The 60,948-nt window shown below is 32.6% G+C and overlaps 7 protein-coding genes across 10 annotated transcripts; 5 read left to right on the plus strand and 2 right to left on the minus strand.

Annotated features, from left to right (window-relative positions):
• Positions 1-3,542: 3,542 nt before the first annotated feature.
• Positions 3,543-6,160, plus strand: LOC100816787 (ubiquitin-fold modifier 1). Its single transcript, XM_003523413.4, has 4 exons — positions 3,543-3,764; positions 3,845-3,942; positions 5,578-5,610; positions 5,955-6,160. The coding sequence occupies exons 1-4, from the start codon at positions 3,697-3,699 to the stop codon at positions 6,020-6,022; spliced, it is 267 nt and encodes an 88-aa protein (XP_003523461.1). The 5' UTR covers positions 3,543-3,696; the 3' UTR covers positions 6,023-6,160.
• Positions 6,161-8,202: 2,042 nt separating this feature from the next.
• LOC102659476 (pentatricopeptide repeat-containing protein At4g08210) lies at positions 8,203-12,370 on the plus strand. Its single transcript, XM_014774992.3, has 2 exons — positions 8,203-9,871; positions 11,671-12,370. Exon 1 carries the CDS (start codon positions 8,686-8,688, stop codon positions 9,319-9,321), a length of 636 nt encoding a protein of 211 aa, XP_014630478.1. The 5' UTR covers positions 8,203-8,685; the 3' UTR covers positions 9,322-9,871; positions 11,671-12,370.
• A 1,525-nt stretch (positions 12,371-13,895) lies between these two features.
• Positions 13,896-16,040, minus strand: LOC100817333 (uncharacterized). Its single transcript, NM_001317619.2, has 2 exons — positions 15,204-16,040; positions 13,896-14,758 (listed from the first exon to the last, which is right to left on the minus strand). The coding sequence occupies exons 1-2, from the start codon at positions 15,868-15,870 to the stop codon at positions 14,145-14,147; spliced, it is 1,281 nt and encodes a 426-aa protein (NP_001304548.2). The 5' UTR covers positions 15,871-16,040; the 3' UTR covers positions 13,896-14,144.
• Positions 16,041-22,660: 6,620 nt separating this feature from the next.
• LOC100788990 (serine/threonine-protein kinase MPS1) lies at positions 22,661-27,318 on the plus strand. Of its 2 annotated transcripts, none has more exons than XM_014774994.2 (6): positions 22,661-22,811; positions 22,896-23,096; positions 23,184-24,220; positions 24,507-24,707; positions 25,133-25,294; positions 26,632-27,318. In XM_014774994.2, exons 1-6 carry the CDS (start codon positions 22,727-22,729, stop codon positions 27,202-27,204), a joined length of 2,259 nt encoding a protein of 752 aa, XP_014630480.2. In that variant the 5' UTR covers positions 22,661-22,726; the 3' UTR covers positions 27,205-27,318. The 2 variants fall into 2 exon arrangements, with proteins under 2 accessions (XP_014630480.2, XP_040871010.1); XM_041015076.1 differs by having other exon boundaries at positions 23,244-24,220.
• Positions 27,319-27,594: 276 nt separating this feature from the next.
• On the minus strand, positions 27,595-33,577 carry LOC100789518 (histone-lysine N-methyltransferase ASHR1). The gene is made up of 15 exons (XM_006578918.4): positions 33,559-33,577; positions 33,332-33,450; positions 33,093-33,253; positions 32,885-33,019; positions 32,463-32,517; positions 31,785-31,903; positions 31,500-31,588; positions 31,320-31,401; positions 30,061-30,165; positions 29,892-29,982; positions 29,568-29,687; positions 29,306-29,412; positions 28,681-28,750; positions 28,508-28,571; positions 27,595-28,151 (listed from the first exon to the last, which is right to left on the minus strand). The coding sequence occupies exons 2-15, from the start codon at positions 33,429-33,431 to the stop codon at positions 27,992-27,994; spliced, it is 1,458 nt and encodes a 485-aa protein (XP_006578981.1). The 5' UTR covers positions 33,432-33,450; positions 33,559-33,577; the 3' UTR covers positions 27,595-27,991.
• Positions 33,578-34,066: 489 nt separating this feature from the next.
• LOC100818402 (biotin--protein ligase 2) lies at positions 34,067-39,642 on the plus strand. 2 transcript variants are annotated; one of them, XM_003523416.5, is made up of 10 exons: positions 34,067-34,279; positions 34,450-34,708; positions 34,787-34,848; positions 34,955-35,103; positions 35,476-35,596; positions 35,802-35,957; positions 37,093-37,138; positions 38,510-38,576; positions 38,856-38,932; positions 39,157-39,642. In XM_003523416.5, the coding sequence occupies exons 1-10, from the start codon at positions 34,174-34,176 to the stop codon at positions 39,197-39,199; spliced, it is 1,086 nt and encodes a 361-aa protein (XP_003523464.1). In that variant the 5' UTR covers positions 34,067-34,173; the 3' UTR covers positions 39,200-39,642. The 2 variants fall into 2 exon arrangements, with proteins under 2 accessions (XP_003523464.1, XP_040871011.1); XM_041015077.1 differs by lacking the exons at positions 38,510-38,576; positions 38,856-38,932; positions 39,157-39,642 and adding an exon at positions 37,911-37,947.
• A 12,442-nt stretch (positions 39,643-52,084) lies between these two features.
• LOC100818933 (oxysterol-binding protein-related protein 1C) lies at positions 52,085-58,086 on the plus strand. Of its 2 annotated transcripts, none has more exons than XM_006578919.4 (10): positions 52,085-53,267; positions 53,357-53,713; positions 54,614-54,713; positions 54,897-55,342; positions 55,530-55,685; positions 56,246-56,413; positions 56,487-56,627; positions 56,908-57,138; positions 57,421-57,534; positions 57,756-58,086. In XM_006578919.4, exons 1-10 carry the CDS (start codon positions 52,818-52,820, stop codon positions 57,939-57,941), a joined length of 2,349 nt encoding a protein of 782 aa, XP_006578982.1. In that variant the 5' UTR covers positions 52,085-52,817; the 3' UTR covers positions 57,942-58,086. The 2 variants fall into 2 exon arrangements, with proteins under 2 accessions (XP_006578982.1, XP_003523465.1); XM_003523417.5 differs by having other exon boundaries at positions 52,090-53,267; positions 54,894-55,342.
• The last annotated feature ends 2,862 nt before the right edge of the window (positions 58,087-60,948 follow it).

Consider the following 60,948-nt stretch of genomic DNA (forward strand, 5'->3'; position numbering starts at 1 on the left):
CATGGCATGAGATTGAGAAGGTCACTGCCCTCTTTCTTTGATTTCTGACTCGGATTACACCGATTAGACTATTAGGGACCAATAAAGAAACCAAAAGGTTCAAAAGCGAGGAACACACCCCCTCTTTGACTTCGGTGCTTGATATACACACATCAACTTTTCCACCCTTTTAAAAATCTTTTGTTATCATCAATCACATTTTTTATTTTCTCTTGATTGGACGCGGAAAAAAAGCCGTGGCAGGTGGCACTAGGTGCTAAATGATAACATTAATTAGTGTGAAATTTTCGAATTGTTAAACAAGTAAAGATAATTAAGAACAATAAGTGATTTGATGCTAAGCATTGAGATCTGAATAATGCTAGACGTGGCTTAATCAATTCTCAATGTTAACCATCAAATTAAGGGCAATTTGTGCATTAAGACATGGGCATCGATGCTCGGAGCCATATGATGATATGGGTCCTTTAGCCAAGCAACATTCACTATTGTTGTCAGATCCAAAGGGAAGATCGAAGTGCGTGTACGTGTAAAAAAGAGTTCCAACTCCCATTGGTATGGCATAGGACCTCACTTTTGGGTACAGATTGTTGTGTAAACAAGATTTGTTGCAAGATATTGTGGAGTTCTTTTCGAGTTTATTTAACCAGGAGTCTTCACAATGTATTAAACCTCATGCTGATTGTGGAAGTTGAGTAATTCACTCTTATTTTTTTGCTGAAACCAAAGGACACTCTTATATACTCACCTCCGTCTTGATTAAAAAAAAAACTTCACACTAAATAAAAAAAAATTAGTTAACATTATTTAATTTTGTTAATTCTGCTTAAAAAATAAGTTTCTTTTCAAATTATTCTTAATTGAAACTTGATATCAAAAATAAAAATGAATGATTAAAAATAGAATCTCAAGTAAATAAATGATATTTTAAAGATAATTTCGTTAAGTATAGTATAGTTAAATTTTGCTTATATTTAAAACCAAAATATATGGACTTTTTGTTGCTTAGAGAAAATACACACAAGAGATGTGTATATTAATTATGTTGTTTTATTTAATAAGTTTTGTGCTTCTTTGGTAAGGGTATTTGAGTTAAGTATTTAATATTTGACTCTCTATAAAGTGTTGAGCTAATCACTTAAGGGTTGAAAGGAGTGATCTTGAAATGGAAGAACAATTAGTGATATGTTTCTATTTTACCAAAAAAAAATAAATAGGGACATTTTTCTCTAAAATATTTTAATCATTCACATTTCCTTCTCAAGTGTGAATCATGATTCCTTCTCAAATAGCTCAAAAGTTTTCACTTAAGGTGTGATAAATCTCCAACAACTAGAAGAACTTGTCATTTATACTGTTGTCATAGGATTTAGAAATGGAGAAGGGAGTTTTCAACATGTCCAAAAAACAATATTAGAGGATAACAAAGCATAAATTTACCCATCCTAATTCATAGTAAGAACCTTTGTGTCACGAGAGTCTCAAAGTGAAATTTGTCACTAATAATTATGTGTCCAAAATTTACATGCAAGTGAGGCTAAGATTGACAATAATATTAGTCTGATAAAAATAACTAACTATTTTTTATAATAAAAGTCTTTAATTTGATTATGACTTTCTCTTTTCCTGTTAAAAAAGCTTCTATGTATGCGTTTTCTCAATCAGTCAACATCATTCTCCATTCCTTTTTATTTTATTGCATTACCATCATATATTTGTATTTGTTTTTCTTTCACTTGGTAAAAAGCCTGTACCATGTTATTTAAAATTAAAAATAGTAAATTATTATATTAACAATTCTAGCAACTATTACTATAGGAAAAAAATATTTCAAAATTAAACTAATAAAGTCTTAACTAAGATCAATAACATTTAAAAGAAAGGTTAAATAAATTAACTTTATGATCACTTAAAAATGATAAATATAATTAGTTATAACAATTTAATAAGTAAATTTACATCCAGAAAAATTAGAGAGAAAAAATTCAAATAAAATTTATGATAATTTTAATAAATTATTTTATTAATTTAGAATTTTTCTTATCGTATAATCCACTTTAGACATAAATAAAAAGTTGAATAAACTCTAATAATGTTTCTTTTATCAACAAAAGAAAATATTGTTATGAAAGAAGATAAAGGAAATAATGGATATCCAACCCTTACAACAAGAACAACACTCAGAAAATGTCACCATAACCCTAGTGTTTTAGTATACTAATAAACTAACTCGAATCCACATTCTTAATTGAGAAAGACTCAAATCCGAATCTGACCTTTATTGAAATGAGTTTTTTCTATCAATATCAGTGGACATGCATTTTCCCTCCTATCATGTGGCAGGTGCGCGTAGTAAATGATCAGAACAAACCAGATTGTAACTTTGCTAAATTGGCTTGAGGCTAAGTTAGTAAATAACACTTTGACAATTTTGTATCATTTTTTTTACTATATGTATCATTGTTTCCAAGAGTAATATTTTAATCAATTTTATGACTCATTTATTATGTTTTATATCAAATCAAGTTTTTTCAAAAAAATAAGAATTATTCTATTAAAACGTATTATTATTTTTCTTAACTTTTTACTCAATAATCACTTTTTGTTGTCAATAATATACATAATGATAAATAGATATTACAAATTATCTCTTAAAAGAAGATATTATGAATTACTACTAAAAATATCTTTTTACCTATTTGAATAATTTTCTAAAATTTTGTAAAATAATTTATGGAAAAAAAATTATGCATTGCCTGTGTAAATAATTTTATATTATCATCTATTTATAATAATATAAATTATTATGTATAATAGATTTATTGGTTTTTATAAAATTATGTTAAAAAATCATATTAACAGGATTTGTGATTATTTAATAATGTTATTTTACATTAGCAATAGATTGTCATATTCATATTTTATTATTAATAAGGTAATATATAGGCTAAGTTATTTCGTTAAATATTTTTAATATTTATTTATAAATAACTATGCATTATGGTTATTAGTTTTTAAACATTTTTTAAATACATATATTAATCAAAAACACCTATAGAAAAGTAAATAATAATTGTAAAGTTGAAAAAGGATTTGAAAGGTTTTATTAAAAATTATTTATCAAATTTACATATCATAGAAGATGATTTTGAAGAGAGTATTGACATTCTTAATATGTAATTTCTAATATTTACATGTTCTATGAATATCAGAAATATTATATTTATATTTTGAATAAGTAAATATTGAAATAATATTGATCATTAATTATTAAAAAATTAATCATAATCTAAAAAATATTGGCCATTAATTATTAAATTTTTTTATATTTTTAAAAAATAAAAGAAAAGAACATACTCAATTTGATTGTAAAGAAAAATAAAAGGAACCATATTTGCTTGGTATCTTTATTGAAAATATCGATGTTCGTGTATAAACTATTTGGTATTAAATTTCTATATAATTTAATTATTTAAAATATTAAATTTTTAAAAAAATACTCATAGTAATTTAAGTAATTGAAAATGTAATTAAAAAAAGTTATTTATTTATTTTTTAGAATATGGCTCACCCCACCGTTGAGCCTTAGTATGTCGTTTTGAACCAAACGACAGTTGCGTCAGAACTACGCTGAAGAATATCATCACCATCAAAGTGTTTCGTTGGAAGGGGAATTTGGCAGATCATTGGAAGAAAATGGCGGGTGGTGGAAAGGTTTCGTTCAAAGTCACACTCACCTCCGATCCAAAATTACCCTTCAAAGTGTATATATCTTAATCTCAACAATTTTTCCCAAATCTCTCTTTTTTTCTTCCCTAATCTCGATTTTCTGAATTTCTTTCAGGTTTAGCGTTCCAGAGGCTGCGCCTTTTACTGCCGTTCTCAAATTCGCCGCCGAAGAATTCAAAGTCCCGCCCCAGACCAGCGCTATCATCACCAATGGTAACTAATTATCCTGAGTTATTAGATCAATATTTTCTTTATCTTTTTTTATGATGTTGCGATTTTTAGGATATTTAAAGTTTCTCGTAATTTGGAACGTGTTGTGGTTGTGTGGTGGCGAAAATTGAATACATGGTGGGTGCCTTTCACGAGTTTTTCCTTCCTTAGGTAGCTTTTAGCCTTTGGGGGATTACAAAGGCTTGGCCACACCGTACTGTTTTTGGATTAAGAAAATACTTTCTTTTATCGTTGATTACATAAGTGTCACATTCTATGTACTTTATTTTCACTTTTCAGCTGATTTGTATTCACAAATATGAAACAAAGTTAAAATGAGACCGCAATTTTACAAGAGTCAATATACAATTTCGTCCTTAAGCCTGGCAACCTACGTTGATTTATTCCTTCAAAACTTTTGTGTATATAACTTAATTCCCGAATCTAGCAATGCCATCACAAATTTAGTCCTCAAATTTGGTCAATTGCATGAAGGAAGAACTGATTCATTATGAAATTTATAGATTTGGAGTTAAATTGTATACATTCTAACTACATATACAATTTCATCCTTAAAAGTGGCAAAATGTGTTGATTTGGTAATTGAAAGTTTACATGTAGATAACAATGTAATTCTGGAATCTGTCTATTTTATGACAAATTTTAGCACTCAAATTTGGTCAACTTCACAAAAGAAGACTCTTTTGTCTTCAAGTTGACAAATTTGAGAAATAAATTATTGTATACATGCAAATTCTTAGGTACTAAATCAACAAAGGTTGCCACTTTTGAAGAAAACTATGTATTTACTCATAATATGGTAAGGGAGGCATTGAGGGAAAGAGGCTGATTTTTAAAGGCGGCTGAAAATGTTATCATTATTAAATTATTGGAAACTTCGTACATCTCAGCTCCAAAATATTGGCCTCATTTCATTCCTTGTATTCTTCACTTAAGGGTTGTCTCCTTTACAAGCTAAGTAGTGTCTGGCTTATGTGTTTAGCACAAATTTGAGTTTTTTCTTTTTCTTTTCTTTAGGCATGTATTACAGTTATTTAGGGCTTTTTGTAAGTTGTAGATATAGACCCTTTGAAATTTGTAATCTATATAATCTTTAGGTTTTATTATATTCTTTAGTTAAGTTGCTGGTAAACATACTCAAAGTTAACACGATTCATAGTGGCAACATCGTGACAAGATATATTATCTCTGTATCCTCAATCAACTCAGCTGTTGCTGTTATGTCCTCTTAGATCTTAAATTACAGTGCAAATGAGATCTTCTCTCTTCCAAAATACAAAAAGTTCCAATGGATTGAGATTTAATTGGGGCTGATTGACAAATTAGTTACTAGTACTGACTTGGTGAGCCCATCATATGTTGTGACCTTTGGCATTTACTGTTGCACTACTAAAAGTGTAGTACTGTTCATTGAGAAGGAAAAGAAATATGGGAAAGGTAACCAACCAATACTATTAACTTAGATTAATCCAGTGAATGAAGAATTACAAAATTTAAGAGTATTGTTGTTTATGTATATTATTGGCTGTCAACCTTTCATTATGAAAGCCTATCTTGTTTTAGTAATATTCATCTTAGATCTGCTACATTCATATTTATTCCTTTGTATGCATGCAGATGGTGTTGGCATAAATCCCCAGCAGAGCGCAGGTATGGCAGTGCTTTATCATCTGTTTCTTTAACTTTCTGCTTTGTTAGAAGAATCATCATATTTTCCTCTTCAAATAATGGTTTACTGCCACAATTTTGTCCTTAAAAAGTTACTACACAAGGCTAATATAAAAACAATGTCACCCAAACATTTGGGATGGTGTTTTTCTGGTTAAATTTAATAATATACTTGAAATGGTTATGTTGAGATTGCTTGGTTCACATTCTTTGTAGTTGCAATCATGGGTTCCTATATAACATGACATTAAATAAAATTGTATTATACATAGGTTGATGGTAGTTGTTATCTTTCATTTGACAAGCTGTATATTTTATTTCTTCAGGCAATGTCTTCCTTAAACATGGTTCAGAATTGCGCCTGATTCCGCGCGATAGGGTTGGTGCCTTTTAGATGTTACAGATGTGTCTGACTGGAGTTGGTGCCTTTTAGATGTTACAGATGTCTGACTGGATATTGACCCTTCTCGCTAGATACATGAACTGTAGCTTCATATGTAGTAATCAATAAATACCATTGTTACTGATTTCATATATTGATATTGAGATCAAAGGTGTCTTCAAGCGATAAAGTTTTTTTCTTTTTTCAATAATGATATAAATGTTTTGGGAAAAATTATGTGAACTGCTATAGTCCTGTCAGCCTTGAATGTTTGGTAGAGGTAGCTCATGGCGTTGACAACTTCCAAGAAGCGCCACCCCTTCCCCTACTGCTATTCTAGTTGAAGAGTTTATCTTATTTAGGCCATGCAAAAGTGGAATATGGTTATTAGTTACATGACTTTTTAAACACAAACACAATGATGATCCACTACTCAGTTGTCGTTATAACTACTGTTGAAAAGTCAAGCGTTGCAATCCAGGGTCTATGAATTCCCTTTGCCGGCTATGGGATGATGGAAGCTATGGTTGCTAGTGAGTGTGACTGCAAAGGAATCATGGTTCCCTGAGATAGAAAAATTGACTGAAAACTTCTGCCTACATGTACCCTTTACCAGAATGTAGCTGTCTACGGCAATCTCACTCCAGTCGAATTGTCACAATCTAACATTCTTGATAAATGAATGCCATGCCTCATTTGTTCTCTCTTACATTTGCTGCCGTTAGATTTGAATTATTTCCATGTCTCTAGTTTTTCGACTTCCAATGGGTCTGCCCGAGTTGAATTGTTACCGTCGCAATACGTGGGTAGGGTGTTACTGGCTTACTGCATGAAGATTTTTTGGGAAGAGTGCTAAGGTGCGAATGGGAAGAGTGCACTTAGCATTCCAGGGAAGGATATATCATATAGCCTAACTCAGACAAGTAAGGAGTTGTATTTTGGTTTTCACTTCTGTTGCTCTTTAAACGGAGACGTCTCTTCCCCATGTAGAAGAGAGCATTGAGTAAGCTTAGAGTCCCGTTTGCCTACTAAAATAACAGCTTCTTTCCATATCCCTCTGCGCCACAAAGAGACAACCAAAAGCCTCTATTTTTCTTTCCTGCCCTTTGATTGAAATTCAAAATGATTGTATAAGAAAAGAAATTAGTGTAATATTGGATGACGAAAAAATGAGAGAGTTAGTTTAGGTGGTTTGAATACCATACAAAGAAGGTCTTAAGAGTTACCGGGGAGAAGAATATATTGTATGATTTTTAGTTCTATAAATAAGAGGAAACAAAAAAAAAAAACATTAACTAGAAAAAATTATCAAGAGGGATCTCATGATAAATAACACATCCGTCAAATTTTGGTTTTTAATCGAATTGAATAGTATTGTATGATTCATGCAGTTGATTGCGCAGTGAGACGTAGAATCATTCATGTAGGCTAAGATTTAAGAGTTTAGCTGTCATGCATTGTTATGAATTTCATTGTCAACAAATAAAAAATATCCTAAATGTAAGATAATTATTATAAAAACTGATTTGAGATTCAATGACCGTAAAAAAAATGTTTATTTTATCTGTGCACGTATTATTAATTCTTTTAATAATCAATACCAAGAGGATAGAATTAACTTTTCTATGAAATTTTTATTTTAAGATGTTGCACAATCCAAAATTTTAGTATCTTTGTGTTTTATTTTTCTGTTCCATGTTCATCTAACATTTGTGAGTAGAGGTGTAATTTTGGTCCAATATTTTTTTATTATACTAATACAAATTTAAAAAAAATTGAAAAACAAGTCTGTCATAGATCAAGGATAAAAAAAATGTCAATATGAGGACCAGCCATGGTGCAGCAGTAAAATTGTGCCTTGATGACTTGTTGGTCATGAGTTCGAATTCGGAAACAGCCTATCCCTCCCCCATATGATCGTGAGCACACACAAAATAAATATTCTTTTCAAATACGATTTATTTTATACATAAAATTAACTAAAATTCAAATTATGTATCACTTCATTAAAAAAATACAAGCTACTATCATAAAGTTAAGAGTTAAAGCAATCTTACTTGTTGCTTTAGTTTAGCGTTAAAATAGAGTTAAATAAATTTGTTCTTAAAAGAGTTGAAAAGAATTACTACTGGTCTCTACTAGTATATTACAAGGCTTATGTTTTTTGCTATAGTACAGTCAAGAAAAAAAATGTTTTTTGCTATGGCCGTTGCATTAAATTGAGTTCATTTCAGTAAATATCCGGGAAGTGTTTTTTTTCCTTTGATATAAATATATGTTCATATATCTTTCACACAACTCTCAACGTGTGAGTATTATTCGACCATTCTTCGCAAATTTTCTAGCTGTTTTTAAAAAATAGTGTCAAAATACTCAAGGCTCTCTTTCAACGATCGTCCTCTTATCCTCAGCAATGCTTACAGTATGGTAATTCAATGCGTAATGGGTTGGCAATGGATTTAAACCAAATCCAGTTAGCTTTACGCTCTTGTGGACGCTTTCAAGCTATCAAACATGCCAAATCACTCCATTCTCTTATAATAAAACTTTGCCTTTTCAATCACGTTTTTCTCCTAAACAACATCATCTCTGTCTACGCCAAATGTTCCCATTTCAATGATGCACGAACCCTTTTCGACGATATGCCTCAGAGGAACATAATTTTCTAGACAACAATGGTCTCTGCAATCACCAATTCTGGGAGACCCCACGAGGCTCTTACCCTCTACAACCACATGCTGGAATCCAAAACTGTGCAACCTAATCAGTTTTTGTACTCTGCGGTTCTCAAGGCATGTGGTCTCATGGGTGATGTTGAATTGGGCAAGTTGGCTCACCAACATGTATCTCAAGCTAGGTTAGAGTTTGACACAGTTCTGATGAATGCCCTTTTGGACATGTACGTCAAATGTGGGAGCTTGAGGGATGCCAAACGAGTTTTCTGTGTAAAAATTCCACTTCATGGAACACCCTCATTCTTGGACCATGCTAAACAGGGTCTGATGAGGGATGCGTTGAATCTGTTCGATCAAATGCCAGAACCAGACCTTGTTTCTTGGAATAGCATCATTGCTGGTCTTGCAGATAATGCTAGCCCCCATGCATTGCAATTTTTTTCTATGATGCATGGGAAGGGCCTTAAACATGATGCATTCACATTCCCATGTGCCCTCAAAACATGCAGTCTTCTTGGAGAGTTAACCATGGGGAGACAGATTCATTGTTGTATTATAAAGTCAGGGTTTGAGTGTAGCTGCTATTGTATATCAGCATTGATTGACATGTATTCCAATTGTAAACTATTAGATTAAGCAATGAATAAATATATTTGATAAGAACTCTCCTCTTGCTGAAAACTTGGCAGTATGGAATTCTATGCTTTCTGGGTATGTTGCCAATGGAGATTGGTGGAAGGCACTCAGTATGATTTGTATACCTTTTGTATTGCATTAAAGGTCTGCATCTATTTTGGTAACTTGAGGTTGGTATTTCAAGTGCATGGATTGGTCATCACCGGTGGCTATGAGTTGGATTATGTTGTTGGAAGCATTCCTCCTAAATAAGATATTTCCAGACAAGTCACTGATTTCAAACTTATAAGGAATGTTATGTGACTGAAATTTGTACTGTGAAACAGTCTTTATGTTTTGGTGACTGTCAGTTCAATTAGAAGGTAAAAGCGCAGAAGTCTCAAATTTTAAAGGGCATTTAGATGGAAGATACTACAGTACTACACCAAAGAATACAAGATTAAGTATATGCAGCAATTCAATCCGATATGCTTATTATACTTGCTATTGCCATGAGGTTTCACGCGTTCAATGTTTGCCTCCCCCAAGAAAAGGGTACAAACTAAAAAAGGTAAATACAATAGTACTTTCAATAGCTTTGTTCACTTATAATTTTAATTATATTTGGTTTTCATTAATCATTTTCAGTTTCATATTAACTACATAATAATTAATCATATACAACATACCAAGGTTATAAAACCCTAGAGTTTACGCAGACTCCTGAGAGTTCCATAGACTCAATTTGTAGACTCAACTCGTAAACTCGTAAGAGTCTACTTCATATAAAAATAATAATAAAATATATATAAATAACATACTAATTAAACATTTCAACAATATAATAAAGCAAAGCAGTAAATCATAAAGTTTAGAATATTTAAATAACCAAGTCTAGCATTAATACATCACTAGTAGACAATAACTTGTAGAGGTTATAGTAGTGGTAGATCATTCTCATTCAAGATTTAATGTTAATAGAGAACAAGGGTGTGAATTTTGTATTTGAGAATAACACACTCAATGAAGATATGTTGAATGTTAAACACACGGAAAACAATAAAAAATAACTTATATTTTGGTCTAATTTTTTTAACTTGCTAACTCGTTGACTCGGTGGTAAACTCTTCCTAACTACTCCACTCCCATTCGGGATGGGTGCCAGAGCTTGTACGGCTAATTCTTTATATATAACCTATCTTTCCATTTGAAGGAGTCTATCCCACAGCTTAAGTCTGAAACACTACTATATCGGACGAAAAGTCTTTCCCGGCCTCACTAAGTGGATCTGGTGCCCACACTTTAGATAGTCCCAAGCTTCTTTTGCTAAAGCACATCTCCCGAGTTTACTTAGAGTTTATAGAGTTTACTCAGAGTCTACTAAAAAAAGAGTTTACTCAAGAGTTAACTCGCAGAAGACAAGTGAACTCATAAACTCGTAAGAATTAGTAAGTTAACTCGAGAGTTTGATAACCCTGCAATATATTAATTCAATTAACTACTTACATTTGATAATAAGCACTCATTTAAGAAACTCAAACTTTGTTAAAATCAGATGTGTCAGGGTCACCCCTGCCACTTAAAATTTGTTATAGTTCTAATAGTTATATTAGTACCTTTTATTGGTATTTTTTAAGTTTACTTGATCTTTCTGTACACTAGTATTGTAATTAAACAAACTAACCTTTTCTGATTTTTTTTATGCTGCATTCATTGCTGTTTTAAGTCATAAGGTCTCTGCCCATCTTTTAGCATGGTTAAGCAGCTTGACATTTTTAGCATATGGGAAGATCGGTCTATATTATTTAAGAAATACTGGCAACACATTCTTTTAAACACCCACCCTTTATGTAGAGCATTGAATCTTAGTGAATGAATTAATGAAGAGTATGTAGCTAGCGTTTGTCGTTTTATTTTTATCATTTAAGCGTTATAGTTCTTTTTGTTTTTACAGTGAATTCTCTAAATACATAATTCTAAGAGATTTAAGATTATGATAATAATACAGACGGAAATGACAATGAACTAAAGGCTAGGCTTGATTACTGGTTTAGGTTGACTCTTTTTTTCTTTTTAAATAAATTTGTCTCTGTTTATCTGCCTATTTAGGAGGTTAAAAATAATTTTAACATAAATGGGAATACTAAAGACATTTGATAATCTATGTATTACTGTATCTTATTAAGTAATAAGTGGATAAAAAGAAATGAAGGCTGTTGAAACTGGACAGAACAGTAAGTTGATGATACATTTGGCTTGGAGTTGACTTATCTTGCATGAATCGTTCTGTATTTTGGGAATTCCACCGCGGACTAACATCATCACTTTCTTTCTATTTTGTCTTCTCTCGTTCCGTCCCATTTGCCCCAGTTTGAGTACAGATTGAGACACCACTAAGCAGCAACGATAACCTGTTGGGGCTTGACAAGAACCTCTCAAGCTATGTCTACCACTTTTTGGATTATTTGATCAGAGGGAATTCTGAGGACCTGGTCCGAGGGAAACAACGACAAAAACACGTCGCTCATTGTTTGTTTTGCAACAATTTTTTAAAGCCACAAATTTTCTTTCTATTATCTTTTACATTACTATGTTTCAATGTTTCAATGTTATGTATTAGGCTTGGCCGTGATTGGAACTATATAATGCACAAATTTGGTCTTTCCAAGCCACATTATCTGCTTCGTATTAGTTGCAAAGCTTGAACAAGTGGGGGCACCTAAATTAGGAGAACTTGGGAAGCCACTTAGCAAGTGCAACATTACAGTCCAAACCATATGAACCTGACCCATCATGAGCACTATGCAAACACTAGGGACATGGGTGGGTCCCACTTAAGAGAAGAGAAGATTAAATGGTGAACCCCACCTCCTCATCTCATCATCACTCACAGTCACCGATTGCTTCCTGCACAAGGCCGACTCATTGCGGTGCAACGTCTCCACCGTGCATGCTAGTGACAGTGGCAGTGGCAGTGGCAGTGTCTTAATTACATGGAATTTAATTTTTGAAGCCTTCCATGGAATTTATTCTCGTGCCATGTTTATTTCTTTCTCAATCATTGCACCCACTTTTGTCTCCCCACTCGCACTTTATTCTGACTTCCTACTATAGCTTTTATTTTTGTTTCGATCTAAACAAACAAGCATGGCATGTCAAGTTCTGATTCCTTCACACTTTCCAATTACTAGTAAACACTGCAAAAATTACCGCGAAACTCCCACGCCAAAATGCTTTTCTGCCCACTATTTTCGCGCCATATTTTGTTTGCTATCAATAAGAGCTGAATGGTCAGTGAGTAATCTAAGCTCAAGCAGACCTCTTAGTAATTTGCGATCTTTTACATGGACCAGGTAGCTACATCATAACGTGGCTTATGATCAGCGCCAAAGAAAACAAGAGTTCTTAGTAATTTGTGTTTTAATATCCACAATTCTCTTGACATTGGCGGTGGTTGTTAAGCCCATGCTGATTTGCGTAACTTTGGGCATCAAAGGCCAATGCGATCCTTAATCATAATACAATGAGTACAAAACATGAGTCAACTTGTTCCGGATTCGATGGAAACACACCACACCACACAAATCTAGATCTCTGATAAAAAATAAAAAAACACACAACTTAAAGAGAAAACGAGTACTTTAATAAAACAAATAAGCCGAAACAATGTGGTTTCAATAAGAAGGGATTAGAATATGAAGTGGCCTTAGTTTTATATATATGTATATTAGAAGTGTCCCTAGTCTTTGGAGTTTGTTCGCCATTGTCCCATTGACTTGTTTTTTCTTGGTACACACAGACTTGGATTTTGACCCTGTCTATTGTTTTCTGCACTAAAAGGGTTACCGGGGGCTTCCACTAAGTGAGATGTGAGAATCGTAGATGTAAGCAACCTTTTTGCGATTATGGGTTAAATTATAAAATGCTTTCTACTCGCTTACCTTTATGTGAAGTTTACAAAAATATAGAAAGATAAGAATAATTCGTAACTTTCAAGGATAGTCTTTTTTTCTTCTTTCAAATTTCAGACCGTTTGCTTCTTTTTTTTATCGTTGGAGAAATTGAGCGTTGAGGATGTAGAAGATTGTTGACCTCCCCCTCCACAAATCCCTTTCTATGAGATTGTTTTCAAAAAAATGGAAAACTTTGGAATTGTGTGAGTTACTTCTCAATTATTTTTTTGTTTTAAAAACTTTTCTAAAATAATTTTACATTACTCAACAATCCATTTCTCATCTGAATTAAAAAAAAATTAAAAAACAGAAATAACTAAGAAATGTTTCTTCAAGTGTTCTATTATTATTCTGAGGAAACAAATTTTGGAAAACAAAAATGTGCCCATGGGATATATTCTTTCAAAGATGTCGAAGAAAGAAATTTTAAAAAACCATTTTTGAAAAAAGTTAACAAACAAGTCGTAATTTTCCCAATAGAATACATTTCTACTTAAATTTCCCGTTTGACTGTCTCAGAAAAATAGTAGTTTGATGGAGTCAAATTATTAAGCAGATAATTAAAGCAAACTTCATGGTGGAAGTAAGATTATATGTTCTGTCCGTACATGCATTGAATGGATAAAGTAAAGCCACTTCTTGTAACAGCTAAATCTACAGTCACATAAATAGGATTATTATGTGGTTAATAATTGCTGTAGTAGTAGAAGTAATATACAGTGGTTGATTAAGTCTGCCATGGATTGGAGAGTTAGTGATACCCAACAACAAATACAAAAATGATCTGAGACCGATCAAATACTCATCCTTAACACAAGAAGATGCTACAACTTTTAAAAGAGTTAATTAACAAAACAAAGGAAACGAAATTAATTCAACTCACAGCACATTTCAAAAGCCTCTATAGATTACAACAAAGCAAGGCAATATAGCTTTAGGGTTGAACACAAGCAACTCATCCAAATTAGAATAAGCTCCAACAGCACCGGCAACAGCAACAGAATCATACTCCTCCATGCCACCTTCTGCATTCTTCTTCACCCTGCCTGCTATCACTCTACAAACCAGCATTGCCCTCTTCTCCTCACTCTCCTCCACACACGCCGCCTTGTCGTGAGCCTTTCCACTCGTCGCCGTCGTCAAGATACCGGCTCCTCCGGTGACCTTGAACCCGTGCTTGATTATGCTGCACACGTTACACTGTGGTATCGAGTTGCACAAGTTGGAGGAACCGTTTAGGCCCAGGGAGCAATTGAAGGAGGTGCAGTGGAACCTGAGAAGCTCGTTGCCGTCTGCTATGCAACGAGGGTGCTTCTTGGAGAGCTTTGTGGCCTTGGCTTTTATGGAGTCTCTGTACTCTTCGAATTTGGTTATTGTTTTCTGAGTGTTGTGGACCTTGAGGATGCGGTCTATTTTGCACACTGGAGATTGCTTCTTCAGCCAGCTGGAGTGGAATATTATCTCAACTATGTTTTTGCTGGTGTCTTCTGGACCCAGTTCTGAAACTGAAATTGGTAACAGGGGAAAATAAATAAATAGTAAAGTGAAACATATAGTAAGTTATGGTACATTGGTGTCATGATTAAAACCATAGATGGCACACATATCAATATGTCAATTATGGTGTTTATATAAATGAGCACATACATATCACATGATATATCATATCGTACCAGATATGCTTGAATAAACTTTACCGCGAATATTTGTAGCAAAAAATAAGAGTAAAACGAATTAAAATCAACTCATGGAAATTAATTTTGAAGAAGTTAGAGGGAAAAAAATAACATGTTTGAAAACTCGCTAACAAATAATGTAAGCTATTGCTCTTAACTTCTTAAGACTTAAGATCATATTCAAAACTTGAAACCAGACACACCAAAAAATACTTTAAAATCTAAGAGAAAAACTTATTTTCTTCGGTTAAAAGTGCTTAGTATGATATGATACCTGCATGTTTGACAGCCTGGTGATGTTCCAAGCTTTCAGCTTTCATGATCTCACCACAGTCAGGGCAAGAACAAATGCTACTCCTTAGAGAAGGGTCTCTAGTGAAGCCAAGAACTGGGTCTACCACCATTCTACACTCATAACAACCGGAGAGTCTCCTGAATGGCATTCCCCTGAAAGAACCACCGCCAGAAGAAGTTGAAGATGCTGACAAAGAAGAAGAAGAGGCTGACACGGTTCCATTGAGTTCATTAAGAGGTGCTTTCATGGATCTGCTGGAAGCATCGTTCTTGTTGTTGCACCCACTTAGTAACAACCTTTTCTTGTGAACATCTGGGGTTGCTGTGTCAGGCTTTGCAGTGATCTTGGTGTTGTTACAAAGCGATCCTGAGCATTTCATCTTCTTGGATTTCTTGCTGTTTTCTTCTGGGACTCGTTCCTCTTGCAGCTTTCTATGTTCCTGTTTTTTCCTGTTTTCTTTTGCTTCTGGGGGTGATTTTGCTTCCTTCTGCTGCGGCTGATTTTGTTGGATTTGCACATTTCTACAAGCTAGTAGGCCTCTCACCACCCATGAAGGTTGTTTCTCTGTTTTCTGTGCCTCTTGGTTTTGGTTTTGGCTGACATGTTTGGTAATGGTTGGTTTTCTTTGAGTTTTGGGTTTGCTCATTGTGGAAAGAATGGAAGTTTCCTCAGGATAGCAAATGATGGCTTTTTAGAACAAGATGTAGTGTATATGTGACATGTGAACGGGGCTCTTAAGATTGAAGCTTTGAGGAACCTATAGTTCTTCTTGCTGTGGGGGAGATATATGACTTTATGATGAGTGTTTTTCACCGTTGGTTTTTCTAGATGGAAGAGTCCTTTTTATTTTCTAAATAGTGGGAAAAGTAAAGAGGTATTGGCCAACGGGTCCCCCCGCCTTTTTATGCTGTGTCTGTCTTTGGATAAAACATTTTGTGAATATCATAACTCACCATCTTTTATTGCCTAATTCCCACGGCCACTAAAGTACTTGAATTTCATGTTTAATGATAGTTTGATCTTTACGAACTTTTTAAATAGCTGCTACTAAAAATTAAGTTAAATTAACCTATCTAATCTACTACTAGTATGATACTATTTGAAGCAAATGTATGTAACACGATATTTCTTTTAATTGCTAATTTGTTAATTTTCTTTCTATTGTTTCTTTTGACTCTCAGCTTCCAAATGTCCCTTCTAATTAGTTATGATTTGGCTTGAGTCATGCGTGCAAAGATATGAAACACAAACCACGTATCAGATGAAAATTCCAGGAAATTGACATTTGTGTTCAGGAAATTCCACGAATCAAATGGTCCCCCGTGGCTCCTTTTTCTTTCTTTTGGGAGGAAAGGGAGATGGTGTTACGATGAAAACTGACCACAAAAAAGAGAGTAACTTAAATGACATTGGCAGAATTACATTTTTCACTTCCGTTCTTCTGTTGTTTGGTTGAGTACCCCTGGTACTCTTGGCAATATATATATTTATTTTCCTTGGCTAATAAAAAAAGGTATTCCATTCCATTATTTTATCCAGCAGAAAATCACGTTTCGATAAAAAAAAAAAAAAAAAAAAAGTAGATCATGTTGGTGCTAAAATTTAAGATATTAATGCAATATATACATCATTGAAGTTGGTGTATAAGCTGGGTTGTCTTTGCCCTCCGCTGAGATCCATCATTGCCAATTTTATAACCTAGACATTGCTTCCATCATTTATGTGTATAGGAGTTTTAATACTGAATTCTTGAACACATCAGTACCTATGAGCTTTCTGAAGCCGTTAATTTCTCAACATTATTGGAAGATGAATTAAATGAACATTTTTAATACTCCTTCCATCTCATTATAATTGTAAAAAAAAAATTGTTCGAAAATAATTTTTGTTTTTGTTTTTTAATATAATATTAGTTTTTTATTTATATCTCTTATAATATTAATAATAAATAAAAAATCTATACATAAATTAACGATAATATAAAATTATTAATCTCTTTTATCTATTATTATTATTAGTCTGTATAAAATAATTTAGAACGATAATCATTTTGGAAAGATATTTAAAAATGTTAGTTTAAGATACGTACTCCTACAACAAACCTTCTCCCATAATCGCTGACACAGATCATATCTGAACAGATCTAGATACTCTTAACCGATTAATATTGTACTTACTAGGACAAAAAACATTTACATATCACAGCTAGAAAATGCATTCAATTAAGAGTAGCATCTGGTTCCTTCCGAACCCCAACCCAACACAAGTTTATGGGGAGAGAGAGTTGATAATTAATTAGGCTTGTCGCTATTCTAAGCCCATGAAGGTGGACTTTTTCGGGCTAAACGCATTGCACCATTTGCAAGGTATTCCACTAATTACCCCATAATGGTGCCCTCTTATGGGGAAAAGCTGCTTATTTGATTCCTTTTCTGCCTCAAAATCATGCAAGCCCATATGCAATGGAATAAAGCCAGTTACTTTAATTATCATAAAAATCAGTAACAATTTCCCCCAAAATTTTTGAAAAAGTTGTTTCAACCGCTAATTTGTGTAGCATTCCATCTGGAAATTGGATCTGTATAAACATTATGCATTGTATAATTTGTATTGCAAAAGGCATTGGCACAAAACATAGCCGTTGCTGTGTAAAAAGTTTCTGAAACTAAAGGTTTTGTAGTGTAGTAATTATTGTTTACTAAGCTTGCGATTTACACTACGCCAGGTAAATGAAAATCTCTTTGCTCTGAAAGCTGAAGGTAGCCTGTCAAATACATATTTTAATTTTTACCTCTTTTAGTAAGACATTAAGATTAGAACTTTATCATGTGTCACTTGAGCCTTGAGTGAGAACACTTATTACAGAGATAGCAGCAAGGCACCAAGTGTATTTTAAATTTTAAATAAATTACCACGTGAAGTGAGTATGTTAGTTAAAGTGAACTTACAATTTTTAAACGGAAAAACTAAAATCTGAATGGAAAAGCCCAAGACAAGCTAGTACAAAAAATGTTTAATTAAAAAAGGACTTTGTGTTTGTGTGGTAATGTTGGGCCCTTGTGGTCATCAGAGAAAGTGACGGCTATATTTTCCAAAGGTAAGGAAGAATTATTGTGTGATCTTGTAGCCTCTAGGGGCATGTCCCATCCATTGGTTATAGAAATGAAAAAAGAGTAAGGAGAAATCTCAATGGTTAAGATCTCTTGTGGAGTAAGGAAATTGTTTACTCCAACTGCATGCCAGAATTTTTCCAAGGTAACAGAAGAGAGCACGAAATTTGATGTGATGAACAGAGAAGGACAATAAAAGAACCTTGAAATACAGACAGATCATAAATCTGTGGGAAGCAGCGATTTGATTGTTGTTGTCCTATCCTCAGACAAATGAAGAACTAAAGATGGCAAACTATGTTAGGATATTTGGTGGCCACTGGCACTGAGTGAGGGGTTCAAAGTTCAAATTTGAGAATGCAGCATAAAAGAGTTGGTTGAAGGTGTGATTTTTCTATTATTGAAAAATGAATGTTTTATAATATAAGGAGTTATTCTAGTGGCTACACTTGCTTGTTAGAACAATAAATTTAAACTACTACTAGTATATCTTATTTGAATGATAGATAAATTTAGTTTAAATTAGTTTATTAGTAATTTAATTTATTTTTTAGATTTTTTATTTATTTTTTATTCTATTTGTTCCTCTAATTTTTAAAATTAATTATATTTTATTTTATCATCTAAATTGGATTAACCATCACAAAACACACATTTAAAAGTAGGACCAAATTTAAATAACATGACCACTCAAATTAATTTTGATAGCGTCATCAAATTGTACTGAGGTTAAAAATTAAAGAATCAAATTAAAAAAAAAAAAACTAAAAATCAAACCAATTCTAAAAATTAGAAGAACAAATTTAACTTCAAAATAAATTAGAAAATAAAAAACTAATTTAACCATAAATTTCTGACTTTTTCAAGTATTTATTCACTAATTAATGTTTAAATTTTTATTAATCATTTGTATGACATAAATTTATAGTTCTGACGTTTTAAAAATGAGAATTATTCTTATTATATAATTTATGTTTATTATATATATAAAGGTACGGAATTAAATTACGAGATGTTAAATTTAGTAAAATAACATATTTGATCATTTCTTACAAAAATCATATTTTATCACTCTAATTCATATTATATTATCTTGACAATTAAGTAAATCAAATTTTAGATAATTTAAAAATATTTGTGATCTATAATAAAAATTTACGTATTTTAAATATCGTATATATTATATGTTAAAATAAAGTAAAGTGATGAAAAAATATTCTAATTGCATGAAATTTTATAAACTTAATATATTTCATAAGAATTTTTAACACAGTAGTGGGATTAATAAATTTTAATTATTCTTTCTCTTATATATTTTTAACCCTCATTGTTATTATAATTTCTTCTTTTCTTTTTTATTATATCCATCAGTGTTATTTCTCTCTTACTGGGTGGGGATTATGTCTCAAATGAGTGTCAATTTTATTTTTCACACACATATATATAGATGCAGTTATGGACAATTATATGTAGAAGGTTAGCATATATATTAATACAATATAACAAGAAATTTCAATTAGAATATTCAAATAGGAAGATCATTTTGACCCACTCTACTCCAATATATGCCCCTTCAAGATGACTGTGTGGAAGACAGACACACTAATCTTGGACAAATGTCTTAGTCAACAAGTTGACAAGTTGGTGACTAGAACGAATTGTGAGAAACGTGGTGAGCATGGGAAACTACTAATAAGCCACGCACAAAGTGATAATAATAAAAGGGTGCTTCATGAATGAGTGAAACACAGGATTGGCTCATAATTAATTAATTAAGTTAAGTAGCACCACCAATACTATCACAATAGATGGTGGATAAGGGTAACTTGTGTTGTGGAAAGTATTTGGATTATTGAAAAATGAATGCTTTGTGTGTGTGTGTAACACTTTAAATACAAACTAAAAATAAATAAATTACAAAACTTAAATAGGAAGATTATCTTAACTCAATCAATACTCAAACAATGTAGTTATCTGTCTTACCAATAGAACGTTTTTGAAGTGAATTTAACATTTATAACCTATTGTTCGTGATATTGCCACAATAGGTTGCATTGTCTTGATTATTGTTAATGTTGCTCAAGTAGCACAATGATGTATTTTGTTACAAATAATGGTGCAAAAATTTAGTACTTCTATCTTCCAAATCTAAGTGTGTGTTTTGTTCTGTGTCCCCAAAGTGTTTGTGAAAATGGTTCACTGGGGAAAATTTCTGGATTAGAAATAGGTTAAGGGACAGTGGCATGATAACATCTGACATCTGATAGCAAGTGTTTTTATTCTTTGTAAAAGTATTTTTATTAACAAATTTGTTTTATCCTCGCAACTGTGTTATTTAATTCTTGGATGGCATATCACCTCACAGCTTCCTCATCAATGAATATGTTATAATTTTTTATTTATCATTATATGTTATGATTTAAAGTAAGTTAAAACAATTTGAACTCGGATGGAAATTTGTGATTCACTAGCGGTTGGTTTATTAAAGTGTGTTAATTGTTAAATTATATATAGAGATTAGAGAGATATCAAAATAACTAAAAGTCCCTCGTGCTAATTATATACTTAAAATCAATTTTAATTTGTATCTAAACACCTTTAACTTAAAAAATCACTTTCTAATATTTATTATTCAAATAAAAATCACAGTACTTCACAATTAATTTTAACTATAATTAATTATATAAAATCAAGTTGTTCTGAAATCAATTCTACCAACACATATTTAAACACACACTAAGCAACCGCTTTTATAGTACTTTTATCTTTTTTGAAAATTGATTCTTTCCGCTTCAATTCAAGTTGCCCTACAAAGTTGTCAGAACAAACTGTTAAGTATTTCAGTGCATGAGTCCATTGGAAGCAAATAATGTGAAGTCGGAAAGATTCTCTTTGGTTTCTAGGAGCTCGATTTGCTGCTCATGCAAGCATGTCAGTAGCTGCTTGCTTTCTTCTTCTTCTTCTTCTTTTTTTAATATTAGCAGTCTGCTTGTATTTTCAAAAGTGTAAATTAGAAGTTATGTTTATGTACATGTCCTTTAAAGGTATAAGAGGCTTGTTAGATAGGCTCAAATTGAGTGGTTAAATTTAATTATAGCAGTCTAGTGCCAGGGTCAATTTTAAAGGAACAGGTTGTATTCTATTTTTATTGTAAATAATAATTTCTAAACATTTTCTGGATTTTCCTCTAGATACTGAAATGTATAATTGTCCATGAGTAAAATTGGATCTCGGTAAGTACAATCCAACATTAAAAGAAATTATTATCCTTTATTTTTATTTATAGTTATTGCAAAACATACAGATAACTTTCTCTAATGGAAATCATGGATTCGATGATATCAAATTCATTAATTCATGAAATGCAAATCTAATCTCTAATGTTTTTTCCCCCCTATATAGTTATTACACTAACTCCAGTAACATTATTCCCTAATTCATTGACCAACGGTCTCGTATCATTACACTATACATTCTAATCAAATATTTCTCATACTCCTATTTATAGCCACAATTTGGTATCCCTAGGCTTAAGAGTTGTATGGTTATTGAATTAGAATTGTCTAAACCTTAATTTCCCAATTACAAGATTTAGATTACGGATAAATTCTTTAAGAGTAAATCATGGAAAATCATTAAGCATTTATTCAATAACTAGATCAATATAACAAGGATTCAAAAAGGAAATCAATTACAATAACTTCAATTATAAAAACTATATTTCAAATTACACGTGAGATTGAAGAATACAAGTAAAAATAAGTCATTACCAAAGCAACAACCCTGCTCTAATATCTCAGCCAATTTCTCAGTTGTTACACATGTAGCAACTAGATACATGTTCAAATGTTCCTGTCCATGAAGACCAATAACCAATATATTCAGGCAGTTGCTTCCTATACCATGTTTCTTGCACCTTTTTAAGTTTTCGGAAAGGCTTATCCAAAAAAAAAAGTAATTTTACATTCCAAATCAAGTACAGGAAGTAATTGCGGGAGTGCAGGATGCAGTTGCCATAGCCCAATACCAATTTTCAACCTCAGAACGTAGGCAATTGCTTCCTGCACTTCCAGAATTGCTTCTGGATCAGCAATATGGGAGGTGTAGAAAAAAAAAACCCAGAACTTATTTAGAGAACCAGTATGCAAAAGCCCAAATTCTGTAATTAACGTCCAAGCCGAACCCCAACGAGAGCCACAAGGCTTTGCACAGGACCAAGTTTGCTTCGGTGTAATAAGCCCAAGTTATAAGATAGACAAATAGAAAGCCCATGAGAAAGCCCAGGAGGAGTAGCGCGAAAGGATGAATTGAATTTGAATTTGATGTGTTGTTGAGTGGAATTTTAGAATTAGAAGGGAATAGAAATGCGGTGGAGACTGCTCCTACTCCTCCATGGATGGGAAGCCTAACCCGGATTCCTCCTCCACGGACCTCCTCCGCGACGTTCAAGCCGCCTTGAAACGACACCGTCCTCTCGGTCCCTACACTCCCTTTCACTCACTCAATTCCTATTTCGCTTTTCAAATCTCTTATTAGGGTTTCTCCTTACTCCCCTTTTCAGGTACAATGCAGTCCAATTGCATAAGGCCAAAGCGCCCGCTACTTCCTCAAAGAGCATCAAACATTTCTTCTTCTTCCGATGCCACCAATTCTCAAGAGGAAGCTTCTTCCAAGGATTCGCTTATAACCGTCGTCCCTGCTCAAAACCTAGACGCTCAGAAGAAAGTCCAGTTTTCAGTTCGAAGCAACGCTGCCTTGCAGGGTAATTTTTTTTTTTTTTATGTTGTTCTGCTTTTTGCGTATTCCGAATTTGTTGCTGTCATTTCCTGCGATGTGTTTTAATTTACAGATGGAAAGGCCACTGAGTTGGAGAATTTATCTTCTCACATGAGTTCGCTTGGATTCGCAGAAATGGAGTGGGTTGAAGGCAGTCAAATTGAATCATCCTCATCGTCGTCGCTTGGATGCATCCAGCTGGAGAATGTTCCGCAGGCAGCGTTTGACGCGAGTTTGAAATGTGAAAGTGGAGTGAGTTCCGTGCTACCGAAGAGAAGTTTGGTTACCCAGGATCATTTGCAGCAATTCAGAAGTTTTTTGAGTCAGCCCGCGACACAATCTTCGGTGGTGGGACCTTCTTGTGCTACAACTACCTCGGTTCATTCAACTTCTGCACCAATGCTAAATTCAGCAACACGATATTCTCATTTGCGTCAAGATGGTGGCTCAAGTGTGGCTGCTGAGCCTTTGGGGGAGGTTAATGCTAATCCTTGTCCTATAACTGAAGGGGTTGTGAAATCGGTTGATGTTTCCATAAAAGAAACGAATAGAATGTCGGTTGATCGGGGGGCAGAAGCTGAAGTCCGAGCTTCCGGTTCTTGTATTGATGATGCAGGGTTGTTATCTAAGGGGAGCAATCGATCTAAGGAGCAACAAGGGGGTGTGTTGAAGGAATCTGGCAATTCTAAATATACTTCTTGTGATGATGCGAAAGGGAAAGAGGCTGTGGATGTTGCCACTGTACAAACACAGGCTCCACTTCCCACAACCATAACCTCATCTTCAGATATGAAGTTGGGGTCTTCTAAGGAGGAAAAACGTGAGAAGACTGCAAGTAGTAAAGGTGCATCGGGTACCCGGAAAAGAACTTATGACCCTGATTTGTTTTTCAAAGTCAACGGCAAGCTTTATCAGCGTCTTGGCAAGATAGGTAGTGGTGGAAGCAGTGAGGTGCACAAAGTGATCTCATCGGACTGTAGGATATATGCACTTAAAAAGATCAAGCTCAAGGGACGTGATTATGCTACTGCATATGGGTTTTGTCAAGAAATTGAGTATCTAAATAGGCTGAAGGGAAAGGATAACATCATACAGCTTATAGATTATGAGGTACTATCCTCAATGACATATTTCTGTTATGATACTTTGCAGTTCTTGCTGTTAGTTATTTCTGATTCATAACTCTCTTGGATGTCTGAGGAAGAGGATACAGTGTATAACCAGCTTTGTCTACATACTCTTCATTTTTTGGGGTCTTGTGCTGTATACATTTTTAGAAAGAAAAAAAAAAGGATTTTCTTTTGAGTTGATTTTTGTGTGTGGTGTATGGAAAATATTTCTTTATTGATGTTCTAGTGTAGTTTACTTTTACTCAATCACTCAATTTTGTGATTAGGTGACTGACAAGGCTTTACTTGAGGAAGTTATGAAAGGCTCCTTCAGTAATAAGGATGGCAGGGTCAAGGATGATGGATGTATATACATGGTGCTTGAATATGGGGAAATCGATTTGGCTCACATGTTGTCTCAGAAGTGGAAGGAACTGGATGGAAACAACAAAACTATAGACGAGAACTGGCTTCGATTTTATTGGCAGGTTTCAAATTCTATCATGTATCCTGGAAAATGATTTATCATTTCTTTGAACCTGTGTGTTCCATTCCATATAACTACTTTTTTGCCTTCTTTGATCCATCATTGAAATTTCTAGTGCTTGGATTATCCAGAAAGAATGTAAATAACACTTCGATGTCTATATCCCCATCTTCTATGTGTTCTGGCTGCTTAATCAATTTATCACATTTTACATAACATTTGAGAAGTAGTTATCTATTTGTTTTGGGAGGAGGCGTGATCAATTGAAGTCTCATTCACATATCATCACTCGTAATCAGATTGAAACGATCTCTCACACTTGCTGCCATTTTTCTCCATTTCCTTTCTGGAATGTGTTTTTTTTTTTTTCCTCTTGCCTCTGCCAATGTAAATTACCTGAGATCGTTCTGGTGACACCTTTTGCAGCAAATTCTTCTAGCTGTCAACACTATTCATGAGGAACGAATTGTGCACTCAGACTTGAAGCCAGCTAACTTCCTCCTTGTCAAAGGTTCCCTAAAACTGATTGATTTTGGTATAGCCAAAGCAATAATGAGTGACACAACCAACATCCAACGGGATTCACAGGTGATGCTTGTTTTCCACCTCTTTTTTCTAATTTTGACTCACTTGTGTATATGCTATGATTGAACTGGTTATCTCTCTTACCTTGTAGCTTTATGTTGCTTTTTCACTATGCATGTCTCTCTTGCATCACTAAATGCAGTGCACAATTGCATGGTGTATGCATTGCATTAAGTGGTTTTAGTGAGGGTGGTTAAGTTATATTTAGTAGCCTTCCCTTGCATGTATGGTTTGTTCTGCCTTACAAAGAAATTGCAATTTCAGATGAGTTCTAAAGAAAGCAATTTTTTCAGTAATGCTTTGGTCAAATTGACCCCCTCATTGGTTGTGATGGTAATGCTATAAGTTTTTTCGACTCAAGTCCAATTGTTTTTCCTATCATGTGTTCTGATTTTTAGAATTTAGAATAGACAAAAATAATGGTTATTGCAATTGTGAAATATTTTAGCTTTTAAAATAGATTTTTCAGACCTCTTACTGTCTTATTTAAAAGCAGTTTTGGATTCAAGAATGATTTAATCATCATACTTCTTTGTCGGATAGGAATCTGGTAGAATAGAACATTATCGTTTTGGTTTACCAATTCAGGTGATTTTACTGCAAGGACTTAAGTTGCTCTTTTTTGCATGACCAGTTCAGTTCTCTATTAAATTGATATGTTTACTGATTGAATGCTTAGAGATTGGAGTCCTAAACATAAGATAGGTCCTCGGGTGCATTTTAGTGCAGCAGCTGGATAATTACAATTTCATTACTGTTCTTCTAGGTTCTTTTTAAGTAGTTAAAACATTATAAGATACTCCCTCCGTCCTCTAATTATAAAAAATTTTCAACTAATTTACTCTAGTTAAGAAAAGTAATTAATTTAATTCATCACATTAAATCTGTCCTCTAAAACTACTCTTTTCTTATCTGTCTATCCACTTAATTGTTTCTCATTAATGTTTGGAGAGAGAATAGTTAAGTAAGGATATATAGGGAATAAAATGATTAATGCATCTAGAAATTAGAAAAAAACCTTATAAAAAAGAACAAACAAATTTCTAAATTTCTAAAAAGGATCTTATAATTAGGGATTGAGGGAGTAGGATCAACCAAAATAGAAAAACCATGACAAATAGTTTGAGTAAATCTTCAAAACATACACAGTGGCAAACTTTGAAGTATTTTCCCAGGCTTAAAAAGAAAGACCGCATATTAAATAACAGTTCGGCATTTCCTTAAAAATAGGTGAAATTTTAAGAACGAATTTTATTTAAAAATTACATAAAAAACTTCTTTTAACTTTTCATCTAAACTTCCTTGTACTTATTACTTAAAGGTGTTTTGAACTCTTGTAGGTGGGCACTCTAAGTTACATGTCTCCAGAAGCATTTTTGTGTAACGAGACTGATGCGAATGGAAACATCATAAAGTGTGGCCGACCATCAGATATCTGGTCCCTGGGCTGCATCCTTTATCAAATGGTATATGGGAGGACACCTTTTTCTGATTACAAGACATTTTGGGCGAAATTCAAAGTTATAACAGATCCAAATCATAAAATTACGTATGAACCAGTTTCAAACCCATGGCTTTTGGATCTTATGAAGAGGTGTCTAGCATGGGATCGCAATCAAAGGTGGAGAATTCCTCAGCTACTCCAACATCCTTTTCTTGTTCCTCCTGTACCATCTAATCCATCTTTGCCCCAAGATCATACCTGTAAATTGCTACAACTTATTTCTGAAACTTGTACATATGACCCTGAAGCAACCCAACTGTGTAGTCAGCTCCAACGGCTTCTTAGTGACCCACTTGAGAAAACAACTTGCTCACTATATTCACGAGATCAACAGCTAAAACTGCTGTCCCAAATGTCAGAACTCTGTATTCAGCTGCACGAACGTTTGACAAATACTGAAAACAAGTAGATGATCAGGGAAGATAGTGAGTTGATCAGTGGGTGTTCAAATTTTTGCGCCTTTTGTTTAATATATTTTCTACAATCACGATTTTTGCATACTCTAAATTTTCTTCCCACCTTACACCTCTATCTCTTATTTTTCCATTGCATCTCCCTTATTTATCACTTTCTTTCGTTATCTTCCTCCCAAATTGCAGGTGTGGAAAAGTCTTAGTATTTTCTTTGATGTAATTTTTCTAAGTCATTCCACATTTCACGGGTTGACAGTTCACTGGGTGGCATTGTGTGTATTTCCTATTATTCAGATTGGGTTAAAATGTGAAGTGAATCTATTTAGTACAGGTCTTGTATAAATTTTGTGATGTGAGACTTCAAATAAACAAATCATGCGTGTAGATTTTTCTAAAAAAATATGGTTCATGTATCTTTTCAGGTTTAAAACATTCACGTTGGCAAAAAGATATAAAAAAGCGGAAAAAAAGAGGCACCCTTCCTACCAATAGAAAGTAAATTGTCCCATAATTCCCATCCATCTCTTTGGCCGTTAGCAATTCATCCGATTGAGATTCATGCGACTCACTGAGCAACTAGGCAAGCACTAATGAAAACACCTATTAATCCTTTTTGTGTGATTCAGTTTTAATGACTAGCTTCTACAAACAGCAGAGCAACTGTAATCATCAACTTGTATTCTACTACTCTATAGAGCACAATTTGTAAGATGCTTAGGCACGGGCTTCTTCCAACTTCATCATCAAGAGGTCCTTATTAAAAGGTGTATTTGTGCCATTCTACTACTCTTTAGAGGAAAATTTGTAAGAAGCTTCAGTACGGGCTTCTTCCAACTTCATCAAGAGGTCCTTCATGAAAGGTGTATTTGTGCCATGAGTAATCCGTAGTATATCCACGGCCTTGGTCAGTGATTTAACAGCTTCCTCTGTGTCTCCAAGATACCTATATCAAAACCATTAAACAAAAATAACAAGTCTGCTTCGACCAGGATGGCTGGGTACATATTTGGATTAATTTGATTTTGATTGTTCGTGTTCATATTTTTTGTTGTAATCCAAATATGTATTGCTAGATCATTAAAAAAAATTAATTATCACAACTTGCTAAGGCTAACATCTTTACTGATGCATATACACATAATTGGATGTTGAGTACACCAAGTATATTTTATGTAAAAAACTATTTTATTTCAATTATCAGTATAAAAAATTTAGTTTTTGACATGTCAAATAAGGTAGTTTCTAGTTTTTGACATTTTAATACTCAACAGATAAAAGCTTCAGTTGAAAGATGCTTACCATTCTAGTTTTCCACAAGTATAATATTGCAAGCCAGGCAGAGGGTGAACAGCTGGATACACTCCTGCAATGAAGTAAACTTTTAAAGCAATACTGAAACTACTGAAAAGATCAATGAATTGGAATCTCATTGTGACGTCATTTACTAAGGATCCAAGTTCAGCATGACACACTTTGATAGAATGGTATGGTCAATTTGCAATATGCTAAAGCTTCTGTCCAGTGTTCCAGCTCCATTAGTGACTGCAGAGGACAAAATGTCATATTTTTAGATCCATTATTCCAGAGTTGAAGCATAAATTATTGCTTCAATGGACAGTAGTGTTCATTTTTACATGCTCCTTGATGCAAAGATAGGAGACAGCAGAAGACAAGTAGAGAGGTTTTAATTGATAAATGACTAAATGAGTCTAATAAAAAAGAATTAAAGAGCAGTTACACAAACTTTGGATACATATGAAGGAGACAAACTTCATTTGTCATATCAAGACATGTGGTACACTATTCACATGGTCATCCAAAACAGAATGTAAACCAATCCATATTAATTAACTAGTATGAGTAGTATCTAATATATTTCAGTGACCACTCAACAGCAAGAGAATTTGTTTGCACTGAAAAGGCACAAGTAACATCTAGTCATCTACATGCATAGAATAAATCTCCATAGGAATTGTGCTAGATAAAGAATGTATGGCAAGGTTGAGCTTGATATCGTCAAGCAAGATATATTAACAAGGGAATAAGAATAAAGAATAAAAATGTAAAATAGATAGAGAACTACAAGGAGGAGCTTACCTTCAAAATCTTCTCCCTAGTATGCATCAAGTTGATTGATAAAGGATGAAAGAGTTCTGTTTGCAGCTTCTCAATCCTTTTATATATGGAAATAGCTTCTTGATAATCTACAAATAGTCAAGGATTTGACTTCATGGACATAAACTGAAAATCCATTTTATGTGCACATGGATCATGTCTATCGGGGGGAGGAGAAAGATGAGAAGATTGGAATGCAAAAGGAAAATAGTTATAATTTTTTGTCAGAAACATTAAAGGATACTGCAAGTGGCAGAGGGCTTAGAAGCATCTTCAGATAGCAATTTAATTTCAGTTGTAATTCTCTTTATCTCCTCCTTGTCCCTAATTAGTCCACAACCTTGGCATTGGAATCCTTTCCCATCTTCAAAATTTTGGCAGATTAAAAAATCAAAATAAGGTCATTGGTAAGAAAGACATAAAAACACTGGCAGGTTGTCTATCTTTGATCTCACTCTTGTTCATAAAGGGGATGATGTACCATCAAACTACAAAATCAATAGCCAGTAAAAGATTATAAAGTTCCCCTTCAGCTACTGGAACATTTATACAGGCATAGGTTACGTACCAGTTGTACGAAGCAAGAAACCACCACATTTTTCACTTTTGCATTTGTATCCTTCTAGAATTGCACTTTCTTGGATATCATCATACTGACCCTGCAAAACTAACTTAACTGAATTAGCCAATGAACACAAGCCTAAAAGAAAATATCCCAGATTAAGTATAGCAAGTACCACTTTAGAACAGCGAGGACATGTACAAGTGAATAGGTACTGCTCTTTGAGAGCCTTCTGTCGAGTCATAGTGCTTTCAGCAGTCTCTATGTAACTTATCAGCACCTTGAAACATAAAGAAATGTGTATTGAACATGATCTGGAAAAGAATAAAGATATCATGCAACATCTTCCAAATAGTTTTAAATTGACACTATCATCATCTATTGGATATGAGATCTGCCCCAACCCAAAAAGTTTCTAAGCACAAAAGAAAAAGTTGCAACTGCCAATCAAGTCAATTAGAGAAATGCATGTTGTGCTAATAGCCAGAAAATTAAGCAGAGTTAGAGTAGTAAACATGGAACTGCTGTAACTGTGTAAATTAAAAACTACAAAGATTTGTAGCTGCTGGCTCTGGACAGGACAAAATAGTTGTAGATGTAGCAAATTAAAACAGGAAGCAGTGTCAAGCCAAAGTTGTCTAGTGCTCAAGCAACCCAAAGAATGAATTTTCCTCATAATACATATCATATTAAGGGTGATTCAACAATAGAATTGGGATTTGGGGTCAAAAGTGGTATTGACAGTTTGACACCAATTTTGACTTTACCCATATTTAGGCTGAACTAAACAAATTTGGTTTTTCATCCACCAAATCTTAATCAACCATTTGACTAAGCCATTTACCATTTATCAATAAAAGCAACCACTTGTTATTTAAATGTAGGAATTCATTTGTATCTTAGAGTTGACCATTATATCAATACAAGTTCTATCTGAAATTTGAAAATTTAATAAGCAGTACCATTGATACCACACATACAATGAAAGCTTAAATATTAAATTACCTTAAAATGGTCTACTTTTCCTCATAAAGTTGCGTGAGTTTTATTTTTTTGGCATTAATTAGCCACATATCCTATATTTTCAATAAATTTGTAGGAGCATCAATTGCACCTCTGATAGTCTAACTTCCATTTATATAGTCTACGGTCAAAATGGTAGTTACAAAAACAGTGGAGATGTCTTAGAGAACAATGATATTAGACATATAGAAAATATAAGAAGCTAAGCATGAGCATTTATGATTACAGAGATACAGAACAAGCTACAACACAGGAGAGGACTATTGTGAAACAAGATGGTTAAATCCTAATTTTCTGCCAAGCTTTTCTGAGTTTGCATAAATGATCCTCAAATGACGTTTCTTCTCTATAAACAATTGAACTAATATTGCAAGTTAAAACTTCGACTTAGGCAAGAAAATAAATACATACCTCAGTACCTGAGGGTATATGCTGCACCGCACGTACCAAAGCTGAGCTTCCCTCAAAAACCAACACAGAATTGGGCAAACAGCTAGATGGTACAATCAAGATTAGAACACTAACAAGAAATAAGATATAATAACATATACATTTATTGGGAAGAGGGCGGGGAGTAGACTAAGTAGTTACCTGTGATTGATGATGGAAATAACAGGATACAATCCTGTTCCCACAGGTCTCAACTCACTGTCACAAATGGTATGCGCATTACATGCAAACTGCAGGATTAGAAAGATCAGGCCTTAGAACAGCTTTGTCAGAGTCGAATCCACATAAAAAAGACCCTATCTAAAACAAATATGTCTAAATCCACATGCACATAACCTTTTTGTCAAAGGAGAGTGCTGTGTGTGATTTACATGAGAACAATTTATAACAGTTGCAACAAATGATTTAGGTATAGGAGCATAAGACCTTAGAAAAATTTTCAGCAATCTCTTTTATATTGATTCCTGGCCATTCTAGTATGGAGTTTACAAGATTAGCCATCTGTGCATAAAGCACCAGCTGCTCCTCTGTGATGTCAGACATGTCTTCATGGAAGTGAATGTTAGAAAGAACAATTATCATAGAAAAGAAAATGGACAAAACTCTAAGAATGCGTTTGGATAGAGAATTTTAACTGAGGAAAGAAATTTATCAGAGAATTTGAATTTTTGTAATTTAGAATTCATTGTTTGGATGCTTTTTATGAAGAATTTAAAATTTTGGAATTTTAAAATAGAATTTTAAACAACTAAAAATCTGGAATTTCAATTTCCTTCTAAAAGATGAAAAATTGAAATTTTCTTCTTACAGTTTTCTTCAAGAAACATTGTGTGAGCTCCTAAAATATTGATCGAGTGTGAGCATAGAGGAACACATATAACTAGCACATCAACCATATCTTCTCTTTTTTTTCATTCATTTTTTTCATCCTCATAATTTTAATTTTTTTATCCAAATACAAAATTTTGAAAATAAAAGAATTTCAATTGAAGTATTTGAAATTCTTAGAATTTAAAATTTTTCATAATTTTAAATTTCTCCATCCAAACACACTCTAAGTTAATTTCATTAAACTTTCAGTAAAAATAGTAATAAAAAGGATACGAGCCACTAATGCCTCCACCAAGTTGTAGTTGTCCATTGCAGTGCTTGGGATGATCTGGCAATAAAACAAAAAATAAAATTCTCTTACAGCTGATCAATGTTCATATCAGTGGTTGAAAAAATCTTTCTGAATACACAGAAGAAACTTTTCAAAGCCACAAAAAGGAATTTTAAGGATAAGTCATCAAAAGGAAGTTTATGAAGGCAAATGTGAGTGCAACTGAATATAGAAATTAAGCTGTTTGGAATCTATGTAAGCTCCAGTTGTATTGGAACTAACTTCCTCCATGTCAATCTTATGAGATTGTGAAATTAGCTACTTTGATTGCTAAATCAATAATACAGTCAATGACTAAGGCCTCCATTTCAAGGGAGAAAAGGTCATAATGTAAGAAGCAGCTACTACTTTATTGCAGCAATACCTTATCATTTTGCAACTTCCTCCGAAGATAAAGTCTGAGCATCAGGCGTATGGATGGTGTGAGAGATTTTCTCTTGTATTTGTGGAGGCTGGAGAGGACCTCACACTCAAGACGATGCAGCTTCCACTCTGACCTCTGAACAACATTAAAAAGAACAGTAAATAAGAATACAGCAACAGTTACACTTATTTATGTTTATCCTTCAAACCTGACATGCGGTTCCACAATAGAATGCAAGTTGGCAACGCGAGCACCTGCTAAGGACGTTGTTATTAATTGTAGTGAAACATCCATCGCACCTTTTCTGGGGGGAGACCGAGGAGTTGTTTGGAACACAAACGTAAGGCTCTTGGCTTATAATCACTTCCCCTGCAACACCAAACCAAACACGCATTCATCTTCTGCGAGGGCAAATTGGGAAAGACGAAAAGTATCTTCAACTGAAACCTGGATAGAAATCCCTAGTGGCCAAGAGAGAACGACCCTTTTCTGGGAGGGTTGAGAGTGATAATTTGCGATTCTGCAGACCACTTTGCAAATCCTCCATTGCAACGCTCACTTGAGTCCTATGCAAAAAACAAAACAAAAATAGGTTTTGTTTATCATTTCAATGTCTATTAGGATAAATATAATTTTTTTGAAAAAATCGTCTGCATAAATATATGAAAACTCACAATAAATTGAATTTAGATAGTTGAATAACTGCTTATAGGTCGAATAAATAATTGGTTTAATTGCTGTAAAAAAAATTGGTCTAATGGTTCATTTAGTTTCTATACTTAAAAATATTATCTTTTAATCTCTATACATATCATTTTTATTCTTATTCTTTGTTTGTAAAATCTGAAGAGGACTAAAATATGTGTGTAGGCAAGGACGGATGTACATGTAAGTCTTTCCTATTTTTTTTAGTTTTAATTTATTTTAACTGTATAATATTTTTTTTATTTAAGTGTTATTTATATTTTTTATAAAATGATCAGTTATTTTTTATAGTCTCATTATAAAGATAATTTCAACATTTGTAGACAAATATTCTATTTCTCTTTTTATAATTTTTATTGTAGAAATATTATATTTTTTCTCTTTTAAAACAAAATATTTGGGTTTCATTTTTTTAATATATTTTTCTTTTTATAATTCATTGCTACTTAAAGGATATATACATGGTACAAGAAACGTTGCAAAAAAACAAAAAGCTATAATAATTAATAACCGGTCATAGAATGGAACCACCTTGTTTTTCCCGACCTAGGTAGCGCTTTTTTGAAGTCGGAGAAGAAACGTTGATGCTGTTGCGTAACCCTGCGTTGACAGCGTCGCTGCTATCAGCCACCACAAAGAAGCTCTACAACCACCGTTATTCTACACCTGCTGCATTCATGGCGTCTTCAGGTTTGGTCTTTTGTGTGCTCTCAGATATATCTTATAATGTTAGATGGGTAGAGTAAAGTTCAAGTTTAAGCCTTTAATATTAATTAACCAATTCATTTGTTATTGAACAATTCGATCGAGTAAATCATGAATGTTGAGAATGAAATAGTTGCTCCTCCTTTTTTTATCAGGTGTCGCGTGCAGTTTGCTGGTTTTGTGTGGCAAATCACTGGCAGAGAATGAAACTGCTAAAGCTATAAAGACCAATAACACACTGAAGCTCCCTGAGGATGAAAAACTCTCACTCGTTTTGCATTCGGAGATGGATAAATCAGTTATGCAAGGGTTTTTCCAAGTTCATTCCTATATGGATTCTCTTTCCACCAATCAATTTGGCAGGCTTCTCGTTTGGTCTCCAGACTTAACTTCAACACACGATGTCGTTTCGCAGTATGTTTTGCACTTTTGCCTTCTCTATGCTCTGTGTTTCATTAATTTTATTGTCCTAAATATTGCATTTTTGTGCAGCAACTTTTGTGAGCTCCCCATTGGTACAGTTTGCATTGCTGATGTTCAGACCAAGGGACGAGGTTTGATATGAATGTGACACTTTGTGTTGCTGTTTGTGATTCTTTGTCCTTTTCGACTTGTAATTTAGTTAAAGTCAAAGCTGCTCTGAGTACTTAAAACTCTCAGGTCGGTCGAAGAATGTCTGGGAGTCTCCATTAGGTTGCCTCATGTTTTCTTTTACTATGCAAATGGAGGATGGACGAGTCGTTCCTTTGGTTCAGTATGTGGTTTCCCTTGCTATGACAGAGGCAATCAAGGATATCTGTGACAAAAATGTAAGTTCTTTGTTTTGAAGTACTAGTGCCTTGATACCTAGCTTGCCAGTGAATTTGATAAGGGAAAATTGTAGTCAGCCTAACAAATTTAAGTAGATGTATTTTCTATTTACACAATTCATATGCGCAGAAGTTATTGACTAAATAAACTGAAAAGTTTAATGCTTTTGGGGAAACTGACGCCTGATGGTGTTTTATGTGATGCTGAAAAAACTGTGAAGTTGTAGGCAGCAGTAAGAATGATGTTGTTTACTTTGTATTTGGCAGTTTTCCAAATCAATATGCATGATTTGCCACAATGTTAATTTGTTCTCTGATTGTTGGGGATTGTGGTCACTTAAATACATTTTATTGCAACACCTTCCATTCCAGGGGTTACCCAGCATAGATGTTAAAATCAAGTGGCCAAATGATCTTTACTTAAATGGCTCTAAAGTTGGAGGCATTCTTTGTACCTCAACATATAAATCAAAGAAGTTCAATGTAAGTGCAGGTAATAAATTATTCTTGAGTAGCAATGCCATTCAATAGTGATTGATTTCACTTCCATCCCATTTACTCTATTAGCTGAACTTGTCTATTAAATCCATGTTCTCTGCAGAGAATTTGATTCTCCTTAATGCCATTTTTGTCAGAATAAAATGATTGTCAAGTTTATCCTCATGATGAAGGTCATAACAAATCCCATGCTTTCACAGGAATAGGCTTGAATGTCAATAATAAGAAGCCAACGACATCCTTAAATACAATTCTAAAAGGGTTCTATTCAGGAGCTTACCAATTTCAAAGAGAAGAAGTTCTAGCAGCCTTTTTTAACAAATTTGAGATATTTTATGATTTATTTCTGAATCAAGGTACTGTCCTATTCAACTCATTAGTTTGATAATGCTTGTTGGTATCATCTCTGACATCATACCTCAATTCTTCTGGTTATCGTGTTTGTGTAAGCATTTTGTACCTGTGTTCATTCCTTTATCTCTCTTTCTCTGAAAAAACTCATGGATGGATAAATTTTTTTAACAATTTGAATCAACTTCTTGAATGTATACTTCTCACACCCTTGCGTATCAATCACATTGGAAGACACTTATAAACCTATTCTTTTACATTTAAAACCCATCGAGCTAAGCATCATATATAGAGATGGAAATTGTGGAAATTTTGTATTTTGGGGAACTGGAGAAACTTGCAAGGGAGGAGAGGGATATGAGTAATATAACTGTAATGTAACTATAGTGCATAGGATGCCCAGTGATAATATAATTGAAAAATGCTTTTGTTTACCATTGCAAGTGCAAAACTTCATGAGCCTCTATTTTTCTTTTGTCTGGGTATTTTTTTTCCCTTTTTAAAGATTTACTGTTTCTTTTAATGGCATGTACTCTTGACTGAGAGTGAGGCCTGACACAATGGTAAGATTTCCTTAGGTTTGTTGTTCATTAATAAATGCGTCAATTTCAATGTCAACTTATGTCATCAAATTGGTTCTTGAAGTGACATCAAATTGGTCCCTAGAAGAACAAAACTAATAGGAATGTATCCTTCCATTCCATCTTGGATTTTCAATTGAATCCCCCTCTCTCTCTCTCTCTCTCTCTCACACACCTTTTCTCTTCATAGATATTAAATATGGAATGTTTATGGAAAGGGAGATAGACACTCACAAGACAAGAGCTGTGAAAATTTCATGAGGGGGTCTACTCTGAAAACTAATGGCTTTTAATTGAAGGACAAATTCAATGTTTCAATATATGGATGACCAATATGATCTCACATGCATCTCTGGAGGACAATATAGACATTTATTTCAAAAAAGAAAATAAAAAATAAACAACCAAAACAGTTCCAGTTAACATTTTGCAATTAATTTGTTTCCCAACTTCTGAGTTTTCTTTAATTTACTGTATTTTAGGCCCCCAATACTCTGCATCGCCGAATATTTTGATTAGTTAGGTAATTTTTTAGCTTCACCTATTCTGTTAAATGCAGGATTTCAAACCCTAGAGGAGCTATATATCAAGACATGGTTGCACAGGTGACTTGATTTTAAAAACTTTCACCTGTAGTTTTTATTTATTTTATTTTATGTTTTGGCAAGGATTTGTAGTAAGACGTAGGAGATTTGACTGGTAATTGCCTTTGAACTTTCTTTTTTTTTAATGCCTTGAATTATACAACACACTGACATGTGCTCCAAATGTTGTCACAAAGAATGTGAGCTTACGGTTGCTTGTTGGCATGGGTAAAGTTGAAGAAGTTAGGGATCATGATTGAGGTTGCAAAATTGAAATATGTTAGCAATAAGGTTATTGAATTTTCTGTTACTTTACCTACATGAAATCAGAGAATCATTGTTACCCTGGAGACTATTTTTCCCTGATATTTTGGTGACTAACCTTGCATTCAGTGAATAAATTTCCATCGTGTGTGGCTGCATAATTTGTTGAAAGTCATTATCATTAATATTTATGCATGGATGAGCGCCTTTGACCCCACTTCACCCCAGATTTTTACACGATAGAACTATGAGGGACCTCTGCCATTCATCTTATTTCCTGCTTTTCATCATTTTTTGGTCTCCAACTCACATTTGCCACCTGTCCCCAGGAAAAAAAGAAAAAAAATGTCTCCATTTGTCCTCTTATCATCATTTTATTCTTATCCTTTCAAATCACTAAAACTAGCCAATAATCATTATCTTAAACTTCTAAATATTACTTCCTTTTACCCTTGATACCTAGTAATTTTAATCATGAAGGAGTTGAATCTGAATTCCCTAACATATTGTCATAATACTAACTATGAAGCGCAAACACTCTTCTTGCTTGAGACGTCATACACGTTTACAACATCAACACTTACATGACGTGTCAGACACTCCTCATTAGGTATCCACTTAAATTATTTTTTATCAGCTTAGACACTTGAGACAACACTTTTATATGGTTTGGACACTGTAGTCAACACCTCCATATGGATGGACACTTCAAGAACACTAGTATTATAAAAAAAAATTAGAAATCAGAACGGTTGGCTTAAAATGTAATATAAAATATGAAAAATAATGTCCCTCTGTGTGTTTTTGTGAGGGTCATTATCATAGGAAGGTTAGTATACAAGAATATACAAATCTTGATTATTATTTTAGATTCTATATATGGCGGTGTCTTATATTTTTCACATTAGTTCTGTTGCAATGTTTGGATCAGCGTTATGTGGAAGTCTGTACTTCAGAGAATACTAATAACTAAACATATTCATTGATTTTAGTTAGCAGCTGAAATCAAGTAATATATTGTTCTGTTCATCATTCTGTTTATGCTTTTATTTGGAAAACAACCTGTTTATGCATGTATGTGGAATGATTTAGCTGTGCAGTCATTTATATATTCAAAATGTTGTGCAGTGGACAGAGAGTTGTTGTACAGGAAAAGAATGAGGACAAAGTGATCGAACATGTGGTAACTATTCAGGTTTGACAGATATGAACCTGACCTACTGTAATTACAATAGAGCACTAATCATGTTTGCAGTTTATTTAAAGTTAGTAGTGCGAAAGAATGGGCAATTTATGCTATTAATTTATATTAGTGATAAGGGTTAGAAATTTTCAAAACTGAAATTGTTACATCAAGTGGAAGAATGTAATAATATGTAAATTATCTGTCATCCATTTCCAACATGGTTTAACTTCAGTTGTCCATTATTGCTGGAAAGTAATTTTTCAATTATCTAATTCTTTTTATGCGTAGGGTTTGACATCCTCGGGATATTTGTTGGCTGTCGGTGATGACCATCAAATGTGTGAGCTCCACCCTGATGGTAATAGGTAATAAAAATTACCTTTTTCTTCTAACGGAATGATTAAGTTGTGACAAAAATACTTTCTGGAAAAAACAATCAACAGTTGAAGCACACATGTACTTATCGGAAACAGTGATAAATTTCATCTGGCACGTCTATTAATGAGATGAAGTTTCAAATTACGTTATTGCATGACCTGATGATAATAATATCAATTGAAATTAAAAATAATTTTCTACTGTGTTACAGCTTTGACTTTTTCAAAGGACTGGTCAGGAGGAAACTCGAGTGAACAAAGATTCCTTGACACATTTCACAAGAGGCAACACTCTTGCACACTTTGTATATATTACGAAGGTTTTGGCTTCAGAGCTAAGAATTTTCCAATAAATATAAGGTTTTGGCTTCAGAGCTAAGAACTTACCAATAAATGTCATATTTGTATAATATATTTTGTCATTAGAATTTCAGGGCTTTTGTATTCCATTTGTGAATTTCCGTCAAACTTGTAATGCCCTTTCCTTGTCCGGTCAAACAAGATCTTCTATACATCATAGCACGTAAAAAAACATCATGCAGTTGCAACCAAAATAATTACGGATTTTTTTTTCTCTTGATAGGACCTAGTTCATGATTGCTTTAGTCAATCATTTGTAAGGAGTATTGTGGTCCTTCTTAGCCAGCTATGAAATGATTTGAAAAGAAAAATAACAGAAACAACAAACGTTTCTATGATTCATAGTTGTGCTCAATAATCGCCTTTGCTTCCAAATAAAGTGTGCTTGAATTAGATGCTTAATCAGATTATGTTGACTGTTTGTCATCCATGATCCATTTACCACCCCATCATGACCAAGGTATCGTATATTCTGTGAATTCGAGGGCCGGTCGCTTTTTTGAAATTGGACTCATTCGCCATAATGCCAAATTTGATTTCCTTATAAACATGCAGTACTTTTTTCCCATTTGGCTTCAGGTAGTAATAGCTACCCATTTAATAATTTATATTGGCATATACTTATCACACATTTGTAACAAGATAAGATAATACTTGTACTATTAGTTGAGAATTTGCATTTATTCCAGAAAGAGTAGTATTGTGCTAGTAATCCATAATGGCTAGTACATTCAGCATGTTTTTTTGGTGGGGGATGGTGGGTTTGTTTGAAGAAAAACCTTTAAAGTGGCATGTTGAAGGGTACTTAGTCTTTCTCTTTCGGATCCGTGGCATTATTTGCTTGTATTTCTGTAAGAGAAGGAAAGACACCACACCATCCGCAACACATGGACAACCTTCCTTAGTTTCTACAAAATGCCTTAGTTGATATGAGAGTTTCAAGGCCATAAAGCATGAAGCATGTCCATGCAACACACAATGTGAAATCATTGGAGGTAGAGTCATTCTCAAACGGGCAAGTGAGAGAAGCTAGCAGTCTCAATTTTCGTCTCTTGGTCATTGGTGAAAGGCTAGTGAGAGTTTCTAGCCTTTTCTTTGTTCTCCTTTTGAAAACTGGATCTGCCAGCACACACAATAAGCACCAAAGCTGCATTCTTCCGCTAAATGTGACATTTACATTTAGGTGAATTGGGGTGTTGGTCTTTATACGGGACAATGCCCTTGTGACGTGCAATTGCTATTTTTGCTGGCATCTATACCTATTACATGTCACCATGTCTCGAGCCCCATGGAATTCTTTTTAGCACGAGTTAAGGAAAAATAGTTGGTAATTTGGTATACGTCGCGATCAGACATCCATCTGTAATAATACTAAACAAGCTTATAATAAAAATATTAGTATTAATAATGTAGAAGGTCCTAAACTAGTCTAGCTGTGCAGAGAATAAGGTTCTTGGCGCAATTCCAAAGGTTCGGAATTGAGAACTTAACCGTAATTTTTTTTCACTGGAGGCTTCAGGAAAAATGAAGATTCTGTCTGTGCAAAAGAATATGTACACAGTAAATCTTCGGTATGTGGACAAAAGAAAACTTATACATGAAAATAGTAAATATATGGTGTTGTGCTTTCCAGGTTGGTTTATTTTCGAATAATTAGTCTATATAGCCATACCTATGCTGTGGAATGTGGATGGTGTCTTCGGCAATCATTATATGAATGGAAATGGTTAAACAGTTGACAAAGTGAAAATCACACAATCGAAAATTGCCTACTTACTATTTTTTACCTGTGTAACATGATGATATTTTGCTACATTTATTGAAGCTTCTTATCTCTTCTTGACAACTTTCTTTAAGATAAATGAGGTTATTGATTAAATTTTACTTTAAAAAAAGTGTGTAATATATGTTTTTAGTTTGTACAAAGGCAAATGTTAATAAGTGAAAATACTCGTTATGGAATTAAAATATTGTTTTATTGAAATGTGGAATAATATGTTCTTGGTGTGTTTTAATGTGCTTCCCCATGACACTAGCTAGGATTTAGGGTTTATATACAATTAGTTATAAATAGTGTCTCGAACAACATTATTTCAGAAAAAATACCTATAAACAACCAAAAGGTCCTTATAAATTTTAAATTTTCTAAAAATATACTAGTCATGCATGCACCATGTCGTGGCAAAACACTAATAAGAATTATTTTTAAAATTTATTCATTTCTGTAATTTTTTAAAAAGATTAACCCATTTGTGTAAATTTGCCCATAAATTTTACACGGCACAACTAAAATTTCTCCCTCCAATGGAAGTGACGACAAACGACGATGAATGAAAAAAAAAGTTAAAGGCTTAAGAAGCATCTGACTCAAAGACAAACAACAGGGCTTGAGATCATAGACAGGGCCTGCAGTATGTATGTGAATTCGTGAATCATAATTACATATGATTAATAGAAAAAGAAACGGAAAGAAGATTAGTCAAAGATCCTTTGGATGATCACATGGGGAAGCAGGCTTGGTGGGCCAAAGTTGTTGTGACTCCAACAGAGAAAAGTTTACGGTAACAATTGAAGAAGTTGGACACTACTCATTCATGAATCGACCCAACTTATTTTATATATAATACATAAGATGCTATTCTAATTCATAGTCACGCTTTAGCTTTACTAAGAACTTAAGCATGGTTTCTATATATGACTACTAATGTTATTTCCTAATATATTCTACATCATGCGCTATAGAAGCCAATGATAATCTTGCCGTTATCGAAGTAGATATGATTAACTAAATCATTAAAGTGAAAAAATCAAAATTGGATAAGCCAGTCCAAGGCCAAAATAATAGTAGCTATGAAAAAAGTTACAAATTAATGCCTACACATGAAATATTTCGTCAACTACTTTATTTAATTTTTAAAAAAAAATTATAAAAGTTTAGGTGAAATGGGTTTTAAGAAATTCATTAGGACAAATCTCAAAAGCTCAAAAAACACTTACATGTATAATTACAAATTATTTATTAACAAAATTTAGGTGAAAATTAAACCCATATCCTTTGGGGATGTGAGTGTGTTTTTGTTCACTTATTATTTCTTCTTTGGTAATGCCTGCGTTGCTTTTGGCATATGGAATATGAAGATTCGGGCAATAGGATTTTATGAACATTGGTAATGAAAAGGTGGTTGTGGGTCCAATTTTGTGATAAAAGAATTGAAATGTCCAGTTATATTTGGAAGATGGACGGTGACAAGCTTTTGCGCATTGCACCATTTTGGACCATTCCATCACATGAAACTATTATTTGTGGATACTAGCGGGCTTCTTGTGAGGGAGACGGATATTAATATTGCAAACAACAAGACAGAAAGCCACTCTGTATATCATGTCTTCTTTTACACCTATTATTATTTGCCATTGGTAAATTTGGTATTACATTAGATATATCATCTACATTTTTGGTCATGATAAATATATTCACCCATGGTAGCTTTAAGGCGACCATTAAGGTTTTTTATTATGAAAAAAGTTAAACGTACACACCAAATTTGGGATGTATGGGTGGAAAAGAGGAAAAAGGAAAGAAATAGATAGAAAAAAATTGATAACTGTGACAAATGATATAATGAGAAATGAAGATAGAAATATGAAGAAAAAGTATGATAGAAGTGAGTTGTAAGAGAAATTATCTGTAGATTATATAAACAAATAAAATAAGTTATCTTAAAATTACTTTTTGTCACCATATTCAAACATAAACTTCATTTCATTTGATTAATTATAGACTTAGTATATTTTTATTTTCATTTTTATCTCAAAAAACTTTTTTGTTTGATTTTAGTTTTTCGATGTTTTTGTTTCAGTCCCCGCAAAATTATAAACTTTTAATTAGAAGTGTTTCTTCTATTAGAATAATTTCATTTTAGTCGTTATATTATTTAAGAAACATTAAGTCTGTTATTAATTTATATTTTACTAAATCATCTCTTAACAGTGATAGAACCAAAAAGAATTTTTTTAAGAATATTTGGTAATGGTATCCGAAATAACTTACTCAAATTTTGACTAATTTTTCTCAGTCTTATAAAGAATATGTCGAGAATTATTCCAAATCCACAGAAGTTCCGTTATTAGATTATTATTCCCAATGGCTGCGCCTCTAACTTGAAAGCGGCCTTACTCCTTAGTCTCCCCTCCCCCAATTTTTAAAAGAATTTATGGATATTTATTGGGTTTATTTATTTTCTTGATCTTGCTCCCAAAACAATGAATATTATGGTTTAGGTTACCGAGTTTTATTTTTTTACAAACGACCTCATACGTTAAAAAAATACTTTAATTTCTTATAGTACTGTTCATTATAAAAATAAAAATAAAAACCTTATATAATACTTACCCATGTTAACATTATTCTATTCAAAAAAATGTTACCTTTATTCCATTTTTTTAAAATGTCACCAGTATTTTAATTTTAATGAGTTAATTGCCTCGGTGCAGCGGTAAAGTTGTGCCTTGGTGACTTGTTGGTCATAAATTCAAATCCGGAAACAACCTCTTTGCATATGCAAGGATAAGACTGCGTACAACATCCCTCCCCATTGTTCGCATTATTCTAATCTGTTGTCTATTGCGTGAAAAGGAAAATGCTATACCTATATTAGCAAACAAATAAAAAATATATAGTACTCCATTAAATAACTTGTAAGCAAAACTTGTAATTGAGTATACATAGCCTCAAACCTTTAATATTTTGGTGAGATATTGATATGGAAAGTTGAATGCTCCATTAACATGCCATCTTTTCCCTTTTTCCTAATAAAAAATACGAAAATATTAATTAATGTTATTAACGTAACATTAAAGCATCAAAAATATTTTTTTATAAAGTATCATCATAAATTTTGATGCATCATTAATGTTATTTCTATTATCTAATAAAAAATTATTGTTTTTTATTTTCAAATAATGTACGGTTTTTAGTTTGAGTGGCAAATTACGTAAGGGTTTCCCACCTCAAGTAGGTGACATGGGGTACAAAGCAAATCTGCAATCAACACAAAAATTGAGGAGACTATTCAATCTTGATGGCCATTCCTTTATGTGTTCAGAAGAACGTACGCAGCTTCAGCAATCACCAATGTTGTTGCCCCCACTCCCAGTTAACGTTATCAAACTCAACTTTTTACATATATAAGTAACACTTTTATATGTGAGATTTTTTATTTATTGAAGAATAACATATTAAATAGATAAAAAATAATTTAAAATAACTTATATTTTGTTTAATTTTTTTAACTTTTTAACTTGTAATAGTCAATTCGAGAATTTATCAAATTTATTTAAGATTGATTGAATTTACTTAAAATTTATCAAAAAAAAAAGTTTATACAAAAAATTCAAGATAAATAAATTCATAAATTTATAAAAAAAATAATAAATTAACTTGAGAGTTTAATAATGCCACATCAGTCAAACGAAAAAGAAAAAAAAAAATAACAAAGCTTACGGATTTGGTTCTCATCTGCTTGTTCCTGTACCTCCTTTGTTGTAATCAATTAATCATTTCACAATTTTAAATTATTTATCTTTACGCTTGCATGCATCTTTCATAAAAGATAATTATGATTGAATTGAATAAGATTCTTATAAGTCATGATAAAATAACCTAAAAGATTACTATTAAAATAAAATAAAAAAACTAAAGAAAATAAGATGAAGCTAACATATTATATTCATTGATAATAATAGATAAAGATAAATACATCATATAATCCTAGATAATGACAATTAATGGTACTTTTAGGGTGCTTATTCAGCCTTTAACTCTCAATGAGAGGATGCTATCAGCTACTCCTACAAAAAGCTACAAAACTACCAATAAGAGAAAAAAGATAAACACAGACTAATATTCTTCATTCATATCCTTTAACAATTGCTACAAAATATTAAATAGGCTCCAGCAACCAAAAGGAGACGAGTATCAACCATCCGGGTATCGACATTTGGTTTGGGGAAATCAAAATAGATGAAAATAAATAATAATAATAATAATAATAATAATAATGATAATATCTAATAAAATGAAATTATTGCCTATAAGATTTTTGGGCCTTTCTTCACTATCTATATGGTCCATTAAATTTAGAGCCTATCAACAACAATGTTCTCTATTTGAATATTCAATGTCATTGCATTTCATGTTTCAAACTCAAAATTATTGGTTAAGTTAAAATAATTTTATATTAAATTCAATTCTTTTATATCAATTGATCAACATGTTTGGTGATTTTAATTATTGATTCTGAATTTGGATTTGTAAATATAATAAAGCTAAAAATTACTGAGAAATATTAAATTCTTTTCAACAATTCTATCTACCTTTTTTTTTTGGTATAGCATCGTTTTTTTAATAGAATAAATCCATCTAGTTTGAATCTTAGTAGAATGGGTAGAGTAAAAAAGAAATATTAGATGACAAAAGAATATCAAGAATTATATTCTTTTTTTTAGTTGATAAAAATGTTATATTGTTTTCATAATATATTTCTTGTGGAAAATGATAAAATTTATCTCTATAATCTTTACACATAAATAAAATAGTATTTAACTGTGAGTTAACAATATATTTATTATGTTTTAACTACACATCTTTAAAGTATTCACTAGTAATTCTCTGAAATTTGCTTTTTATTAAAAGAAAGTGCATAGAAATCGTGGTATTTAGATTGAGTAATAAAATATATATAAATTATACTAACATTTATGCCATACATGTTTTAAGTGACAAAATATATGAATGATTTTTGTTACATCTTTAAACTACAAGGCGGTGTGAAGTGAAAGAATAATAATTAAGGATTTGAATTTAGTTATAATCATTAATGATAATGACAATAATACTTTGTGATTGATTGAATTAATCTTCTTCAAGATTTAAGATACTGTATTACATAGTGAAAGTTAAAAAATGACCTTTTGTATAGCAGCTTTAAGTAGCAAAATCATCTTTAATATCTCTTGTTCAACAGGGATGAGAGAATGGCCCAACGAGCGCCACGTGTTATCCAGATCATGAATGCAGCGTTTGAGTTTGACTGAGGCTTTGGTCAAACTCTTCCAAAAAGAAAACGATTTGTTCGTGATCCTCTGCGTCTGGGTACACCTTAACGCGTACTTGTATTTAACTTAATCTTTTGATTGTGTTCATAGTTCATACTAGACGCTAGTCACTCGTGTTTTAGGCTAATCCAAAGCAACCTCTCCACACGTTTTTACATTCACGGTATGACCAAGTAATTGCCTCTTCTAAGGTCAGCAGTTCAAAATAAAGTGTATTTATCACTAAGAATTTAAAGTACGCGTTAATCATATATAATTTTATAAAACTCAACCAATTTATTATAAATAATATTTTTTAATTAAATAATATTATAAAATTATATTATGTATTTTTTGGAATTATTATAATATTGATATGAGGTATCCATTATATTGTGGATGAATAATTTCCATAAAAAAATCTAATTGATCAGTATTTTTAATGACATTTTTTTAATCATATTTTTATTCATAAAATTGAAATTCAAGATATTGACAAGGAGACTGAATCATTATTACTGGAATCAATGATTTATTGATAAATAAATTATTTTTCCACCGTTAGTTAATGTAGAATCATTTTTCTTTATTATTAATTTAAAATAAATTAAACTAAATATATACAATATTTTAATCTGAAGAGTTATATAAATGTTTTTTTTCTCTGTAAAATGAGCAATAGTTTCTAAAATATATATTTTTTATTTTCATTCTTCTAAATTTTTGAAATGATTTTTGTATAGTCTATAAAATAAAATAAGTGAATTTTAATTTTGATACCCGCAAATGTTTTCTTTGATCTATATCTCTCTAAAACATGAAATATTTATTTTAATATATAACATTTATTTCAGGATTTAAAAAATTAAGTCATATTATAACAATTGACATAATATTATATGCGCATTAGATGTCATGCGAGATGATCACATGATCTTTTATTAGATTAAAAAAATATGGTTAATTAATGTCATATGATCTAGTAGATACCAAAAAACTTGATTTTAGATTTTATAAGAGAAAAAATAAAAATAAAATTATATGAACCGATCTTTTTTTCATATTAAAACTAATATTTTAATATAATTTTTTTTAATTTTCAACTTGAATCCAACTTGTCACTTATTAACTATTTGGAAATTAATTTTTTTGGCAGATTTGGCAAAAATGGGTTTTTTTGTTGTTGAAAAGTGCGGTTCAGATGTGTGTAGGTGACTGCTTGGTTATGTAGTGATTGATTAATGATTGACAAAGGCAAAAGATAGAATGAGAAACAGGTAGGCGTGACTGGTTCAAGCCAAGGTAGCAATGGCTGATTCAAAAATAAATTTTAATAAAAAATACACGCAATTTGAAGAAAAAATGTCAAAAATATGATTGACAAAGGCAAAATATGATCTTCCTAACTAACAAGCATTTATTTTTATCAATTATATCCTTACTTGTCTCTTAATATTTAATTAATTTACATATGTTTATTATAGAGTGAAAAAAAAGTAAAATTAAAAAATCACAATTTTATATTAGAATAAAAAATCTATTATATTTCTTGAAACCTGATGTAATTTTTATCAAAAGAAAATGCAACTTGTAATAAACTTTGCTTTTAAGCCACTTGCAATAATTTATGGAATTAATCAATAGTATTAATACACGAGTACTTGTACGAATATTCTTAATTAGAGATTCCAAAATTCTATATTTAGGTGTATTCAATTAGATTTTAAAGTATTTTAAAATATTTTTTTTATAAAAAAATATGTGATATTCAATTGAGATTTTTAAATCATACAAATAAGTCTCAGGAAAAAATATAAATAACACATCCATTAAATAATTCCACCAAAATCCGTGAGTTTTCTCTCTTCTTTTTTGGCTGCCACTGATTACCAATTTTTTTTCTCTCCTATCATACATCATCTCTTCTCTCTATTGAAAGCGGGGGTTTATTGGATTAACAGGTCCATGTTATAGCAATTAATCTTGTGTGCTTATACTGACAACAAATATGTTTGTGTCAGCAAGTGTACACATGTTGGCATTTTTGTACAATTGCAGATTGAAGCTATTTTGATATGACTAGGAGGATTATGTGGATGTATACGAGTGAGGCGTTGCTGTATGTCAATGTATTTGGTTCTTAGGACTATCTCATGTATCAGAATAGGTTTATTGTGCAACAAATATGATCTTCATTTTAAATTTTTTAATCATTTGGTTTTTATAAAAATGAGATTATAATTTTATGATGATTTTTTAATTACATCATAAAATGTGTTACAGCTACATCTTAATTTTTCATTTACCAAAAAAGAAACATTTTTTCGTTATAATAAAAGTCTCAATCATAAATTATCATTTCCTGACAAATGAAATTGTTGGAATATAACTTTTTTTCTTTTGATTGGGTTGCTGCAAATATTTTGTATGGATTTAATTTGGTTCTAATAAAAATATTACCTTTTTATTAATATTTTATTTTGTATAGTTATATTAATATTATTTATCAATTTGATTGTTGCAATTTTTCAAAACCAGACTATATAATTAAATCGACTGAAGCATATATTATTAATAAAACAATAAAATTACAATACAACGATAATGTTGGTGTAAAAATGTCAGTAGGACTTGAGACAATTCTTATCACATACACATCAATAAATAGAATAAATAATTAATTACAAAAAAATAATGGTCCATCATGAAAGTTCTTGCTCCCAAGAGAAGAAATTCGGCAATCATTTGAAGTCATCAAACAGATGTGGTTACAACATTAATTCAGTTGTCTAATTTCATTTTAAATGTCTCCTGACAAAGTAATTGAAACAAGACCACAAATTAGCCTGCAAAGTTTCAATCAATTAAAGTTTATCTTTTGTTTAATTTCACCACACAATTAATAAAAAAAACGCAGTCCGAGTATGTGTTAAAATTCATCGAGTTTATTAGACTATAACCTTTCTGATAAATTGTAGAATTTGAACCTTAAATTTTGATTTTAAATTAACTGTAACTTTTCTTAGGTCAATTCAATCGTGACCTAATTTGGACATAACCTGCAAAATTACAAAAAAAAATTAAGAAATTTAGGCTTTTATCAAACTCAGGCTTCATTCTAAAAGTTCAGATTGAATTCAGAGGAAATTAACCTGACCTGACATGCTGTAGCCTACAATCCACTCGGGCCAACCTATATAGTCGTTTAGCCAACTTTTTTTTACCACTGTGACTACCATATATATAATTATAGTAAAAGTTCAATTCTTTTAAATTTCTTTTCTTATAAATAATTGTGCATAATATTTTTTTTTAAATTTATGGTTAGATTAAAAGTTTCTTTTACATAGATGTAAAATTTTAAATTAATAAAAAATTATTTAAAATTTTATTTATATTAATATAAAATTATTTAATATTTTGTTTATGTAAATTAAAATTAATGTAATATAAAATATTTTAAAACATACTAAAATATCAATCATTTTATTATATATTTTCTTATTATTTGATTTTGATACAAATGATTTTAATAATATATAAATATAATTAAATGGTTAGATCAATAAAAATTATATTTTATATTAAATTATAAAAATAATATAATAATTATCAAATAAGAGTGTAAATCTCTCCTTTGTCTATATCTATATTGTCTATCTATATGTATATATATTAGTTTTTTCACGTACTCATTATATGTGTTTGGTAATTAATATGTTTTACTCAACTTTATAATATTAAAAGTTTTTATATTAACAATACAATTAAACTTTATTTCTTATCTTTTTTTGTGTGTACTAAATATATTCTTTAACTAATAATGAAAGACTAGTTTTTTTGAGATATTATACGATCATTAATATGGTTTTTTGACTTTTTGTTTCTTTTAATTATAATTTTTTTTATATGTTATATCATATTTAAAGAATCTAAACTTTTTTTTTCTTATGTTCCTATTAAACTTGTCCTATCAGCACATGAATATATCATGTCATATGAGATCAATCAATCTACGATTACATACTTTGGAGAGGAAAAAGGGTACAATATAAGGCTGCCTATGATCTAGATTCTAGTCAGATGCTATTATCTTCCAGATCTTCGAGTTAAGATTGACGATAGTAACTAATAAGAAAGCTTTTTTTTTTATTTTATTTTTTCATCCATAATTAAGAGAGAGCTTTTGATTCAAAATGTTAGAATATGATTGCTGAATGTGTTTAACATATAACATCGCCATATATGTACCATACACCCACTTCTATTGGAGCAAATCATGTGGGACTCGATAGATATATTCTCATTAATAAAACCATGACACTTTTAATCTTTTAATTTGTATTATTTGGGATTTTAATCTCTTTAGTTTTTAGTAAATTATATTTTTTCGTTTTTAAAAATTAAATAAATTCAATTTCTTATCCTTTTAATATTTAAAATTTTCAACTATTTTCTTACAACATATGGCCTTATATATAAGATACTTTTAAATAATTCATAACCTTTTTAAAAAATAATTAATTTAGATAATCGTTCTAAATTTGTCAATTATTTATATTTCTCTTCCAAACTTATCATTCATTCCCTTCTCCACTTAATTGCTTTTTGATAAAGAATAATTAATGTTTGGAGATAGAATTATGTAATTAATGAAGAGTATTATATGATAAAAATAATTAATGCACTACACTTTTATAAGATGGTGTAATAAAAGGGACAAACAACAAAATGAAAAGGATCTTATGTATATGGACAAAGATAATATTTTACAAGATATCTGATATATTTTATGTTTTTTTATAAATAAATGTTAGTAGTTAGTTTATTAGTTTTTTTTTTTATAATAAGAGAGATTAAAAAACACGACCTCTTCCTCTTTTCTCTTTCTGTAGCCACCAAGTTAAGATATATTGTATTGCTTTTAAATGAAAGAAAATATTCATTCATGAAAATTTTGAATAAAAAATGGGAATTTTTATTTTTTAAAATAGAAAGAAAGGAACAGTGAATAATAGTTCTGATTCGTGGAGACAAATATTAGTTAGATGATAAATAAAAATCTTATATACCTTTTAATTATACTAAAAACTATAAAATATTTTTTATACCTCGTCTTTCCCTCTCTAACTATTAAATAGGATGTGATATACAGTGATTATTTTCCTAATATAAATGATGTTATTGCCAATTAATTATTAATTTTAATAATGATTAATTTTCATCCAAAAATCTTACTTATTATTTTTAATAAAATATATTTTTTTCAATCATATTTTTTTAATCAACTTAAGATGATAGAGTACCATTAATTTGACGCATTTAAATTCAAGTGGACGGGTAAAAGTATTAGACTTGTAAAAAAAACATTTTGTTGTTGAATATTGACCCAGTAGACATTGAAAAGACGTTCCTCAAGGTGATACTGCTGCTCATACCCCTAAATACCTAACCAATCAAAACGATAGTTAGTACTTTTCTCTCACTAATCCCTTCTTATCCACGTTAGTTGCCTATCTATCTGAATTACATTGTAGCTGTACTTTATCATTTTTCTTTCTTTCAACTGGTCAAACTAATCAAATTCAAAAAAAAAAAAATTTTTTCTTTAATAAACACACAGCGTGATGTTATCATCGTCAAATAATTCAAGTTATATATTGTCTCATCGTTTCAGTTTTTGTTTTTCCTTCAATATTAGATGTGTTTCATGCAAAAAGAGAATAAATAGGCGGTGCTAGTATTGGTAGTTTTTGTTGCTTTTTAAATATTTTTGGACCCTGTGTTTTTTCTGAATAGTAGAAATTCAAGAGTGAGGTTAGATTTGAGTTGTCTGGCAAAGATGGTGTTTCTGTTATCCAAATCTGAATTGAATTCCCTCCAAAACGTGGAAGACATTTTGCTTCCACATGGCATCTCCCCAGGTGTCACGTGCTGATGGAGGCGGAGGCATCTTATAGCCTGTATCCTGGGCGCAGACAATCATTACCCCCGCAATATCACAACACTCATTCTTCATTCATCATATTTAAAAAAGGCATAGAATTCCAATTCCAACTCCAACTCCAGCACCGGAAACACATTCATTACTCCATCTCCCTCCTAACAAACAAACATAATAACTTCTCCCATTCATTTATTCTAATATTCTAATCCTTGCCTCTTCATTTCACAATTGACATATTTGTTTTATTCATTTATTATTTACTTCACTCTTTTTTTCTTTTTTACTTCTAATCCGGACACAAACATAACCGTTTTTATCTCACGCCACGCCCCCGTTCCAGTAGTGATCGCCACACCGTGCTTAGCATGACGCTTCACCTGATCGGCGCCACCTCCATCCACCTCCGCCGACACCGCCACGTCGCAGGACCGCTTTCGCCGCAGTGATATAAATATATTCTCTCTCTTCTTCATGCATCCTTTCTGCTGCGTGTCCGCCATTTCCGACCAGGCCTCGCCAGTGAAACCCTCGTTCGCGGACTTCGCCATGCCGCCTCTCCCCGCCGCCGCCGCCGCCTCCGCCGTGAGATCCGATTTGGCTCCGCGGCACAGCCACAGCGGGAGCCAGCGGGAGCAGCCGGTGGTGGACGTGAAGATCAATGACCTCGTCGGGAACGGAATCTCCGGAATACTGTACAAGTGGGTGAATTACGGGAAAGGATGGCGACCGCGATGGTTCGTGCTCCAAGACGGCGTTCTCTCCTACTACAAGATTCACGGACCTGATAAGATCGTCGTGAATCAAGAAACCGAGAAGGGCTCCATGGTCATCGGCGAAGAATCCATGCGCAGGATCACTCGCAACCGTAATTCCTATCACCCTCAACACATACGAAAGCCGTTTGGGGAAATCCATCTCCAGGCACGACCTAGCTCCACTCCTGCCAACTTAATTTCAATTATTAGGGATTTTCATTCGGCGTGATTTGTTTGTGATTGTGATTGTTTTAGGTTTCGACGATTCGCGAGAGCAAATCGGACGAGAAGCGGTTTTCGGTATTCACGGGGACGAAGAGGCTCCACCTTCGGGCGGAGACGCGGGAGGATCGGGTGGCGTGGACGGAGGCGTTGCAGGCGGTGAAGGACATGTTCCCGCGGATGTCGAACAGCGAGTTGATGGCTCCGGTGGACAATGTAACCGTTTCGACGGAGAAGCTGAGAGTTCGGCTCATGGAAGAGGGAGTGAGCGAGGCGGCGATTCAGGACAGTGAGCAAATCATCAGGACTGAGTTTGCGGCGCTGCAAAGCCAGCTTGTGCTGCTTAAGCAGAAGCACTCGGCCCTCATTGACACCTTGCGCCAATTAGAGGTACGTCTACTCAGAAATAGAAAAAAAAAAAAAAACTAAACTTCGTTTAAGAGCAGTGCAATTGTAAGTTGAATCGCAATCACTTCAGAATGGGAATCTATACTTACTAATATAGATGGATCAAGGTAGTATAGTTTGGTATTATGTTGTCACCAAAATATGAAATATTTAACTTGTGAAGTAGGTTATGGTTTGCTGGTAGTTTATACGAAAGTCGTTTCCAAGCTCTTTTTATTTTTCTTTGTTCTTGTGACTTTTACTGACCTTGCTAATACCAGAATCCTGGCATAAATTATAGCTTAAACTTATCACGTATCTTTCAATTGAATGCTCCTTCAATAAATTTGTATGTCTCTTCTCTTGTGTTCATTTATCTTGCTAAAAGTTTTCTACCAGTAAAAAACGGGGGCTGGCAATCGACTGTTGCTAAATGATGTTCCAATTTTTTAGTGTTCTGAACTGACTAGGTACCTATGAATAGATTAAGGTTTATTTTTTGCCCTTATTTGTGTCCTGCAAGTAGCCTTCGTGAATGAAAAGTAGTTTCTTTAACCTTGGAAGACGACATTGTGCAGACCTGGAATGATGTTGCCTCATGGGTGAAGAGCTGGGTAGGTTCTTCATAGGATGACTATTTTTATTAACATATTTTCTAATTAAATCTATTAAATCCTGCATTATAAGGGTTTGCGGTCATTAATTTAAATCCATTGAATTATTCAATGTTTTTCATTGTTTCCACGTTGTTTAACAAAATGATTTCATTTGCTATTTTTACATGAATAGTTTATTATTTTATTTTAATGCTGTTCTCTCTTATTTTTTTAACATATTGATCAAGGATAAATCTTTTTTATTTTCATGTGTATTAAAAAACTCTTTATCTATGTTATATCGTAGACAGAAAAGGTTGATCTGGAGGATACAGTAGTTGATGAGAGCCAAAGACAGCGGAATGATGAAGAGGCTTCCTCAAGATTAGCGCAAGAAAAATTTAGTGGTAAGATTTGAAACATTTCTGCATCAGCAGCAAGGATTATTTAGTTGTGTCATTGTTTTGATGTTGCATTTTCTTGAAACTTGAATTATTTAGGTTCCACTATCTGTATCTCTGATACCCCAATTATAACCTAACACTGTCTTTTAAACTTTTTATTTTGTTTTCCGGTTTTCAATTCAGAAGGAACTGCAAGTGAATCTGAAGATGACAATGAGAGAAATGATGCTGCAGAGGAAGAAACAGATGAAGATGACAATGCCTTTTTTGATACTCGTGATATTCTATCATCCAGTTCTTTTAAAAGTAATGGGTCTGATTATCGAGTATCATCCTTCTCTTCAGATGATGAAGGTTTCTATGCATTTGAATCAGAGGATGACGTAGATCCTTCGATTAGATATGTTGGAACCAATTACCCTCATGTTAAGCGGCGTAAGAAATTGCCTGACCCTGTAGAAAAAGAGAAAGGTGTCAGTCTTTGGTCAATGATTAAGGATAATATAGGGAAGGATCTAACAAAAGTTTGCCTTCCTGTTTATTTTAACGAACCTCTTTCCTCCCTGCAAAAATGTTTTGAAGAAATGGAGTATTCATATCTTCTGGACCAAGCATATGAATGGGGAAAAAGGGTAAGTCTGGATTTGCCTGACAGGTCTCTATTTCTGCAATATTAAGCAAATCTGAGGGATTAAATAGAATTTTTTCATTTGAAATAAGAAAATCTGTATGTTGACTTTGATTTTCTTGCTGTCAACTATTTCAATGCAGTATTGGGTGCATTGTTCCCATTTTTAACTAATTGGAGATGCCATGCAGGGTAATAGCCTCATGAGGATTCTCTATGTTGCGGCTTTTGCTGTATCTGGCTATGCTTCAACTGAAGGAAGAGTTTGCAAACCATTTAATCCGTTACTTGGGGAAACATATGAAGCTCACTATCCAGATAAAGGCCTTCATTTTTTCTCAGAGAAGGTATAATCTATCCTGACATAGTGAAGTGATTAAAATATTACCTATTTTCATCTCAACCAAAGTATCAATCCATGATAATTTCTATTCTTGCTTTAAGTTTCCTTTCTGATTGCAGTCAAATTTACATATTTGTGAAATGGGTCAGGCAATTGGTTTCTTTAAAAAATCTACAACTGTGTGGACATTTTTTTTGAGATCTTAAACCAGAGTTATTTGAATGATTTATTTGGAAATTACACATTTGGATTCCTTACAACCACTTGCGTTTGATTGAACGAAACAGTTTGTGGATTTGTCTTGTATTTCCTTCCCTAGAGGTTTCTTGGGTTTTAATTGATCATTCATTCACCAATAAAGAAACAGTTTTCCCCAATACGGAGGATCATAATTTCAGAAGCTACACCATTTATTTCTTGAATAAGAGGTGTAATGTGAGTGCATTAGTTCTGGAGAAACGTATGAACACAATTTGGATTTTGGTGTGAACAAAAGGGATATGATTTGGCTTTTTTAATTTATGCCGCCTATTAGAAATTATTAATGTTTTTGCTTCCCCTCAGGTCAGTCATCACCCAATGATTGTCGCATGTCACTGTGAGGGTACAGGTTGGAAATTTTGGGGTGATAGCAACCTAAAGAGCAAATTTTGGGGGCGATCAATTCAACTGGACCCTGTTGGTACTTTGACTTTGGAATTTGATGACGGGGAGGTTTTCCAGTGGAGCAAGGTATATATTATTCTCTTCAACTGCTATGATATCCTGCTTTGGTTCTAATTTCTAAACGGACTCGTTCTTCCAGGTTACTACATCAATATACAATCTCATATTGGGAAAGCTATATTGTGATCACTATGGTACAATGCGTATACAGGGAAACCAAGAGCACTCGTGTAAACTGAAATTCAAGGAACAATCTATAATTGATCGAAATCCTCACCAGGTGCTTTGTATCTGTTGCATGGATTCTATTTTTTCACATTTAATATATCCATTAGCTCTGGCATCAAATTGTCCTTCCTCTTTGGTTTGTATAAGACTTAGTTGTCTTACTGTATAGACTCAATATGCATACTTTTGCGCCAATGCTCAGATTTCTCTTTAAGGAAAATAGTGAGGCCTTTGCTAGTAAATGGACTTTTTATTACCATCTTACTATATTATGATATATGAAATTTTGTTGCAGAAGTTTGTCTCTTAATGTGGTTTGGCTGCCTTTCTAGGTTCATGGTATCATTCAAGATAGTAACGGAAAGACTGTATCAACTTTGTTTGGAAAATGGGATGAAAGCATGCATTATGTTAATGGAGACTACACTGGGAAAGGGAAAGGTCATGATACTTTGTCAGATGCTCGTTTGCTCTGGAAGCGAAGCAGGGCTCCCAAGTTTCCCACTAGATATAACTTCACTCGCTTTGCCATCACATTAAATGAACTTACCCCTGGATTGAAGGTGTGTTTTGTTAACCAATACTCTCTTTTATGTCACCACTCTTTGTATATACTTGTTTAAGGAAAAATAATCCTGGAAAAACTGTATTATTCACTGCATGCAATTTGTGATTGGTTGTGCATGCTTTAACTGGAGTTCACTTGCAATAACAAGGGGACACTTACTTTTTCTCGACAAAGATGAAAGGAACAAAATAGTTCTGTCATCTTACTGTGTGTGTTTGATGTGTTTCTGGCATTTTGTTAGACATTGGTTGTCAATTTAATTTGTGATTTTACATAGGAGAAGTTGCCGCCTACAGATTCAAGGTTAAGACCAGACCAGAGGTATTTGGAAAATGGAGAGTATGACATGGCAAATGTAGAAAAGTCACGGCTAGAGCAGCGGCAGCGCCAGGTGCCTGTTACATTTTATGTTCTGTAATTTTTGGTTTTATGGTTCACTTGCAGCTTGGCACTTAAAGAGGACCCGTGTAGGTATTTTGGTGCTTCATAACACCCTTTATCAATGGAAGGGTTAAGTGTAGATTGTGTTCAGCTGAGTAGCATCAATTTTAAATTTCTCTTGATTGATTAGTTACCATCGATTGATCTAACATTTGTTTGAATATGATTCAGGCTCGGAAGATGCAAGAGAGTGGTTGGAAACCACGGTGGTTTGCAAAGGATAAAGCGAGCGGGACATACCGCTATGTAGGAGGGTATTGGGAGGCCAGACAACGAGGAAACTGGGACTCCTGCCCTGACATCTTTGACCAGATTCCTTCGGATCATATTTCTGACGAAGGTCAAATTACATTTTAGTTCTTCTAAATTTTTTTCCTCCCAATTTTTTTACTGATGGGTGTTTCTTATGACTGCGATCTCGCTGTTATGGTACACCCATGAAATTCATGTAACCCAATCAGATGAAAACATGAGCGACTAATAATGTAATTCTTTTTCTTTCCGTTCCAAGTCTATTCACAGAATCCTTATTACTTGCGACACACGTAATCATTACTGTTGTTATCATATTATCATAGCGACAGGAATGCATTAAGTAATCAAAATAGTGAGAGCACGTACGAAGCAAAAGCAAGTTCCCCGAGTCCCTATTACACATCACAAATGACCTAAGCGTTACATGGATCTATCTTTCTGGACAAGCATTAAATAATGACTAGCTTGACATAATCGCGTAAGCAGGTGGCTGAAGAACAGAAAATATGACTTCAAATTCTAATGGCCTATCTCCATTGCTGGCTTCCATCCTTTGATGTGCCAAAGCAACCATAACTCCAATTGCAAAGCCCACATCTATGTCGTGTGGACATCTGAATTCCTATAAACTTTCTAAACTCTTTGGGCGTCCCATTCATCTTCAGAAATTGCATGATGTTTTATCTTAAAAGCATGTGTATGACGCTTAAGCCATCACCTCTGCTCCTGCCTAGTGTTTCTCTACAAATATGATACGGTGAGATGATGGTTGGGGAAATAATAAAAATAATGTCCCATGGACCATGGATGTTGTTTTGTGCCATTGAGTATCGGTTGCTTAAACATGACCACTTCTCTCTTTGTGAACACGATTCAATATAAAATCCGTGATTAAAAATAATTTGGAAACACATTTTAATTATGTTTAACGATTTAAAATTAATTTTATCAGAATGAATCCTCTCAAATTTTGAAATAAATGAGCCCTGAAATTCTAAAGTTGTGAGCAACTCCTCTTTTTTTTGTTTGTTTGGGTAGAAGTGGGCAACTGCATTTAAATAACAAGCAATAATTCACGATACCTAATTTTATGAAAGGATATGAAATGAATATGAAAGGAAACAGTGCTACTCTTTACAGATGGGACCTGTTGTCCGGTGACACCTTCAACTTAGACAATTTTTATGGACAGCTTTTGTTGGACAGTTTTTAATCTGATAAGTTAGATTGCGACCTGTGCTGAAATTGTTCATTACAAATTTATAATGCTGATGGTCTATGTAGTTGTCAGAGTTTATGTCCCAGTCAATTTACACTGACAAGACAAAATCCCACTGCCTACAAAATCGTATATCATTCAAACTAAAAAAGAGGGCTTTAAAAAAGTTCATAAGATAAAATCTTCAAAAGCAAAACTTCAAATAAAAATTATTTACTATATTGATCAATATTTTCCTTAGATTTCTTTTTCAGTGAACCCCTATTACTTTAATCTTCCAATGATATAGACGTCATCTCATTGTTTTCGCTCTCCAAAGTATTTTATCGTTAATTTAGTTCTTAAATTGAGAAAGTGGCATTAATTTATTTTTTTAACTATTAATTCAGCTCCTCAAATAATCAATTATTGAAAAAACATTAGCTTGGTCTTTCAATAATGTGAAATTAATCTCAATTCAATCTATTAATTATAAATGTTTGCATTAAATTAATTTTCCAGAAGAATTAGCAACTATTTTTTCATAATTATACTTATACATTATAAATGACTAAAGTTTTGTTTTCTCGTTTCCTTTTCAGATGGATTCTGCCGGATTTAAATAGGCGAGTACGATTGAGCTCGAAGACAATGTCGGTAAAAAGTTCAGCATGGAGACGTACCAATTTACGCCTTTCTGTCGTCCTATTATGACGTATTACCTTACTTTAGTTTTCTATTCCCAGTTAATATGAAATGTTGATTATTGGTTATAATGTATAAATATAAATGGTAAAGAAGATAAGATATTATTTTCCTCTGAAGGTGAACTTGTTCCTCAGATCAACATCAATATTCTAAACAAGAATTACTATCACCCTACTGTAAAGTAAATAAATAGTGACATAAAAGATATAAAGAGACACAAACATAATTGATTGATATCAGCGATGTGTATTACATAAGTTAACAAAAAGGTGTTTACACTTCAAGAGTTACGTAACCAAAAGTCCAAAACTAAATAAAATCCGAATAAGATACAACTTTGAATAGTTATTCACATGTAAGCTTATTTTTAAGATTGCAATGCAAATGGTACGATTGAGAAGTACAAATTTAATGCAGTTAGTCCTGGGAGCCTTACTGATATTATCATAGTACTGATCGCTAAGACATGGGCCCAAATCATATATCATCCCATAAATTGTAGGAAAATAATTCCCAATAAATCTAAAAGATGTAACCAAAAAATACAACACTAGTTTCCTTTGTTATGCAAAGACATTATACAAATACTACTATAATTTCTCATAATATACCTAAATTTTGGCACAATGCGGTAGTACAATATCTTATGGATTCACATTGATGTTATTTTTCGTTTGAGCACAAATATGTGCATATAGGCCCAATTACAGGACCATATGGGTACTGGTTAATGAGAATACGGCACCCGAAGATTCCTTCCAAATGAAAGAAAATGGACAAAAGTTTAATATTTTCCTTCTATATTCCTATTTATATTTTACTATTAACTTTTTTCGGGGTGTTTGACTCTTAACATTTGAATATTACTAATTACTTCATAAATCATACTATTTTTCTTATCATCTGGTTTTTATTTTATTTTCCCAGTTAATATAAATGTTGATTACTACTATATAAAATATAAATAGAACAGAGGATAAGATATTCTTTTGCGAGAAGTTGAACATGTTCCTCTGAGATCGATATTAACATCAACTTAAAATTTAACCAGAAATCTTGACTGTTAGTCTTAGGAATGAAGTTGCATTAAAATTCAGAGAAGGATTTTTATTATTCATGGAAAGTTAATTTATACTTGAACCAGATTAGTCATATGTTTCGTATAGTTGCAAGAATCTTAGACAAAAAAAAAATTCTAAACAA

This window comes from Glycine max, chromosome 4, assembly GCF_000004515.6.
Source record: "Glycine max cultivar Williams 82 chromosome 4, Glycine_max_v4.0, whole genome shotgun sequence".
In the NCBI taxonomy this organism is placed as follows: Eukaryota; Viridiplantae; Streptophyta; class Magnoliopsida; order Fabales; family Fabaceae; genus Glycine; species Glycine max.

What these genes read in the sequence shown, in the direction of transcription:
- LOC100816787 (XM_003523413.4), top strand. Translation starts at nt 3,697, where the DNA reads ATGGCGGGTGGTGGAAAGGTTTCGTTCAAAGTCACACTCACCTCCGAT. An exon ending in CAGCGCTATCATCACCAATG is followed by an intron (nt 3,943 to 5,577) that starts GTAACTAATTAT and finishes GTATGCATGCAG; the next exon opens with ATGGTGTTGGCATAAATCCC. An exon ending in AAATCCCCAGCAGAGCGCAG is followed by an intron (nt 5,611 to 5,954) that starts GTATGGCAGTGC and finishes TTATTTCTTCAG; the next exon opens with GCAATGTCTTCCTTAAACAT.
- LOC102659476 (XM_014774992.3), top strand. Translation starts at nt 8,686, where the DNA reads ATGGTCTCTGCAATCACCAATTCTGGGAGACCCCACGAGGCTCTTACC.
- LOC100817333 (NM_001317619.2), bottom strand. Translation starts at nt 15,870, where the DNA reads ATGAGCAAACCCAAAACTCAAAGAAAACCAACCATTACCAAACATGTC. An exon ending in CCAGGCTGTCAAACATGCAG is followed by an intron (nt 14,759 to 15,203) that starts GTATCATATCAT and finishes TACCAATTTCAG; the next exon opens with TTTCAGAACTGGGTCCAGAA.
- LOC100788990 (XM_014774994.2), top strand. Translation starts at nt 22,727, where the DNA reads ATGGATGGGAAGCCTAACCCGGATTCCTCCTCCACGGACCTCCTCCGC. An exon ending in GGCTTCGATTTTATTGGCAG is followed by an intron (nt 24,708 to 25,132) that starts GTTTCAAATTCT and finishes CACCTTTTGCAG; the next exon opens with CAAATTCTTCTAGCTGTCAA. An exon ending in ACATCCAACGGGATTCACAG is followed by an intron (nt 25,295 to 26,631) that starts GTGATGCTTGTT and finishes GAACTCTTGTAG; the next exon opens with GTGGGCACTCTAAGTTACAT.
- LOC100789518 (XM_006578918.4), bottom strand. Translation starts at nt 33,431, where the DNA reads ATGGAGGATTTGCAAAGTGGTCTGCAGAATCGCAAATTATCACTCTCA. An exon ending in TTGCTGAAAATTTTTCTAAG is followed by an intron (nt 31,589 to 31,784) that starts GTCTTATGCTCC and finishes CTAATCCTGCAG; the next exon opens with TTTGCATGTAATGCGCATAC. An exon ending in TAAGCCCTCTGCCACTTGCA is followed by an intron (nt 29,413 to 29,567) that starts GTATCCTTTAAT and finishes GACTATTTGTAG; the next exon opens with ATTATCAAGAAGCTATTTCC.
- LOC100818402 (XM_003523416.5), top strand. Translation starts at nt 34,174, where the DNA reads ATGCTGTTGCGTAACCCTGCGTTGACAGCGTCGCTGCTATCAGCCACC. An exon ending in ACACACGATGTCGTTTCGCA is followed by an intron (nt 34,709 to 34,786) that starts GTATGTTTTGCA and finishes ATTTTTGTGCAG; the next exon opens with CAACTTTTGTGAGCTCCCCA. An exon ending in CTCCACCCTGATGGTAATAG is followed by an intron (nt 38,933 to 39,156) that starts GTAATAAAAATT and finishes ACTGTGTTACAG; the next exon opens with CTTTGACTTTTTCAAAGGAC.
- LOC100818933 (XM_003523417.5), top strand. Translation starts at nt 52,818, where the DNA reads ATGCATCCTTTCTGCTGCGTGTCCGCCATTTCCGACCAGGCCTCGCCA. An exon ending in CATATGAATGGGGAAAAAGG is followed by an intron (nt 55,343 to 55,529) that starts GTAAGTCTGGAT and finishes GATGCCATGCAG; the next exon opens with GGTAATAGCCTCATGAGGAT. An exon ending in AACTTACCCCTGGATTGAAG is followed by an intron (nt 57,139 to 57,420) that starts GTGTGTTTTGTT and finishes GATTTTACATAG; the next exon opens with GAGAAGTTGCCGCCTACAGA.